Raw genomic sequence first — 72089 nt, 5'->3', positions numbered from 1 at the left:
GAAGAGCACCAGTCAGCAGACTGTGAAAAAAATCAGTTCTTCCACTCTTGAATTTAGCGTCTTGTGGAAAAACTATATGGATGGCCATCGCTCATCCATTATTTATGCTTCCAACTGCATCAGACACATTACTTGGATGCAAAGGATACCGCATTACCGTTTATTTCTCAAGTATAAATCAGAATGCCTACCTTCTTTGAGTTCCTCTTCCATGACAGCTTTGGTTGACAATGTCACATTGTAAGTGGAGTTCTGTTGTGGGTAAGCTGGTGTGATAATGGGCATCAAATGGAATCGGTCTGATACGTTTACCTGCAAAATTGAATATCACACGAGTGTTATACTATTACTATGAAAACTGCATACACTTACAACTGGAGTGGGCAGGTTTTTCAATCAATGCAATCTTCAAAGTTTTCAACCCCATCACACACCCTTCATGAAACTTTTAATGAATAAAGAGAAACCCCAACCTTAATCCTTTAGTTGGACCTAAACTGGCAATAAATGTCCAAGTTTGATAGCTGGCAATTTTTAAGGAAAAGGGGCAATAATCTGTATTTTCATGTCGTCATACAATCACAGTCACAAAATTGAGGGACTCGGCACAAGTCTAAACATTCAGAGTCTTGAGCACAGGCTAAGATATAACTCTTAATCTTGTTATTTTTAATATTCAATTTAATAATTGACTTTTTCTGTAAATCCCATAATTCTTTGCGGTTAGACCCGAGCTGTTGTCATTTCATGCCACGCCAACTTGCAATGCACAATAACAATTTTCACCAACGGAAACGATGTGCGCAATGCATCAAATGATGCTATGTCAGGTCTAACCGCAAAGAATTATAGGATTTACCAAAAAGGTCAATTGATTATAAAACAAAATAACAAATGTATAAGTTGCCTGTATAAGATTTTCTAAAACTTACCCTAGGATCCCACACAGGAAAATTCAAGTCATTTTTCCCCACTTCAGGCTGCTTCAATAATACTGGCTGAGGCCATAACCTACAAAACAAGACATTTGCAAATCAACATATTAAAATAATACTGATGATTTTTGATCTGGATTGTCAAATGAAAAACTCACTAGTGTACCTGCACTTTGGGACATAGCTAGCATAAGTAATTCAGGGTTTTTCTTTACTTTTTCCTACCAATTTTGACACAAAACCATAATTTGGCTGCCCCAAAGACCTCAATCTCCCACACAGAGGTATAGATTTCAAATGCAATCACTCAGCTAGGTAACCCCATTTATAATTCACACTCCCTGCATGGAAGATTAAGGCCATGCCTTCAACAATGAGTGTAGCCCAATGTTTATGGTCTTGCTAGGGCCCTGCCTGTGCACTGCACCAATACTCACCACTGTGTGAAGACCAAGAAGAACTTATTGACAAGAGTAGATGGAGCAGCATTGGGATATAATTGACATGTCCTTGCTACCAACATGGCCCATGACACGCCTCCTAGAAAACCTAACGCATTGGAATACACACCACGTTCTGCAAACACAAATGAGCACAAATAAGTCAATACGATAGAAATGAAACTGCTAATACTAAAGGATACAATGTAGCATCAGATCACAGAAGAAAGGGAACCCAACAGGCAACAGCACCAATAACTTTGTTGCTATACTGGTTTAGTCTCTACACAAAGTTTGAAATAGCCTCCAATGATGCTGTGAAATCAGTATTGAAGCACAGCTGCTACTGCTATGTTATAAACTCAATCTCATTCTCAAAAACGTGCAATTGATTACTATCTGTATGCAAAGATACTTACAGGCATGAGATTGCACTTTCCTAAAAAAACTGGGAAAAAACCCCCTGAAAATGCAGGTGAAATTGGGCATAAAGTACCAAAAACAGGCCGAAATTAAATCAAGTTGCGTAAATTTTGACTAAAAAAAACTGAATTCAGTTTTAAAACTGAAAATTCTCATGCCTGTACTTATCCTCCTCCCTCATGATGCTGATACTAGGATTAAGATCACACTGGGATTACATAATCATCAAGTATGTTATACACATCTATAAAAAAACATTTGGCCAGGCAGATACTTGCATTAATATTATCAACTTCAAAGAGTACTTTTCTATAAAATTTGATCAACTTTAAAGAGTACTTTACTATGGCAACTTCAATTCCACACAAGTCTGATTATTGCTTTCATGTGATTGATACGAGGTCAAATACACTCTGGGGTGACAAAAATTGTGTTCATTAAAGGATCTGGAATGAGCGTTTCGACAGTATTTTTGTGGGACATGAGAGCACATCAGACATATCGAATTGCATTCTGAATACGAAGAATATCTTTCTGATATCAAATAATTTTCATTTTTTGAAGTTCATGATAAAATACAAATTTTATGACAAATTATTAAAATTTGATATTTTTCACATTTTTTTTAATATATAACATTCCTCGAAGGAAATTTTATAAATCTAATAATATATTCTTAAAGTGTATGTAGCTGGGAGGAAAAGCCGACCATCAATTTTGACCTTTCATATTGAAGATATGGATTTTTTTCCAAAAAAGACCTATTTTTTTTGGTGTTTTGGGAAAAAAATCATATCTTCAAGACTTAAAGGTCAAAATTTTCAATTGATCGTCGGCTTTTCATCCCACCTACATACACTTTAAGTATAAATCATCAGATTTATAAAGTTTACTTGAGTACTGTTATAAATATCAAAAATATCAATTTTTAATCATTTGCCATAAAATGTGTATTACATTGCTAATTTCAAAAAATCAAAATTATTTGATATCAGAAGGACATTCTTCGTATTCAGAATGCTATTCGATATGTCTGGTGTGCTCTCATGTCCCACAATGAATACTGTCCAAACGTTCATACCCCATCCCTTAATGTAAGCATTTATTTATTTATCTTGACATATGGACAAATAAACAGACAAACATCGTAAAACAACAAACAAATCTGAAACAACCATGAGATATACTTACTTTTGGCCCACAGTTTGATTGCTCTCAGAGCAAGACGGAAATTTTCTTTGTTTGGAACCAAATTCAGAATTTCATCTGTCACTCGGCAACCTGAAACAAATCAAGTGAGATTTTAAAAATTGATGTTAATATAAAACAGCTGAAGACTAAAAAAGGCTTTATTTTATTGATTTTATTGGAATAACATCATTGAGGTATGCTGTCAAAGGCATCTCAGTCCAGAGATATGTTATCAATTGGCACCAATCCCACAAAAACAAAATATTACAAGGCCAACTTTGTTTCCCCTTTATGTTCTATCTTCAAATCAATGGTTAATGTGGAGACAAACTTGTCTTTGTGGATTTGTTTTTGAGGAGTGTCACAACTGGGTGAACAATAAGCTTGTCAACACTCACCTTTCACTAACATTAACAATGCTTCTTATGCCTCAAAATCCATCGTAGCTTCCAAAAATCCATTTCAGTGATGCATAAAAACTTTTACAATAAATACAAGTGTCATAATGGAAAAATATTTTTTCAGTCACAAGGCTACCATACGTACCATTAAGACTACGCACACACTTCTGGTCCAGATTTCTCAGCAGGGAATTATCTGTTAAATCAAGATTTTCTGGAATAATCTGCAGAGCTAACCTTGCAAACAGAATATCCATCTAGAACAGAATTGACAAGACTTTACATCAGGTACAATGCAAAATTACTGAAACAAATAGTTGTGTCATCTCCAAGTAACCACAAAACATGTAACATGATGTACAGATTCAATTCATACAGGTAAGCCCCCCGCCACCCGGGAGGGCGGGTTAGTGTAGTGGTCTTCTCACTCGCTTCTCACCGCTGTGGCCGGAGTTCAATTCCCCGCGGCGCAACATGTGAGTTTGGTTGCCGATCCATGCTCGCCCTCGCATGTTTTTCTTCGGTGCTCCGGTTTTCCTCCTGCATCTAAAATCGGACTTCTTTCCATATCCCTGTCCCCTCATATCCGGATGGCATCCCTTGAATTTAGTAGCCTCTGAGCACTATTGGGATTAGCCTGGCTTCGGCCGAATGTTATAAATAAATATTGTTTACTTGTCCGTAGACCACTTTTGAATGATGGGTCGGTCGATCTGAAAATGTTTGGGTTTTTTCCCGGTTTACTTCCAAACCACATCCATAGCCAAGAACGCTCTCAGATTTTAAGGAAAATTTAGTGGAGAAGCAGCATGTTTTATTGTTTATCAAAACTCTCAGTATACTTTATCATGTGTTCATTGGGCAATGGATGCATTGACTTCTTGATTTACAAAATTGTATTTTCAAACAAATTTTTTTCAGCTTCAAACAATTTTTTTCTTCAATGGAAAGAGTTGTGATTTTCAACAAGTTTTTCTGTCAGAACAATGTTTTTGTTTAGGCTAATCTACTACTCACTTTATGTATACATAACAGGAAATATTGTTGCTTGTTAAAAGTGTATTTTAACAACAGCAGTTGTTTTTAAAATACGTTTGAAAGGATTCAGTGGGTCAATCATATTGAGGTTTGAATCAATATACATCATTAAAATACATCATTGTAAATCATTAAAATGAATCATTGGTTTGTATTTTGATCAGGTAAAGTGCCCCTAAATGAAACCTGCATGCTTATTCTTGTTTGCATCACATTATAAATGCATGTGACACCAAGGCCATGATTTCCAGGTAAACAGGTTTCAGACAAGGTAAGCCTTCATATTAAGGTGTATTACATTTACATCAATATTGCTTACCTCAATCCCATCAAACTCTGTTTTGATTACTGGTACAAATGCTTCTTCCACAGCCTGTACAATACAAAATAATAACAACAGATATTTCATTGAGCAGGTGCAAAACTGACTTTTAAGGTGAAAAAACAAAAAACATGAAATTTTTCACAACCCAGGCCTCACAGGAGTACCAATTACAGCAAATTGCCTGTGGTCAAAATGTTTGATATGAGTAAACTTGTATTTCTGATTACTCATCCAACTGATTGTTTGCCATTTATCTATTCTTCGGCTCACCTCAAGTTCGGTAGTGATGTCAATACTATTCACAACTGCACTGTAAGCTTGCTGACAAACTGCCTTTGTATGCATGCATACACTCTATGCTCTGAGCTCTACACACATGAGCCCGAAGATATAGGCAAACCACTGAATACAGGCTTCCATATAATTACTCCTGTCACGATTGTCACCTGCTCAGTAGCAAACACTGATTGGTGAACTTGTTTGGACACATACCCAGTGTCCAACCAAAAAGAGATTCTCCGGAATGCTGTTTATGTTCATTTTCAGGAATGGCAAGCCGATTCTTACATTACGTTTGCTTTTTCAAAAGTCACTTACCCGGAAGTCTTTTGTTTCTGGTCTGGTTTTGATGATCTCAACAAATGAAGAGAAGAAATCTGTACGATCTATATGTCTTGGTGCCACACATAGCGTATCAATATCAGCACCTGTAACAGACATAAATTAAACATGCAATAGTTTGAATTAACCATGGTATAGTAATGTAAATTATTATTCAGATTTCCTTTTACAAATTAAGCGTACTGCTAGCCGTCCAGCGCGTATTATTTTGCACATGGTCCAATGCACACGCTTGACGTCGCGCATGTATACGCGATGGTTAATTTGTAAAAGGAAATCTGAATAATACTTTAATCCAGTTAACATGCTTACAAGTTGAAAGCCCCACATTGGGAATCATGGTTTTCCAAGAAAACAGCAGTCAGCAGGCCAGACATGGGTAGATTTAATACACTGCAAAGGCATGGATAGTCTTGCAAATATGGGCTACCTTTCCCCTCAGCCATTCAATATGCCATGCATTAGTGGCACTAGTAGTATAGTATCACTATCTGCTGCTCAATTTATTCTCTCATTTCCACATCTGTTTTTTCAAAGTGTGGTTTTAAAGTCATTTTTTTCTACACATATTTGTGTGGGTGGGTTGGATTGTTTGAATAGAGAGCTTGCGAAATGACGTTACTTTAACTTAACTTTAACGTCTAGAGGATTATAGAGGATTATGTATTTGGTTTTGAATACATAATCCTCTAGACGTTAAAGTTAAAGTTAAAGTAACATCATTTCGCAAGCTCTCTAATGTGTCTTTTTGTACTTTCTATAGCGCCCTCTGCATAAAGACACCAATCAGGTACACACTTTGTACAGCTACCACCCACCACTGTCCACCACACTAACCATGTGCATGAACAGCTGACACACCCCTCTCACTCAAATACACACCTCATAGATCTTTGCCTTGGTGACAAACATATAGGTTCTCCTTTTGTGTTCAAAAAGAATGGGTAGGAGTGTGTATTTGTAACTACAGTCAATCGAGGACAAACTCACACAATAAATCTGTATGGGGTGTGTTTGTTGTGAGTAATCACCGCATACAAGGATTTCCAATATCGGCGACGGTAATCACTTTTATAATCAAATGTTTGGAATATGTCATGTATAAACGCTACATGATTCCTTAGTATAATATAGATAAGAACCCAAGTTGTAGAATGTTTTCATTCCGAAGTTCCCCAAACCTTTCACATTGATGAGTTCCTTTCAAAGTGACCCTTTTGAGGTTTACAAACAATATAATTTCAATTACCTTTTGTGTGTACTCCCAGACGATATGAGCCAAATGTGTAGATCTTGCCTCCCACTGTCTCGGCTATATTGGGTGGAATGTTCTTTTTGTAAGAAACGTCTAGAATCCAGTCTTTAACTATCTTGTCCAGTTTAGCCAGGACTGCCATCCTGTAAAAGAACATTTATGATCACTGGGCAAGTTAATCAAAAACGAAAGTTAAACTGTTAGCCTGACACCCTTTTTGGGCGGTCAGTTTCAACATGACCTTAGCTACATTTCACTGATCATATAAATCCCCAACTAAATAATAATATACCCTGTCACAGATGGAACAGGAGGGCATTAAAGATGCAGATTCATTCGCTTAGAAAAAATATCGTCAAATCTGTATTTATGTTAAGGGGGTACACCCCTGGCCAATTTTGTGCCTATTTTTGCATTTTTCTCAAAAATTATAGCACATTGGGGAAAAGTAAGATATGTATTATAGGGGCAAGGACTACAACTACTGCGCTGGAAATTTTATTTCAGCACAGACAACAGTTGTGGAGTTACAGTCAAAAATGAGGGAAAACCAATATTTGATCAATAAATCAATAACTACTTGCTTTGAGTTGCTGAATTTTCAGTACAGTATTTGTAGTCCTTGCCCCTGTAATATACATATATCTTACTTGTCACCAATGTGCTAAATTTTTGAGAAAAATGCAAAAATAAGCACAAAATTGGCAAGGGGTGTAGTACCCCCTTAACAGAACGACATTACAACACAGTGGCCTATGGAGTACCGGTACAGCGGTACCGTACATATAATCATGCAGAAAGTTTTATGTAAAATCGTAATCAACTGAAATTTTGGGAATTTAGCTGTATTTCGTGGATATCTCCAAAATACTCCTTAAGAGAAACCAGTTTCTGTTCAACATTTTGATGCAGCACATATTGACTAATGATTCTTTACTTTCTCTAACATTGACATTAATGTCCTTTTTGTTCTTTGTTTGTGTTAAATCAGGAACTGATTAGAAATTATTCCCATTATTCCACATTTTGAAATTGTCCTTTTGATATCAACCACCAACATACCAATGTCATCAATGTTGTCAATGAACTGTTTGAAGGATGTTAGATTAGCAACATTGGCACATTGATATTTTGTGATCACTCACCGATGATTGAGTTCATCTTCATTTTCAAAGACACCGTGGGGTTTGAGAGCATCCACTAGCTCCTCTGTCTGCTGCCAATCCTCCGGTCTAGGTTCAGCCAAGCTTATGGGAGAAGTGATACCATATGTCTTTGGTGGCTCCATGCTGCAACAATGACAACAATAATCAAACAACTTATAGGCCTATTGCAATAACACCAATACTTGGCATAAATGGGATTACATGTATCAATCATGTTGACCACATAGTAAAGAAAGCTTACAAAGATCTTGGGGTGCTTCAATTTGAAACAATATTCCGCACAGACAATTTTATTTATACTTTCTTTAAGCAGGGTAATCCCATCAATGAAAACACTGATCTTCCTGGGGGCCCTGCAAGAGCTGTACATTTACAAATTAAAATACAACTTTTAAATAGTATTCATACTGAGTAGGCCTACATGAGGAAAAATATACATACTTGAACATGAAATAATTATGTTTACATGTACATTATAAACTAAATGTTGATGAATTAAATTGTCTTGGTTGAGGTGTACAATGTAGCATTCTTAAGCATGGAGAGACTCATTGTAATGAAGTTACTACGAATGTTACATGGAAGATCATTCCATATTTTAGCTCTCTAACATTTGAAGGTGAATTGTCAGTGAAAAAAACTTAAAAATCAGGTTAAATTTCCCGATGGTGCTCCGACCACAGAAGTAATAAATAAAAAAATACCGTAACCCTTTTCTTTAGTACGGGTATGTACATTTTTTTGTACATCATCATGTAATCATCATGATGGTAGCGAGTCTGACGATACGGATATCTCGGATATTTGCTTCGCGCTTGCATGCGCAGCCACAAAGTAAAATATCTGAGAAACGGGCATCAGAAAAATGCGTCGGATTTATCAGTAGGCCCTACACTGAGTCTGGGATCATGCAACGTGCGGGCAAGCGGCCTTGCGTTTTGTCTTTCTTCCGTTCTTTTTCCACTTAAATTTTCACTCTATTTCTTTCTTTTTCCCTCATGTATTTTCTCTGATCTTGTGTCTTTCTTTTTCCACTGATTTTTTTCCATTTTTGTTTATCCCTTTTCACTCACATATTTTTCTTTGAACTTCTATATTAATATTTTCCTTCCTCATATTTCTTTCGTTGTCCCAAGCTTTACACATTCAAAAAGTTGTTTTAACTGTTTTTTTACCCCATAATTTCCCACATACATTTATCGAAGAACTGCCCTCCTTCATGTTCTTCCAATTAACATGTTAAACCTTGACTTCAAGTGTTTGGCAACTGTTCAACTTTGTCATGCAAAAGTAAACCTTGATCAATCATGTCAATGCAAAAGAAATAATTTAGTCCCTAATATATACATAGCGAGGGTGGTCTAAAGGAAAAGATCGCCACTGATTTTTAGTTTTCATTTTAATTACTTTTTAGTTACAACGTCAATGACTACGTTAGTGATACCAAATTTTGTGACTGACTGACATGACTGAGCCTGAGGGTGTTCATAAAATGCAAAAAGTGATTATGAATTATGGTGATGGACTCGCTAAAATGATCATGATGATGGATGGCAATTCATGAATTGCAACAAACAACACAGCAAACATGACAAATGAACATGAACCATCCATGCCATCTGGCATCATACATGCATACAAATTTATCATCATCATTCATGTTCATGCAATCGATTCAATGCATGACATGTTCATGCAATTGATTCAATGCATGAATTGTGAATGTGTCACAATGTGAATTGTGATTCAATGTCAGTCAATGCACACGCATGAATGATTTATGAGCAATTTTCATCTTAAGACAATAATGTGCACTTTACCTGGCCCAACAGAAATACCACTTGTCAGCTTGTCTTCATATCATTTTCGAAAAATAACCCAGAAGTTGCTAAATTCGTGAATTTCGTAGCACACAAAGAGTTCAATCACTGCCAATTTTCCAAAATATGGCGGAAGGTCACGAACTTAGAATTGTGCCAAAGCTGATGTATGAGGGCGCTAAAACAACAATTTTTGTGTCAGACAGGTACAGTTCTCGTAGATACGAGATCAAATAAAAAAGTGTTGCCAAATTAGTTTCAATCTACGTGCTTGCTTCTTCTGAACAAAAAACAAACAAAATAGAATCTGGATGGAATTTTTAACCGGTATTTTTTATTTTTAATAATCATTTTATTTCATTTGCAATAGCTTTTGTGATTTAATTTTAGCATTATTTGTTTTACTTATCATGCCAAACATACAACGTTAAAAAAAATAATTGTCAGATCACTTTCGTGAGTCGTGAGTGCTCATAAACAGAATAACGTCTAGCTTTGAAGACAGATTGAAAGACGGGGGGGTGCTTTGACTTAAGGCCCGGCCTTTTAGTGATCTCAGCGAAAGTGCAAAAAAATTTAAATTATTTATAGATTGCCTAAAAGTGAAGGAAAATTGTCATTAATATGTATTTTTGAAAAGAAAAAAAAAAGAATTGTCAAAAAACAGGAAAACAACAAAGTTGAGGCACAGGCCTACTGTCAGTATAAATTACAGATTCATGTAAATGCCTTATTTTGTCTAGTAAATACACGGCTTTCGGCTGAACCACTAGCAGGATGATCACATCTACATAGGCCTAGGCCTATATGACAATGACAAAGGTACCCCGGGTACCAAACTTGGATTTTTACGATCGTCTGGATGAGCAAATCACTGAATGGGCCTTTAAGTATGTGTAGGCCTATATAGGCATATATTTAAGATAAAACATGAATACACACATTTTGTAATTTTCCAAGCTAAAAAATTACACATAGGGAGTATCTTTTTCCCGGGCTTTTCCCTTAAAACATTCAGTAAGTTCTTTCCAACCTCTGCAAAAGCGGGTGCAAAAGTCTGCATGTTGATGAACACGTTGAAATTCAGGTCTTAGTTGTAATTCTAACTAGAACATCATTTCTTCTGAAACGTTAACGGAATGTCGCCGAGGGATGTATGACTACAAACTGTCTCTATAGTTTACTTTAAATCCTGTTAGTCTATACCGCTTATCGGAGCTTGTTGCGGCTTTATTTTCCAAACTGCGTATATAGTCAAATTTTCGCCCGTTAAAGTTCAGCTCATGTACTTCTACAAGCGTCTACATTTGAGAAAACTTGGTTTATTTCAGAGTTAAAGTTTGGCGCGAATTTCAACAACGTCAGGTGTCCAAAATTGAGTGATTTTTTAGGGTTAAACACTCTGCACAACTTTTCTTTGCGGCAAAATAACAAGCAGTGAAATTGGCAATAGGCCTACTAGAATGTTGGGCAACACTGGGCAGGTCGTTTATGTATAAAACAAAAAGGGGCCCAAGGATAGAGCCCTGTGGAGCCCCGGAAACCACTGGAAGCCAATCAGATTGGACGCATCAACAACAACACGTTGGCGTCGATTTGTAAGATAAGCTTGAAACCAATTAAGTAGACCAGAATGAAAACCAAAAGACCGGAGTTTGTATAAGAGTAATTTATGACTAACACTGTCAGCTACTGTCGAACGCTTTGGAAAAATCAAGATAAACCATACTCCGTTATAATAATAATATTTTACACATGATCAGCTTCAATTTGATACCAAGCTTTATAGTTCACAAGTGCCGCCAAAATGGACCACAAATTGCACATGATCCTGAATTGTCTAGATCTTCTTCTTCTTGACGACGGACGTGCCGGACTTATTTTTTTTTCTGCGGGACGCAAACATTTTATAACCAAGGCAATAGGAACACATGATACTAAAGGTTTAATCTCCCTCATACATGTCATAGTTGATCAACTACATTAAAATGCTGATTAAGACAGTTTTCCCTAGGCTGTACAAAGTGTGCATATCCGCATGTAATGCTCCAACATTTCTAAATGGCCTATCAGACTCCGATCCCTTGCCGCTGTGTCGCCATGCTTAGGCCTATTCAAATTTTTAAGGACATGAGGAATTCAATTAGTGCCCGAAATGGAGGACAAAAGTTTGATATTGATAATGTCATAATTTTTTTAACTTATTTTATAATTTTTGACCATGCACCCTGTATGTTTAACGCAAGGGATACCAAACTCTTTCTTCCCAATTTGTTTGAAAGGTCCATACAATGTCTTTCTGAATCCATATTTATATTGAGCTACATAGCTTTCAGAAAAGGAAAATATGGGGTTTACCATAATTATATTATGACAAGAATGATGCTAATTTTGTTGTTGTTCAACCCTGTATATTTTTTATCCACGCTGTATTTAAGTGTTATACTTTATTGATTTGGCATGTCCTTGTATAAATATAAGCTTTCCAAAAATATATACTTATAATGGTCTAAAATGTATTCATTAAATCAAAATGGGTGATATTTTTCTTATTTTACATTTTTTTTAAATACACAAAAGATAACCAATTTATGACATGCGATAAGCCCGGGGCGATATTAAAGAGGCTTTCAATAGCTTTCAATGTGTGTTACTTTTAAATGTGCTTCTGTACAAAAAAACATAGAATCTGGATGGGAATTTTAATAAATCATTTTATTTCATTCGCAAATGCTTAAAATAACTTTTCACTTCTGTGATTAATTTTAGCAATATTTTTTTTAATCTCTGAGGAACTTTGAGCTCTGTCTGGATCAAGTTGCCAGTCTATGTATGTAGTGTCTGACACCATCTGATTCGAGCTGACTGGTTGCACGAATTGTCAATATCAGCATTGGACCAAAACAACAACGCAACGTTTCAGCAGTGCAAATGTGTGAGTATTTAATGAAAACATAGCAATTAGCCAATGTATAAATGTACAGAATCAGTACAAGGAAGAGCTTCATCATGATCCAGGTCATGCATGTAGGCCCGGGCCGTGTAAGCTAATTATTAATAGTTGAACTTGAAGTAAGCTTACAGTTTGTGAAGTTTACATGCAACCAATGCATCATGTGCATGCTAGTCCGAATAATCAGACCCAGAACAAAATATTAATTTCTGACATGATCTTGTACTGGGTCTGAACTGTTTCCATATGAAATCTTGATGGCAAATTGGACAATAGAAGCACATGGTTCTACGTGACAGCTTTTTAATCCCTATTCAGGTTACGTGAATCACGCTATTGTGGACCATCCTTCTGATACTTAAGTGTTTGGACACGCGGAACGTTTTTTTGTCTACCTCTCTGTTTGTAAACAAACCAGGAGGTCGTAAATCGCCCTCCTCGCCGAATCTGAAAGTCAGCGTAATAGTACGGCACTAATGTGCATGCATGCATGCATGCATGACGTGAGCCTTGCTCGAGAAGTCCAGCCAAGAATTTGGTCACCGATAGCTTCACATTCTAGGCCATAGCATTCAAAATCTAGTCGGATTCGCTGAAGCATGAGACCGTGTAAAGCGGACCCGGACGTAGTCGTAGTGAGGGTGCTTGGTATATCCGCCATGTTTCAAATACATGGATGGCCAGCATAATGGCCCGCAAATTTAAGCTTTATGACAAGCCTATTTTAGTTGCAAAATGAGAACACAGAGTGGCTTATCTTTAACTAGGTATCCCAGGTGAATTCAAATTTGCCATCAAACTGCATCATTTTATATATCAAATTAAAGCCCTTGAGTAAAGAAAGCCAACACTGAAAACCTTTTTGTCATAGCACTTTCCGTAGCAAAGTTACATCTTGTCAAAGATTGACTTTCATCAAAAAGATTCTGCTAGCAAAATTCCCCAAAACAGCATTACGGGGTGTTTCTAGATCTTAGTCTCATGACGATAGCACCTTTTTTAATGGAACTGCTATCAAAATCTCTCTGAAATTCCATGTGCGAGTCTCTCATCACCAAAAAAAATCATATATTTGGGTCAAGTGAAGTATAGACAACATATTTATGAAGGTTTCCTTCTTAAAAAGCTTCTTTTTAATTTCAATTAGGCAGTTCAGGCAATATTTAAAACAGTGATAAAATGTTGAATAATGGACATTATTGGATAGAACATAAATTCAGCATGAAAATGCTTTTTGAATTTTTCAAAAAGGCCAACCGGTTTTCGAGCTATGGCTTGTTTTGTCGGGATAACTTGGCAAAAAATTTGAACGCTTTTAGGAACCTATTTCTTATTATAGTCTTTGTTTTGGCATGGCACCATCATAATTTCATTAAGAAATTGTTTTTCTATAATAATTTTACAATTATCTTCTTTAAGCTATCCCACATTTGTTTTCATAAGAAAATAAGTTGTACCAAATTTTTGATCAATTATTTTGAGGAAATAGTCGCTAATTTGCATAATTAGTAATTTAATTAACAATTTTAATTAATTTTTGCAGTGGGAATTGTGATTTTTGATCAATTAATAAATGAAATGTTGCTTTAAAGTGACTGACACACAAAGAAATCATCAAAGTATCAAAAAACATTTAGAAAATGTGATTAAATTCATTAAAAAGGTCTAAAAATTGCATTAATTAGTGTTCAGTGAGCATGAAAACTGGCAACACTGTACGTTGGTTTTCCTCATATGAAGCCCAAATTTCCTTGAAGTAAAGGGTTTTCTTTGATTATTGGAGCCTTGCTGCAGGGGAATTTCTTTGAAACTGTGGATTTAGAACAACTTTATAGGCATGTATATTGATACTAACATGCATAAATATTGCTTGAAACCATCATTATAAAAATTCAGTCCTAAATTTTCAAGAAACTGTAACTTTCCAACCACTACGCCGATTTTGACGCAGGTTGATACAGTTATTCATCTTGACATACTCTACTTGGAAAATCAATTGCTTTCAGCACAAAACCAGACTATAGTACCAATAACAGAGCATTTATAGAACTATGCACTCACTATATGGCAACACTGGTTTCCATGTTTACTGTGCCATGCTCACTGTGCAATCAGTGGATGACCTTGTCAACGAATTCAGTGAGCACACTGAACTACCTATTTCAATGTAAATTTGTATTGCCGGTTTAGGCCATTTTGACTGACTAACAAATGTGTTAAGTGAGGTTTCCCTGTGATACCTACTTTAACCCACATTCTCAATCTCTCATGCCAGAGGTTAAAATAAAACGATCCCTGACTAATTATCAAAAGATCGTAAATTTAATTTCTTGAAACGTGCCGGCGAAACGATTTGTTTACAAGTAACAATCCTTGTTCCGACACCGATACCGTTCATTTCATACGGCTTCATTCGGCAAATCTGTATCTGTATCTGTGTGAATACTGGACAACGTTCCAAGTGGAACAATCCGAACAGGAACTGGTGTGCGCATGAAAAGATGCTTGCTGCTCTGTGTTAGTCTTGCTTTAGGTGTGCTTGCACAGCTGCTTTGAAGCTGGTTGAGTCTTGTATTTGAATAATTGAATGGGGTAGGTGGTTCCAGTCTATTACCGTTTTGGGAAAATATGAGTATTTGTAACCATGTGATCACTCAGGTGAACTAGGATTGGACGATCGATTGCGTTAAATTTTATCCAGCTTACCGGGCCATGCCTAATGGCGATACTCGCGTCTCGGAAATATTTTTCAACCACGGTCCACGTTGCAAAATGATCTGAAATACACCATCAAGGCGACTCGATCGGTAAGCATCATTGAAACTAAGCAATATTTAGTATATTTCTTCTTTTGATTTTTTCGATAAAATTGTAGTTTACAGTTTTGATTAGTTTGATGAGAGTGGATTTAAAAACCAGTCCACTAGTAGACGTTGTAATTGACAGTTTGACAGTTCCGCCGGAGGATAATGTGAATCCATAAGATGAGGCGATCAATTTCACGATTAAAATCTTTCCTTTGGGGCGATTTCCATTTCTTGCTATCATTTAAAGCCTGAAAGCATCAATACTAAAGATAGGCTATCAGTCGCTTGTGCAGATCTATATGTTCATTGGATTTCATTTCTTGTTTATTGTTCACTGTATGGAAAAGCCTGTTCTGTTGTATCTTGTATTGGTTGTATTTCCCACGCATAGCCGATCACGTTAGGCGATTGCATAAAAAATGTTGTTAAAATTACACTTCAGCAAAATTTTAGACTGTCCAAAATAGGCAAATCTTGCTCAAAAGATACAGTTGACTCATCGAAATAACTTTCATCCAAATTTCAACATTATCAGAATAAATAACCAAAAAATTGCAAAAAAATTTCATGCCGGTTGCCCACGAAATTGCACCGCTTCCCGACCAAAAAACCATAGCAAAGCACTCTAGCATCGAATGCGTACATACATGTATAACTATCGTGTGCAAATTTGAAGCTAGAGTTCTCGAGTAACGTGAGCCATGGCTATGCCCATGCATGCATGGATGGCATTGATATGAATGAGCATGCACAAAATTGTAAAGCTCTGTAGCTCTAGCTCCACCTCGTTGTCGTCACACTTTAGCAATTAGCACGCTTCGTAGCGATAACTAGATGTCATATTGATTTTACCCAATGAAATATGCGCAGCGACGACATGTTTCTGCGCTGTACAGTACTACAGCTAGCTAACGATGATCAGCCAATTTTAGGGTTAGGGTTCATATATTGGTAACATACTAGTAATATATATATTATATCGTGTGTATGCGTGTCATTCCGTAAACAATTTTAATAAGTACCGGTATGATAAATAGACGGATTTATGGCATGACAACTTGTAATAGACTTACAGGGAACCCATACCGTAGTAGCTCTGCACAACGGTATGGGATAAAGTGTACTGGGTATACATATGTACAAAAAGCTAGCTAGTGCAATATAGTTGCATGTTTGTCATAATCTTTACATAGCTTCTTGTACTCTAGGGTAGCGCTAGGTTGCTTTTTGGGGTCCCGGACCCACCAAAATAGAGTTTGGACCCCCTGTTTTTAAAATTTTCTGTAAGTTCAGGGGTTCCTGCAGACCCCCAGTTTTACAATCTAGCGCTACTGCAGACATACTATTTATGCTGCATTTGTGCAACTTGGACTCACCAAACTAACTCTACTCCGGACCCACTACTTTTTAATTTTCTGCAAGTTCAGAGGTCCCTGTGGACACTGGAGTGTTTAGTTCTAGCGCTACCCCTGCTTGTACTTCTTGCCTAAACTCCTATGCTTGAAATTGTAATTAATACTCCATTATTTATCCAGAATAAATAAAAATTCATTAACACATAATCCACATCGGCGCACCCAAATTGAGATGGCACTTCAATGCAAACTTAAATAGGGCAGCACCAATACGAAAATGTCAAACCGATAAATGGCGTGTCTGTTTTACCCGGTTTTGTAAGTTTGCGTTGCGAACTAACATAGACTATAGTGGTAAAGGATATTTTATGAATTAGACCTCACAGGTTTTTAAGTAGTCGGATGATCAAGCAAGGCGAATACATAATCGGGCCATGTTCTTTACATCATCGTCCCCTGGAGTCACTGAAGAATAAAAAGGTCACATTTATAAACCAGATAATTGAGATGATCGCCCGCCGTGAGAATCGAAGATTGTATATTGCCGGTACTCAATGCTATTGTTATAATTGGTGTTTACATGTACTTCTAGTCCAGAAAACTTTACGATCAATGTAATCGGTGACCACTCACCAAACTTATTGACCACTTGAGAAAAGCACTTGAAATTGGCCACTGATCGATCACAGGGTCATGCTTCGCCATCCAGGTCTTTGAATTTCATCGGGTATAGTAGCTACATGTAAGCTTGTTTCGTCCCGGGTTGTCCCGGGCAGCTCTATCAGGTCTGAAACGCAACTGTCCCTAAGCGTCTCGACTATGGATCCATCTAGGTTGCTGGTTCCACAGATCCTGGATCTGTGCTGGTTCTAACCCTGATCGATACTTGATAGAGTTTTAAATCTAACATGTTTCATTTTTCTTTTTTGTTTTAAGGGGTACTACACCCTCGATAAATTTGTGTCTATTTTTGCATTTTTCTCAAAACTAATAACACAGTGGTAACAAAAGTTATGTATATATTATAGGGGCAAGGAATCCAATTACTACACTGGAATTTCAGTGACCCAAGACAAGTGGTTTGTTATTTATGATAAGAAATAAGGTACCGGACCGCTAGCATGTACCTCGTTTCCTATCATATATACTGAACCGCTTGTCTTGAGTCACTGAAATTTCAGTGTAGTAATTGGATTCCTTGCCCCAATAATATACATAATTTTTATTACCAGTGTGTTATTATTTTTTGAGAAAAATGCAAAACTAGTCACAAATTTACCACAGGGGTATAGTACCCCCTTAAAGTAAGAGGAAATTATAGTACGGTAAGTATTTACAACACAGCGCAAGTAAGCATTTCATTAGGTGTGAAGAGGCACGCTTCATAGCGCTTGTTAGGTACCTAAACGCCTAGATCGTGAAAGTATGACAAAAGGCTGGTAGCGCACATCTGTTTGACCCCACAAGAAAACCTTGTTTAATTTGAACCATCTTGCTCAGCTAGTGTTGCAATTGCTTTTGCTCAACGAAAGAAGCACAAGCATGACAAGGCGTGGCGAATCAACAATGCAGACAACAATTGACCTCTGGGGCCTCCCGGTGTCCTTGAGTTTTAAAAAACAAGACTTTCATTGATAATACTTCCAATACCTACCAAGCTTTTCATTAGACAGGCGCCGGGTGATTTTTACCCAGTGGTTCCATCATTTTGGCTCCTGGTTCGAGTGAGAAATGCATAGAACAGGTGACACTAAAAACAAGTGTTTGGCTCCTGGTATAAAAGCTTGAATTGTCCAGTATAAACTATAATTAACTGGTTTTGTGCTCAGTTGGCAAGTCAACATACATGACAAACCACTATATTGCTTTAAAAAAAGAAAAAAAAGAATAGCAGTTTAATTCCCTTATAAAAAGCCCTCAGCACATAAAGTATTAATAGTCCAGATGCAATTTAAAATTACTTTTGAACACAATTTTTTTATCTTATTCGGTTCATGAAAAGAGTGGGTCGCCACAGTTTTATTCATAATTGTATTAAAATTTTAATGGATGTTTTTTCTTTGATTTTGTATTCATGATTTAAGCTTGGTCTACCATGTAAAAATTATAAAAAATTAATTAATATAGTCATGAAAATTGTCATTATGTATTTTTTGAAATGAAAAACTGATCTTGACACACACATTTTGGATGGGCAGTTTCTGGATCCTGGCTAACACCCTGACCGTAGGGCTGCTAAGAATACGCAATTGCGTTATTTGCGCCGCAATTTGCGTATTTTGACTCCAATTGCGTTTTTTGACATTGAAAAAATCTTTTTTTTTTTTTAATGATGGTAGCACTTGATGTTAGGCCCAGGGATTCTCCAAATCCGTGAAAAAAAAAATTAAAAATCGCAAAATTTTTGCGTTTTTTGGAAAATCGGGGTGCGTTTTTTGGCCTCCAAAATCGCGTATTCTTAGCAGGCCTACCCTGACCCAATAAAGATAAATGATGTGAGCTGAGGCTGAAGTCCATTACAGCATGTTCAGGCAGCAAATCCATATATGGTATCATCCCAACAATAAAAATAGAAAGTACTGCTGAAATCAAGAACCCCTCCCCCCCCCAAAAAAAAACCCAACAACTCACAAGAACAGGAGTTGTGCACAGATAAGGCCTACAATATTCACAGATTTCTTGGCAGACCAAGACCATGAGGATGAGGCACAGTAAGAGACAGATGAAAGGAACTCAGAGCTAGATAAGACACAAGCATCTAGAGGGGTTCGAAATAGAGGGTAGACAGACAAAAGATGAAGACGCAAAAGTAGAAGACGTCAAAGAACCAGGAGAACATGGAGGAGAAGAAGACAAAGGAGTAGAAGAAGAAGATAAATAAAATTTTTTAACTGATTCGAAAAACGAACTGTCTCTCTGTGTCGCACTGTGGATGGGTGATGGTGGACGTACGCGAGCATGTGTGGGGTGGGGTTGTGTGTTCGAGGAGGTGCAGTCGTCATGGTTTGAGCATTATAAGCCAACTGTATCATTGAATATGGACAGATTCTGATCCTATGGTGTCAATCACCTGTTACGTGATTCCTCCCATTTCGTGATCGCCACCCTTTACTCAGCGTGGGTAGCCACTAGTTAGAGTCACTAATAAGAGAGGAACAACATTTTATAACTTTTCCACCCTATGTGATATTTGTGGCACCCTGAATATCAACTTACAAGTTCCAAATTGTCTTCCTTACACTTTCAGCTTATAAAATAAGCAAATAAATACCAGTGTTTTCCACCCGGATTATTCCGCAGACATGAAAATTACCAGCATAATTTCCAACCTACTGATAAATGCTAAATTATAAAACATGATCTTCATCCTTGACATTGTTTTTTTAAAGACTCTTTACTCAAATATGTTTGTATAAAATATGTTCATCCCACCCAATGACTCGGCAATTTAGGTCAAAATATCTTTTAAAGTCTCACACAATACACAAGTTAATAATTTCATACTGAAGTGCCTGTCATTTGGATTTTTGCCTGATTTAAATGATTAGTTGCAAAAGGCCACATTCATAAAGTTTTCATTCCACAATAATTAAGGCCCCCATTTTGTTCCAAATCAATTCATTAATTTTAAATCCCCATTTAGCTTAGTTCTTTAGACCCCCATTTGGCTTGGAATTGGTTCGATAAGTCCCCCATTTTCCTGTCAGTTTATTCAGACCTTGCTGTCAATAAATAACACACACTGTAAATCAACCTCACTATTATTAGCATAGAATTGTTGTGTTTAGTGCTAAACCCATAGGGCACTTATTATTGAGATTTGCAATTTTGTGTAGTCTCAAAGACAACCTATTTTATTCATCCACCACCCATCAAAAACCCCTATTTTTTAATCCACCACTCATCAAAGACCCCATATTTGATTCAAAGCCCCCTTCAAAATCCTCACCAAATGACCCCTTTTACACCAAAAAAATGTTTGTTTTTTCCCCTAAGTTCTCTCTGAATGAGTTTGAGTACTTCTCCCTGAAAGACCCTTATGTTCACACAGTTTTGCTTCCGAAAGACCCCCATGTTTAAAGTTGCGGCAGCAAATGCATGTCACTTAAGTTCCCATGTTGATCAATCATACAGACTGTCACAGCAGTACAGATCATTTGTAGCAATAATTCATTATTTTGTCATTTTATTAAAAACTTGGAATATTTCAGTCTTGTTTAAAGCCATATTATAACATTTGCTGTGGAGGATGCCCTCAATATTTTTCAAAATTCTGTTTTTTATATTTTAACTAACATCCCCTGCAAAAACCAAGACTTTAGGTGCGGTAGTTTTATCAAAATTCACAATTTTGAATAAAACGCAGGAACCACCGTTTTATTATTACGACGGAAATATTAGTTGAACGCGTACACCATGTTCACATCACAGTACGTACACGGCATGCGGGATGGTACACAGTACTACACACACACATCAAAAGCCCATGCAGTAGCACAACCGAAGGATTAACATGCATTGGTGACATCTGTGCTGTTAGTAAATTTCAGTTTTCTTTGCTTTACCTTAGTTGTCCGGCACAAAATTAAAAGGGGTCATATCTGACAGTAAAAGCTAACATTTTAAGGAAAAGAAATACTTTTTTTTTTTTCTGGAAATTTTATAACATGGCTTTAACTTTTGATAGTTTTACAAACAAAATCCTGCAAACGGTGAATAGAGGTTGATATACTAAATAATTAATGCTAAAAAAAGACTAATGAAGAGTCACCTCCTCACTCGCTAAGAAATTTAATGGGAAACTCGGTAACTCACAAGCATTTTACTGTCAAGGACCTAGTGGATAGGTCATCACTGAAAATGAAAAGGAACAGGAGGGTAAACAGGAACATACACTCATCACATACAATCAACCTGTTGTATAATTTGTGTTATTAAAATACATAACTTGCCTTCAGACTTTATGTAACTATACATATATAATGGTTCAGTCATCATTAGTATTGCCACTTTATTTCCTGTAATTGATATATTTTTGTACCGTGCATACTACATGTAGTAGTAGGCCTGTAATTTCTTAACTACATGCAAATTCCATCTATTGATCTCCTACCTAGATCTTTTATGTTGATGTGCAAACTCTTCAGAACATTTTGACCTTTTGGTATATCAATTACCCAAGTCATCTGGCCCCTTTTGCTAAGTCAATCTTGGTATATGGATGGGTCCCCAAAATGGGGGGGGAGTTGTAAAAATTAAGACAGTTTATGTTAAATTTGGCTCATATATTGATGGGTCCAAATTGCTTAAAACATTGGTATATTGACCGGGTCCACTTTCAAATTCTCCACACTGACCCAGGTACCAAACCACAAACCAAACTTGCCAGACCAAATTATGACATACAGCTTGCAGAATGTGATCTCTTGTATAAGTAATGGGATGATGACCTGTCAGATGAAGATTATTTATGAATCATATACAAAATTGAATGGTTGCCACAAATTTTCTAGGGTAGGATTGGCGGGTGGGTGGGCATTTTTGTTTTCTATGGGTGTGTGTGTGTGTGATTTTTTTTAAATTTCATAGTTCAAACTGCATGGAACATATTAAGAACTAAGAAAATTCAATATTAACAGTGCTGTACATGTAGTGCTACATGTAGAACTTTTTTTATGTCCCTCCAGTGAACACAAGGCTAGCTAATCCTACCCAGGAAAATATGCATGAGGTGTCACTTGAGTTGGAACAGATTTAATAAGATATTTCATCACTTGATTTGTGTTTTAAACCAAGTTAGAAGTTGAGAATTAAAGTCATAATTTAAAATCCTAAAATTCTGAAAACCGGGAAAAGAAACCCCGGTGGGTTCAGTTTGTATTTAAAGGTAGGACGTATGACCGTTCCAGGATTTGAAAATGACCCCTATTTCACGGGGAATCGAGGACATTTGCAGCAATTTTACCCCCTATTTTGCGCGAAATCAAGAAAATTTCCTCCCAAATACCTCCCCTATTTTATCATTTTGAGGACGATTTTCATTTCACCCCTTATCACGAGGAAACAAGGACATTTTTCGAAATAAATACCCCTATTTTTACCATTTCAAGGATGCTTTTGAATTTCCCCCTATTTCACAGGGAATGAGGACAATAACGAAAACTGCAGTGGTAAAACGCGGACGAAAGTCCTAGAAATACACCCTATTTTTCATTTCAAGGACAATTTTGCTCCAAAACACCCCTAATTTGTACAATCGCATGAACAATTTTGTCCTCGAAAATTCATGGACATTTCTTGAAAAGTACCCCTAATTGGAACCATCATGCGTACACATTGTCAGTGAAGACTGAACCACCGGGAAAGAAACACCGTTTCTGGATTTCAAAAATTAGGGTAGGTATTCTTTTGTACCGTAAATTGGTGTGAGGTGGCCAGAGGACAACCAAACAACTTCTTTGTTTGGCCTCATGAGCCATTCCAGTTTAAGGCTCTACACCCCCATGGAAGACATGACCTTAATCTCCCACTCACACTGGGGTGTGAATTTCAAATGGGGTTACCTGAATGGGTTTGAATTCTACACCCCTTTGTGGGAGATTAAGGTCATGTCTTCCATAGGGGGTGTATAATGGATTTCAAATGGAATTGCCCAGTGGGCCTGTGTAAGAATGGTTTTAAGGCAATATTACAATATGAGTCAACAATCTACTAGGTTGACCATTGTGACACTTTGCTTGGATATTTTTTTAAAAGTCACATAGGCATAGTAGACCTCTATGTAGTTTTGGTGATTTTTAATTGTGAATGCTAAAAATACTGATACTCAAAAGCTGAACATGTTTGTAATCTGCTTATTAATTGCTATCTGCTTTTTGAATAAGAATGATATTCTATGAAATTATTTAAAAGGTAATTTATAACACATCCTGTTCGTTCATCATGACTATTAAATTATGTTGATGTTACTTTTTTTATTTCCTTCCAGATTTCATTCCAGACACAAGAAATCGATCCAAATATGATCTAAGCAACATCGGAGCAGGTGCATGTTAAACCTTGAGTATGTTATGTAATTAGTTTGACTGACAACCTAGCACTGCATACTCGAAGTGATTGAGGGTTAGAGAGAACTAGTATCATCATGGCTAGCGTGGCATGGGGATTAAACAGCATGTTACGTCGGGTGCAGGACAGTAAGGACCGCTGGGTTCTGTGGTTTAAGGATACCACTGTTAAAATAATTGTGATATTATTGTTAATCACACTACAACTATGGATATCTGTGTTTCTCTATGGAAGTTTTTACTATGCATATATGCCAACTGTGGCCCATCTTAAACCGGTCTTCTTGCAATTCACAAGGTGAGTCATCTTAGGGACGAAATCAAAACTCAACCGGTTCCGTCCGGTTGCTATTGTTCTAAACAATGGAAACCAGACCGGACGGAACCTCCCGGAACTGGCGGTTGACCGCCGGTCGAGTTTTGATTTCATCCCTTAAAAGTTGTAGTGAATTTATTTGTCAAAAGTTTGGAAAGGCGACAATAAAACAAGCTCTGATGTCTGTGTAATGTCTTGGTCCCAGCCGTCTTGTGCTCCTTTGTCACTAAACAAAGCATCTGGTATGTCTTTTCTAATTGGCCCGACTGCTGTCCCCTAATTTATTTGGGTTGAATCAGCTGTCAATCAACCACTGGGCTTCAACCACCCATAGGCTACCTAGTCCTAATATAATAACTATTGTGCTTTTGCAGTTTTCAAGTTTAGTTACATATTGTTATGGCACTTCTACACAAGTCAAGTCCTTATTCAACCGTTACATGGTTCCATAGCCAATTGAAAATATTTTTATATGGAAATGCATAAACCAAACAGCGATTGTTATTTCAAGCTTTTTGCCAGACGGTTTGATTAGTGACAAAGGAGCACAAATCGGCCAGGACCGAGAGGGGGTGTGTGTGTGTGTGTGTGATGTATGTGTACATGTGATGTTTGTGCAGAAAATGTTAACCCATAGCTTTTTATGTTGCATTTTCCCACATGCTTTGATGGATTCCAATGGGACTTGACACAATGACCATTAGGTACATTGACATATGTGATGTCAACAGGTGTGAGGTCAAAGGGCATCGAGGGGTCATTTGAGGTCATTTTGCAAATACAGTGGCAACTCGTTAACACAAACCCTCTTGACATGATGTTCCTGATAACAAGAAGTATGTTTTACATTCCCAAGCATACATTTCACATGTTATTAGAACTGGATAACTCGAACTCCTGATAACAAGAAGTAAAATTTGAATTCCGCACAATTTTGTGTTAATGAGTTTCCACTGTATATGGGTTTTTAAAAATGAACCACAAAAGCCTGAGAACTGCCTGACATTTTACGCACCGCATAATTTACTAATCTAAGAGTGTTTTCCATGACAGGGTTTTCCATGACGCTCTGCTTCTGAGAGCTCTCTCCTTTGATCCTCAAGATGCTTGATATCAATCAGCACAGTAAGAGGTGCTATCTGTTTGTCAGCATTTTTTGAGGCAGGTGGTCTTGAAAGTCAGTGCCTAGTCTTTGCTGATAAACCCCTCTCTGGTGAATCACTAATAGTGCCTGAATGACCCACTGTTCTCTCCAAATCCGTTTATCTTACTTCACCATTCCCACTCAGTTCCCTCTGTCCAAATCAGATCATTCTGTCAAAAAGTAGATACACTTGCACTCATGTGAATATTTATGGAGTACCCCTCCAAAATTCAGCTGCCATATTATACTCATATATATCCTTTATACAGGGCCGGATATTTACCATAGGGCCAAATGGGCCCGGGCCCAGGGCCCCAAAATTTTGGGGGCCCCCAAAATTGCCCTGTGCATCTTCCATTTTAGCCCCCAAAATAACCTACAAAAATTGCAAAATTTTGCGTGCACTGGTCTATTATATAGCATAATTCAGCTTCAATTCAGGCTAAAATTGAATTTTTTGCGCGCTTCCCGCACAAATGTCCTAGTATGATCTACAAACTTGGCCACTCGAGTGCACATGCCTCCCTCACGGTGCGTTTGGGCCCAGGGCCCCCCAAAAGGTAAATCCAGCCCTGCCTTTATAAAGAGAGGGAGTGGCTTATCTGCTGTGTCTTAGCAGGACATCAGTCAATATATTTTATATATATCCTCATACAATTACTTAGGAAATCCTCCACAGGATGTGGTCATGATTTATAGTCTGATTACAATATTGTATTTATATAAAAGCATGCTGTACAAAATGTTGTGTATAATGTAATTTACCAATAATATTGTTATTGTTATTTTGATTTCAGTACCTGTGACAGATTCAGTGGTACAGAGCCATGTCCTTTCCCACATTCCAATGCAACCCTGGTTAAATCTCCATACACCAATGTAAGTTACAAAAAAATGTACTATGTAAGTCTCAGAATCAAATATGGGGATGTAAGTTTTCAGGATTAATCAGGAATTCTAGATTTGTTTTAATCAAAACTTCTGCACTTTTGTTTATTTTGATCCTGTTTTTGGGCCTTTTACCCCAAATTCACAAGCTTTTTCCTGATTTTGTCCAGCATTGGCATTGAGCAATTTTGTAGAATGCAATAACTCATTTTTCACAATATCAGACTTGGGTCAGAGTGGATCAAATTGTGTCACTATAATATTCTCTCAGCGCAATTGAGCAGGAACTTAAACTAGATTCTAATACAGGGGTCCTCAACTAGTTCTGTGTGTGTCCCTTGAAGCAATTCAAATGGCGCAAGGCAGCTAGTAAGGAGATTTTTTTTATTTCGTAACAATTGGTGAAGTTTTTATACATTAAGAAATTGTGTCCAAATAGAACCATCCTATTGTTAAAATGCAGGTGCTTCCAGGGGTGCTCCTCTGGACACCTGCCAGGGCATTGCCTCTGGACATCACCAGTTAGGACTGAACACTCTTGAGGTCTCACACATAATGGCACTTAATTCTCTACATTTGAAAGCATTTCAAGGAATTCAGTTGAGAACCCCCTGGACTATTAATAAAATTTATGCCGCATATCTTTTGTTTTCATGTTCCGTTATTAGAATGGTAACATAATGTTTCTCACAGTTGCAGTTAGAATTGAGCATCCAGTAGTCCTACTATATCAAACCTAGATGTCATAACACAATATCAACGCAACTGTATACTTGATATTGATTGCTTGTGCTGATATATTTCCATTTCATTTTCTTTTATCTATGTTGCTACCAACAGCTGTTAATGAAAGGTCAAAAGTACAAAGTTTCACTAGAGTTAGAGATGCCACAATCACCTGTTAATGAAGAACTTGGTAAGATTTTGTAAAATTACTAAATTGTTTTCTTATGATTTTCACTAAAGCTCTTCATTTTTGCATTTTAGTAAGTCTGACATCACATTTGGATTCATAAAATGTTTGCCATTCTGAACATATGTATACTTTTCAGTTTGGCAGGGTCTCCATAATTCCTTCAACTGTATGCAGTAATTTAAACACAATGGTTCATTTATTTGTATAGATTTGTTGAATAATATATCAAATAAAGAGGCAGTACATTTTCCTCAAAAACACAATATTTGGTGTAAAAAATGAGCTGCTAAACTTTGTGCTTCTCAAACTAACAGCATGAAAGTTTATATAGGGGTGTGAGTGTGTATAGGAGCTAGTATAAGTGACATAAGGACTGAAAGTTTAAATGTCTTTGTAACTATTATAGAGGAATCTGGAGAAGGCTTTATCGAAAAAACCGAATCAACTGAAATTTTTGGAATAAGCTTTTTTGTGGATACCTAAATGTCACAAAAAGTGGATGCTATGGTCACGAAACACTCTGTTAATCATCCAGGATGCCTTTGAAGTGAAACAAACCACTTGCATGATCGAGCTATTATATATTTATCTATATAAACTTTCAGAATTGTAAGTGTTTCGGTTTCTTTATTTGATTTGTTGTGTGTTTATGTTTACATGTAGGTGTTTTCATGGTAAAAATGGATTTCTTATCATTCAAAGGGGAGTCAACCGCTAAGTCTACACGTCCGGTAAGTGTTGAAAAATGAAGCAATCAAAAGAGACAAAAATATGTGAATAATTAGAGGTTAATAACTGCGCATCGGTTATTTGGAGGGCATTGTGAAAAATCTAAACCTTTGGAACCAAGGAATATCCCGACATATTACCGATGCAAAGTTATTAACCTCATTCTTAACCGTCACTTTCATCTCTTCACTTTAACAAAATAACACACCATTTTCCTCAAAAAGAAACATATTTTACGTTTTGCCTTTCCAAAAATCGATCAGGCTAAAACAGGACGACCAATAACAGAAGTGCGAATAACAATCTGTGCAAATATAGTAGCGTGCAATCCAAAAATCCAAACGGCGGCCAGCGTGCGCGCAGTTTGTTTGACGCACAACACGGCGCGCGTGCAGGGGGTCCAATGTTGAATATTAGTGACCGCGTTCAGCGTTTGCGTTTTGGCAAATAAATAAAAACGATTGGATTGCATGTATTGCGTACTGTATATTAATGAGGTTATGAATGATTCTGATAATTTCCAGATGATAGAACCGTTTTATTAATCAGTTTCCAAACAATGCCAAATATAGAAAGTGAACAGGTAAACAAGCTCAGGTAAACTGACATTTAGTTATTTATATACTAAGTGAGGGAAAAAAAAGTTCACAACCAGCAGGAATCGATGCAGCCTTTTCAGATGTCTGGTAGGGAGATTAAACCACTTGCCATTTCACAGACTCATAATTTACCTCTGTGAATTAATCAGGTAATGACTGCCTCTCCCTTGAGTGCCTCAGCACTCATATCTATATAATTGAAAGGGGATGGAAAGGATGCAAAAATCAGTCAATTTTCCTAAAAGAACAAATATTGGGATTATCTGTGACTTTTTTGTTGTGACTGGCAGGGAGGGGGCTAAACCCATGTTTGGGGGAATGCCTCTTATGATGCTGCCACTGTGTTCAAATATGCATTTTATTTTGTTGTGTGAGTATAAGGAAGTTATTTGCACAATGGATGTCTCATGTTAGATTTTGAAATTACATTTGCATAGGAATCCAAAATTGGACAAAATTGTTAATCTCATTTCGACATTGAGTTTGAAATTGTTCATCAAAGTTAATCTCAAGAGCATCTCAAGTACCACTACCTCCAGAGTTGACACTTTAAGGGTTTTCCGTCGTCACCTGATTCGATTGACTATTGCGCCTCTTTTCAACGTGCGCGTACTCCGCGTCGTGCTCGGAGTTGCGTTGCAGACATCGCAGAGAATGATGCGTGTTGTGCGTGTCAATGCTATTTTTGCACATCGGCGATAACTAGAGCCATAAAATAAAGAAAACAATGTTTGCTAAGCGCAAAAAAGGTGGCTGCTTAAATACAACATGTACAAACCAAATCTTGCCAGCGTGCTTCCACTGATAACAGACCTGGACCCCTCCCCTAGAGTAGGCTTTTGACAGTAGGGTCCAATAGATGGTATGAAGTTATACATGTCGGCACCCCCTGTTTTTTTTCCTGATTTATTATCTACACATAATAATGTACAAAATATGTAAATTTAAAAAAATTTGATTGATAGGTTTAGTGACGACGGAAAATCCTTAATAGTGCTGTAGATTTTTTAAATGGCAAAAGGCATTGCACATAAAAAAAATTTTGCACTCATGCGGCTATATTTGTCTCCTCATATTATGGATAACATATTGTCACAGTAGGTGTACACTGAATTGTTTTTGCGCAACAGTATTTTTTATTTTGCATTAATTTCCTTTGATTCTATTAACAGGTTATGATAAGGTATCGCTCACCAATTCTCAAGATGTTAGAGGTATTTATCTATTCACCATTACTGCTGACAGGGTACAGTGAGGAGAAGCAAGTTTTGACCGTCACCCTTTTAGAAGATTTCATTGATAATTCGGTAGGTGTTTGGAGTCAGTAGATTCAAGTTCAATAGCAAGTCACAGAGGTGTATTATTACATGTTCAATTAAGTCAGACACAAGGTTTTAATTGGTTTGTTCAAAATTGTATTCGTTCTTTGAAAATGCTATGAAAGCAAAATGTTTTACATCCATGAACCTAAGGCAAAAGAAAAGTTTGTCTTTCAAACATTTTGCAAAGAAGCAATGTGCTGTGCTTTTTTTTTAAATTTTTTTTTAGGAAATCAAATTTCCCCCTAAGTTTGCTTTATACAAAAGGTTCAGTAATCTAAGTAAAACCACAGCATCTGGTACTTGACATTGTATTGTAGAGCGATTTTGAAAATTGATCAGAAATAGATTTTATATGTGTATTCAAATTGAGAATTCTTTGCTTAGAAACATGCAGCGAGCTTGAAGACATTTCTTGATCACTTTTTTCAAATAAACAATTGGAAGATGTGTGCTGCCCACATAGTTCATTGAACACATAACAGTTTGCTTTATTTCATTGGATTTTTATCTAAACTCCTCACAGAACCACTAAACAATGATAACTTCACCGCCAATAGGGTGCTTTAAGTATTTCAGGGTTTGCTGAAAAATCAGAATTAATATATCACACAAGATTACATATGTGACCGTCCACGACGAAACCAGTGTAAAGTTGCACATTTGAGTATCTTAGATTTTGAATTGGCTAAAATCCCCATAAAACAAGCTTTAAAATGGTATGTCACTTGTCACAATTGCCTGTAAACTTGATACTCAAAATTCAATAATTTGCCTTAAAATCCTTTGTTTTTGAATGTGTATTGGCAACTTTACACTGGGTTTGTCGTGGATTGTCACATATAGCTATATGGCTTCAAGGCTGATTATAGAGACTGCACATATAATATCAAGGAACAACATCATGTAAATATTTTCAAATGGGATCCCAAGTCATTACCATTGTCGAATTTTCTTTCAGTATAAACCTGTTATTGGTGCATTTGTTGAACTACAAGCTAGAAAGATTGAAGTCTATTCATCAGTACTCAAGATTCAAGCTCATTTTGTTGGTCTCAGGTAAGTAAATAGGATGGAGGTATCTTCTGGACTCATGCTACTAGAGTGGCATCACAAAACATTTAATCATATGTGACCATCCACCACAACTGAGCTCGGATGTCGCCAGTGCCACAATTGAGATATGCTCCATTGAACTTAACAATAAACAATAGGAAACAAAGAATTTATTGACTGTTTTATTGATTTTTCACTACTTAAATGTCAAGTACTATAGACATGATATACATCATTTTAAAGCTAATTTCAAGCAGAATATTTTGGTTGAATATCTCAAAAATGATGATTGGCGACTTCAGGGCTCAGTTGTGCTGGATGGTCACATATTTCTTCGCAGGAACAAAAACTAGATTCTAATACAAGGATCTGAAATGTATGTTTTCCCTCTAAAATGTGCACAGCATTCAGTGTGGACCAGCGTAATGAAAACACCTTTAGTTTCAGATGGACATTTTTTTTGAAAATACTATATATGCCAGTGACATACAATACATAAAAAAATAATTTGTATAGCCCCCACTCAAAAACTAGCGCATTGAATATGTACTTGCTCAATTAGCATTTTGTGCCAATTTTATTGCAAACTTGAATGGGGTTCTTTTTTTTTTACAGACCTTTTCATTTTACATGGAGACAAAGATTAGAGAAGGCTGGAAATGTCATTATATCCTCATTTTAGGCCATTTTAGGCACTTAAATGCTCACAAAAAAGAACCCCATAGAATTGTGTAAAAAATTTGCATCAAATGTTATTTAACCAAGTACAGATATAATTTAATACTTGTGGAGAGGGAGCTATAGCTAAAATAAAAAATGTAATATACCTTAGTGGTACTGAAACAAAGGTGAATATTAGCCTAGTCTACACAAACTTCCTCAAATTGAAATGTCCTATTCTTCCATACTAATAAAACTGGAGATATTAGTAAATTCAATTAGTGAATGTTTTATGAATCACCCAAGCATCACTTCCCCACGCAGTCCCCAGTCGTATGACTTAAATAATTTCCTTAAGGCTGTTGCTTCAGGTATAAGGTGCTTACCTAGGTTTTGTCTGTGTTATGTAAAAAGCTGCTTTACCATCTTGTATTAATTATTAGAAAAAGTGGGTGCCTGGACATTTTGTCAGGGGGGAGGGGCAAAGAAAAAAAAATTGCCCAGTGAGCATTGGTTCGGCCCAATTTGACCATGATATCTGTATGTGCAGCATGAACACATTTTCAGTTTCATGAAGTAAAAATTGATATGCATTGGGTTCATCTCATGCAGAGCACACAGAATTTGCAATTTTACACTACATTTTATACAAAGTGTACCCACAATGTTTACCAAATGTGTGCATATTTAAACTGTACTAAGAACAAGGAATATTTATTTTTTCTTTGAGTTGTCCGGGAGGGGGATTACCCTTAATTTTCAGGCACACAACTGATTTGAAATGAGAGGGCCTAATTATTCTCATTCTTAATTGGGATCTCCTCATGTTCTATTGTACCTTATATTGTCTTATGTGATGTCCTGCCAGGGTGAAGTGTATAGGCCCTCTTACTGTCACATTTTATATAAATATGACCGCTTGGCACTCAAGGGAGAGACATACTCATTATCTGCTTAATTCACAGAGGTAAATTGTGACATGATCAAGGGGAATGAGTCACATGTCGGCAATTTTCAATTAGAAGTTTTTTACATAATTTTCTGGCAGTTTACAAATGCTAAATTTTGATGCAAACCCCATCAAAATTGGGCATCTGGTTACTGAGTTATGAGCAATTTATCAATAGCTGAAAACAATATGAAACAAAAGAATTTGAACACTATTTTTGCCAATAACTCAAAAACAATACCGTAGAAACAAGCGTGAATATGCCAATACAATAGATTGGCCTAAAAATAATACTTGTTTGTATATGCTTGGATCTGTAATTTATTTACTCAAACTCCTTAATGGCGCTTGGATTAATGTAGCTTTCATCAGACGTACTATATATGCTTGTAGACGGGGTTTTACGGTATTAGCGACATCCGACTCATTCCCCTTGATCATGTCACAATTATGAGTCGGTGAAATTGCAAGTGGTTTAAACTCTTGACACGACATCTAGAGAACCTGGATCAATTCGTGATGGTTCTGAATTTTTTCCCTCACTTGTTATATTATGTCAGTTCGCTCAAGTTTGTTTTGTTTACCTGTTTATCTTTTGTTAATAATCTAATATTTTGACTTCATCAGGATAAAACAAGTGGATTTTGCCTTCCCTCCCTCCCCAACTCCCCCCCCCCCCCACTACTGGTTAGGAATTGTTTGTGACTTGTTTTCACAGAATGCCTTTGACATATACATGTACATTGTATATGGTCAGCACACTTTCCCTTTGTAAAGCCCTATGGGCGTTCCTTGATGTTGTGATGTCATCTTTGTGTACAATGACAATACTCCATTGTACATGTACATCTCAAGGAGGAAATCTTTGACATTATTTTGATTCCCTTTGGATTTGACTTAGTAATGGTAACTCTTGCTCAAAAGAAACGCCTATATTGTTCTTGTAAGAAATGACCAATTTAATTTTCCTTATTCGACATTATCATGAATTCGCCAGATGGCTGAATCCGTATGTGGCTTTTGGTAAATTCATGTTGCACATGAATTATTTTTGAATTAGCGAACAAAGGATTAAAGCTTTGGCTCACAAGGGCAGCATGTCAATTTTTTAACAGTGATAATCGTTTACCGTACTGCGCTGCACTGGTCCATTAGCTAACCCAGTATGCCGCCCTCTTTAGCTTACTTATCATGCTGAACACCAGCAAAAATTGATATGCTGCCATCTAGAGCTAAAGCGCTTGATCTCTTGTTCTCTAATTCAAAATGCGTAACATGAATTTATCAAAAAGATGAATCCAGATTCAGCTGTCTGCCTAATACATAACGTTCAGTACACTTCTCCTAATTAAGACCATGGACTTTCCTAAATTTCCTTCTGTTTTGTGTCTTTTATATCAATTTTAGCCCACTTTATTTCGGTCGATTTGCAGCCGAATTTGTACATTTTTTTTCCTGGAAAATGTTTTTCAAAACATGGAAAAAACTGTAATTTGCTCAAATTCAAATTTTAAAAGCTAGGTGTGCTCTTCAGAGACATACTTTTTTGCCTAATCACATGTTGCCCATGATATTGGCATGTGAAATTATTATAACTTTGTGCATTGTTTCTTTTACAGATATTTCATGTTTTACTGGCCAATAATGTCATCCGTCATTGGTATTGGCAGCTTCTTCCTTCTACTATCAATCTTCACCATGTTGTCATGGCAACAGTGTGCTCCAAGTTTCTGGAAAATGTCAGACCCAGAGGTAGAAGATATTCCTGTTAGATATACAAGACCAGTTACCTATGAGGAAAGAAGATCTATTATGAAGAGAAACATGGAACAAGAACGTTTATGTATGTTTTCTTTTGTTTGTTAACTTAAGGGAAGGGGTATGAACGGTTGGACAGTATATGTTGTGGGACATTAGAGCACATCAGACATAACGAATTGCATTCTGAATACGAAGAATGTCCTTCTGATATCAAATAATTTTGATTTTTTGAAACTCGCAATGTAATACACATTTTATGGCAAATCATTAAAATTGATATTTTGATATTTAACAGTACTTGAAGTAAACTTTATAAATCTGATGATTTATACTTAAAGTGTATGTAGGTGGGATGAAAAGCCGACGATCAATTCAAACTTTTGACCTTTCGTATTGAAGATATGGAATTTTTTTTTTTTACTTCAACAAAAAAAATAGGTCTTTTTTGGAAAAAAATCCATATCTTCCATATAAAAGGTCAAAATTTTCAATTGATCGTCGGCTTTTCCTCCTAGCTACATACACTTTAAGAATATATCATTAGATTTATAAAATTTATTTCGAGGACTGTTACATATCAAAAATTTGAAAAATATCAAATTTTAATAATTTATTATACCGTGAATTTCAAAAAATGAAAATTATTTGATATCAGAAAGACATGCTTCGTATTCAGAATGCACATCTGAGGTGCTCTCATGTCCCACAAAAAATACTGTCGAAAAGCCATAAACGCTCATTCTAGATCCCTTAAGGAATCAGATAGCAATGTTTGCACATATTTTTTTTGTGGGACCTGAGTGCACATCAGACATATCAAATTACATTCTGAATACGAGGAATGTCCTTCTGATATCTAATAATTTTGATTTTATTTGAAATTTGCAATATTATGCAAAATTAAATTTTATGGTAAATTATTAAAATTTGATATTTTTGATATTTAACAATCCTCAAAGTAAACTTTATAAATCTAATGATATGTACGTACATAAAGTGTATGTAGCTGGGATGAAAAGTCAGCCATCAATTTTTCCCCAAAAAGACATACATATTTTTTTTTTGTTTTGGGGGAAAAATATATATCTTCAATATGAAAGGTCAAAATTTTCATATGATGGATGGCTTTTCATCCCAGCTACATACACTTTAAGTACATATCATTAGATTTATAAAATTTACTTTGAGGAATGTTGAATTTCAAAAATATCAATTTTTAATCATTTGCCATAAAATGTGTATTATATCGCAAATATCAAAATATCAAAATTATTTGTATCAGAAGGACATTCCTCGTATTTAAAATGTAATTTAATTTGTCTGATATGCTCTCAGGTCCCACAAAAAATATGTGAAAACATCGCTATCCGAGCCCTTAAGCACATTTTTGAACAAAATTAATCTGTATACACTATCACAGACTACTATGTTTTCACCAGATGCTTCTGTCTGTACTGGTAGTATACCGGCGCATAATGTTTAATTTGATAAAGAAATACTTGGGTCTGTTGAAGTGTAGAAATATAGGCTTGGAGAAATAGAAATAATTGTGTGGTTAGGGTGTCTTGATTTACTGTAGCTTAGGACCCCTAACTCAAAAAATATTGAGGCCTTTGGCTTCTGGGAGCAAAAAAAAGTTACCACATCTATCACATTAATTTGTGATGTTCAAGTTTCAGATAGATTGCATTGTTTATCACACAAAATGAATCGCTAAAACCGACCAACCAACCCTACTTAATTCTTGTGTGGCATGCAACCCTAAGCAAACTGTTATTTTCCATGACCTTATAGCAATAGTGTAAGATTTTTGAAAAAAAAAATGGATTTAAATTTTTTTAATGGATTTAGATTTTTTCCAAAAATGTTAGTTTTCACTATCTGTGAATATTTTGAGCTGAACTAATGACAAAATGATAAAAACCCACTATTTCATTCCAGTGCTTAAATCATGTACCAGTCAGTTGATTTTAATGAGGTAGATCAGTTCAATGTGTTATGAACATTCCATAGATTTGTGCATGCAACAAAGCATTGTAGCCTTGGGCAAGTTTGACTAATATTTCAAATTTGGGGATTCTCAGATTTTATTACAAATCTCTGATTTTGTTACAAAATAAAGCACCTTAAAGCCATGCTTTTTTTACATTACAATTGTGTAAATATCACAATTTTGGGAAAAAGTTTCCTCAGCAATGTTAAAATATTGCTTTAATTTCAGTTTTGAGGATGAAAATAGAAGCAATATTCAACACTCAAATGAGAAAGCAAGTGCAAATTAAATGTCTTTGTACGAGGAGCATAACATCTGTTAGTAAAGGAATATAATTTATCTACAAAGCTCCCCCAAATAGTACCTGTAAGTAAACTTGAGACCTGATTTGTAGGTTTGTACATAATGCAAGTATTATGTTTAGGTCCAGAGGATATCCTATGAATTAAAGGATGTGACACGATAGACAGCCTCAGCCCCCACTTTATTTTTCTCATAATCCTAGTGAAATTTTAGGCCTTTATGTTGTTCCGTTTAGATGTTATGAATGAAAAGTGATTACCACCCATACTGTACTGGGCCAATGTGAAATAAGTTTTGCTTCAATATCAAAACAGTCATTGCAATTTAACTCAAATCGTTTTTGGTGCAGGCCTCAAGAATGTGAGGTATATAACACAATATGAACAAATCACCCACATTTAAAGAAAGGTGTTATCAGAAAGATGTCAAGGGCTCAGAACCAGAAAGCGGTAACTTGCTATGACCAGCGCTCACAAAATGAGCATAAAGTTGGCTCCTTGCTTTGGTCTGCAAAAATCAATATTTCCTCCACAATGTCTTTTGTTTTCTATTGAATTTTGCCATGATCAATGGACTGTGTCTTCTATAGTGCCCTGGCGACTTTATGCTCATTTTGTGGGAGCAGGTGATTGTGAGTTGAGGCTTTCTGGCTCTCAACCCTCGATTGTTAATAATTACTTATTCTTACCATTTTGTTTACAGCTCTCTTTCAAGGACGTCCCCAGTATGTGACCGTCAGTGGCGCCTCCCCATCAGACGCTTCCAGCACTCCTCTCAGGTCAAGTCAATCAGAGCCTTCTCTGTTGTCTCAAATTGATCAGTCAAACATAGCTACAACAGAGTCTGTTTCAACAGGTCGGGTTGAGACACTAAGTCAAAGCAATGAAGACACAGCTAGTGAATTCACTGCTAGCGAATTCACAGATACCACTTCTGCGAAATCACCGGATGAAGAGACAAAAACAAGTCAAGGTGACGTAGGTTCAGAAAGTAGTGATGAAGCTCATGGATTTGAAAAGCTTGAAAAGGAAGAGGAAGAGGAGAACAAGAATGAGATGGAAGTGGAAGGATCTAAAGAAGATGGAAGTACAAGCGGAGAGAAAAACAAAACAGGTTTGGAATCCCTGAGCCCTGACACTGAGTTGAGGCAAAGACAAGTACATGGACAAGAGGATTTAACACAGTAAAAGCCTGATAACCCATCTTAAGTGCCCAAGCATGTTATAGGTGCACAAACCTGATACAGCATTATGTGGAATTTGGTTTTCTCAAGACAATGTCGTCAGTACTTTGTTACAGTTACTTTGCCCATGTACAGGTGCTCTGCCTTTGAAAGCGCATGTAAACATGCCAATTCTTTGAGTCAACACACATGATTTAATACTACGCACACTGGATCACACACTGACGTCACTGTATTGAGAAGCCAAATGGATTGTGGTATCTGATGAGAAGATGATAGTGGGCGCGGGTATTGAACAGAAGGCTTATAGATAATAACATCACTGCTCCATCCGACTCATTACCTCAGTAGAGCATCGGTCGGGTGATCCGAAGGTCACAGGTTCAAATCCAGGATGGTCAATGAAATTTTTTCACTGGCTGTCATTTATGTACTTTAATTTGCATGGCCTTAGATATTTGCTTAGTGACAAAGAAGATACATGTAATGACCAAATACATGAGACTAGGACCAAGGGAAAAAAAGAGGGTTGTCTTCGAAACCTGCATTCATGGCTATTTGCAGATGTAAGCTACACAATCAATCCATTTTCAGCTTTTCTTTTTTACCTGTCAAACAGTATTGTTTTATCATTTAGCTGTAAAGTGTGGTTGGGGTGGAAGAAAATTGGCTATGCAAAAAAAGCTTTCATCGGGGCACATATAGTGTTTTCAAACAATTGCATATCAAATAGCTTTTATGCCAAATGTTTCTGAGACAAACATTTTATTGTTTAACTTAATGTTTATGTGTTGGAAAAATGTGCCTTAGTATATTATATAAATTAATGTTTTTAATTTACTCTAGTAAACGTATTAAAGCTAAGATTATGTTGTCATAGCATATTATATCCCGTCTTCTACAGTGGTGTAGAAATATATTTTTGTTGAATTTAAGAATGTTATCTTTCTCCACAATGTTTTCTCTCTCTCTCTCCCTCTCTCCAAATTCTCTTTTAAAATTCAAAAATTTTTGGAATCAGCATGATAAATACATTAAAATGAGTACAAACAAGCCTAGTATTGGTTCAGTGGTTCTTGAGGCAGCTCTTGATATTTTGGGGAAAATGTTATGTTGAAGCCTATGACCAGCATGTAAGGCATTAAACAGTACCTGTTTATGTACATCATGCTCACCAGCAGGTTCCTCAGAGAGACGAGGGGACCATTTAGTTGCATGCGTACACAAGTATTTTTCTCATTATTAGGTTACACCACAAACAACTCGGTTTTGTGGATGTTTTTTAAATACTGTAAATAAGTAACTCCTTTCTTCTTCCTTGTAAGTGCCTCCCTCATATGTATGAGTATTATCGCACTGCGTACAGAAAAGCTGTACTTATTTTTACTTTGGAACCTAGAGTAGACGAGTGTATTTTTGAAGTACAGTCAACAGTACCGGGATGATCCCCTGCTCTTTTCGAATAGCCTGTGACGTTCTTTAACATGCACACTACATTAATGTGAGAAAATATGCATGTACATCGGACCGACAGCTTAAAGTGCCCTCCGAAGCACTAAGCAAGTAGAGTGAAGTGCCTTGCTCAAGGACACAAAGAGCCAGCCGAGCTCAGGCGGACCCGGGATTATACCTCTTGCTTTTGATCTGATATCCTAAGGAAGTATTTATATATGATTTGTGTGTTGGCCATATAGGCTTCAACATATAAGGTTTTGAGGTATTTCCTCAAAATTTTAAGATTAATCTCAAAAACCATTCTCATGTTGATCCCAAATGAAAATGTACAATTCCAACAATTTTGAATATTTTAAGAAAATTTGAAACTTGTCGTCTGCAGTTGACACCTGTGGGGAGTAGGTTATATAAATGCATAAATGAGGCACCATGTGTTTGCTGTTTTAAATAGCCTAAACAAAATCATCAGGTATCTTGTCTGGTCATGAAAATTTACAATTTGCCCTTGTTTTTTGTATGCACATGATATGTTGAAATATAAAATAGGGTTAAACAGAATATAGACATTATAACAAAAACAAGTCCTTTGTTTAAGGAATTAACACAGAAGTATTTTAAATTAAAAAAAAATTAGGGCCATATTGTTGTTCTCTCCGATCCCTTAGAGTAGGCTTGTGCCTATACTAGGGGAATTTCCCCTGTTACACCTTGCCCCCAATATTGGTGGGCATGATTTAAGGTCTTTGTGAAATCAGGCCCTGACTATCCTGTAAATTGTACAAATAACAATGCTTTCATTTTCATATAGAATAGTATGCCTTTTCTCAGTTGTAGCAATTTCAGTTTCTGATCAAATTTTGTTCAGTTGTGTTTGTATTTTATTATGTAACCTGTGCCTTTTACTTTTAAGTCTGTTTGACAAATTTTGTGTGTGATTGTAAATATGTATATAAAAATGTATGTAAGATTTAAAAAACAAAATATATGTTACAAGATTTAAAAGACAAAAGTCATAGTGCTGGATAGCTCAGGTAGTAGAGTACCAGACTCCCCAATCCAGAGGTTGGTGGTTCAAATTGGCATCACACTTGCACTGCATGAGTTAGGTCAAAAATCAAATTTAATTTTACCACATCAGTCTGATAATAAATAAATTGAATGTCTTTTCTCGTGTGATACAAGAATATATTGCACTAGATGCAATATTGTTCTATCCCATGTGATGTATTCTTATATCACACCCAAAGCCATTCAATATCATATCTCAGGACAAAAAGGACCCACCAGATTGTTTAAAGAAATGTGCAAAAAGTTGGGATTTTTTGTTCAAATCACAGGGCAAACAAAAATGAAAACACTCACTCGCTGATGAAAGATGGAGTAACATCTGAAAATTCTGAGGTAGGAATTTATTCCTTGTGTTTGAATCAAAATCAAAAATGAAAGTTGTGGGCGAACAAAAAATCTGGCAGACCACCAAACACATATGTGACACGATCAAGGGAAAAGAGTCGGATGTCGCTAATATTGATTTTGAGATATTGGCAAAGAAAGTGTTAAAATTCTTTTTGTTTTATATTGTTTTCAGTGATTGATAAATTGATATAACTTTGCAAAGAAAAGTCGTATCAACATGGGGTTTTCAGTTTCAGAAAGTTCTAAATGTCCTCTTTAGAAACACATGTAAAACTCATTTTCGACCAGGGTCGACATGTGACTCATTCCCCTTGATCATGTCACATATAGTCATGCTTGTCTGTCATATCATGTCAGACAACCTCCATTTTTTTCCTTAATTTGAACAATGACCAAGATGCCAAATGTGTATCTGCTATTTTTTTTTGGCACACAGCCATTTGCATATCCATCTTTGTTTTATGACTTTTTTTATGTTCCTCTAAATGTTAATCTTTGTAAATAGTAATAAATATGAATCAATATTATATTATATTAGAATTATGTTCTTCTATATCTTAAAAATATTTTTTAGTTAAATGTTAGGCTTGTAGTTAAGTATCTATTATTATTTAACATCAAAGTTTGAGTTTTTGCTTGCTGTTTTTAACTGAAAGTGCAATTTTCTAGTAAAGCAATAAATATTTCACCAATATTAGGCTCAAAAACAAGTATTTCCCATAGGCTGTGCCCACAGCAGCTGAAGGGAGTATCCCATGCGGTACCATAATAAAATTGAATGTGCCATAGAAAATGTACACAAAATCCCTCACTTCAACTTTAAATAACTCGTTTAAATCAGGGAAGCTTAGACTTTTGACCCATAAAGTATTGTGAAACTATCCATAGCTCTCAATATCTAAGCGGCTCTTGTTTATTTTTTGCATACATTTGCTATGGGGCATACATATATACTGCAATGCATGATGGGATACTCCCTTCAGCTGCTGTGGGCTGTGCCCATTTGGTCTTTGGGAGCAATTTCACCGCAATTTAACCTTTTTATTTGAAAAATCCATATTTTCAAGCAAAATATTAATGACAATTTTTCCAAAGATTTTGTTCTCGTATACATGTACATTTTGTTATAATACACGCCATAAAATTTGTATTATATTGCGAATTTCAAAAAATCAAAATTACTTGATATCAAGGACATTCATTCCTTCTATTCAGAGTGCAATTTGATGTGCTCTCATATCACAAAAATACTGTGCAAACATTGCAATGCTATCTGATCCCTTAAAACAGAAATTGTCATTGAAATTATTGAATTATTTGAAACTGACAAATTTCTCAATTGAAAATGATTTAATTCGGACATCAAGTAGACAAGGGGGGGGGGTTATCATATGTCAATAAAAGCATTTTGGTGGTCCAAAATTCAATACCAACAACATGTAGTATGGAGGACTTCATGAGGTACATGTAGCTATAATACCCATCCCATTGGATTGTCAGAGATGACCAAATGGTATAGTGTGCTTACCAGCAAACACAAAATGTTCCAAACAGGTTATCTTTTGATTTTTAGTAAAAATGTTTTAACATATATGTAACATTATATGTCATGTTATACAAAGGTCATGAAAATGTTATAGAACGTTTTGTATGAAAACATGCTACAAAAACATTTTCAAATGTTTTTACAAGGTTATTGCAAAATGTTTTTTGCAAATGTTTTGGCCAAATATTTTGTCAACACTGTAAGTGTAATAACATTATGTTGGAATATTTGCAGCAAGTTATCAAAAAATGTTTTTGAATGTTAAGAAAACCGTTTTATACCCTTGTTATATCCTTTATATAACCCGACATTTAAACATTTTCTGGCAACCTTTTCTAACCTGTGAATAATGTTCAAAACGTTTTTTGTTTGCTGTGTTCCTGAAAGTTGAAGTGGCTAGGATTAAGTAACTGCTTGAATTTACATTAGTTACAATCAATAAATAAAACATAACATCAAATACTTATCAAAAACATGAAAAAATAAATGCCAAATTTGGTTTGAACCTTTCTTGGTAAGAAGACTATATCCTTGCAGCATAGAACCCAACTCTCTCACAGGGTAAATGAGGAACTGATAACAATTAATACAACTTATTTATGGAAGCTATATTTACTCATGTTTTAAAACATAAATTGTATGTTTCATTTATTCCTCTTCAGGACTGTATAATGTAAGAAAAGACTCATTATGTATAGACTCATTGCCCAATTGTATCCGATTAGAAATAAAGCTGAACTTTATCAAACTAAACCATTTGTTGTGTGTGACTAAACATTTGTAGGATTTAAATCATCAGTGGCTAATGTGCAATGCCAGATTTCAGTGTCATAACTTGGGAATCACATCGTTATGAATTCAGCAGACAGTCAAATCCGTATTCCTCTTTTGGTAAATTCATGTTATGCATGAATTATTTTTGAATTAGCAATGGATCAAGGCTCTAGATCAAGGCACTAGATAATAGAGGGCAGTATATCAATTTTTTTAATGATGATCAGTGTGATAAGTAAACAAGAGGGTAGCAAACAGGATTAGCTAACAGTGCAGCACAGTTGACGATTGATAATGCTGCCCTCGTTAACTAAAGCGTTGATCTCTTGTTCACTAATTCAAAAATAACAAATACGTAACATGAATTTACCAGAAGTTGAATACGGATTCAGCTGTCTGCCGAATTCATACTGACATAGGAAACCCAAATGCAGGAAATTTTTTAACATTGTGAAAACCCTGGGCCCTGAAAGCCTGCAGTGACTGGAAACTTGCATCCCTGATAGGTGCAGGATATATTTTAATGGCTCATCCCCCACTATACTGTGCCCCATCTAAATTATGATATTGATGTCAAAGCTAATATTTTATAACCCAGTGAAATGAAGGTTCATAGTGTGATCCAAAAAGTAGTAGGTGTGTTGAAATACTCTGGCTCCTAGAGCATGTACTGTGTTTTATTGGCTAAGTACTACAATACACATTTGTATACAACAAAATCACACAAGCAATACGTAATTTCAATAAATTTATTTCTTCCTGTTCCTGATCCTAAGGTGACAAAAAATAATTTGTAAGAATATTTTTTGTGGGGATTGATTTTCAGCTGATTTATTAATTTTGGCTGAACATTTTTTTATTTTCAACATTCAACACTATAATTACAGACAACAAAAAAGTATTAATTTTTTGTTGTCTGTAAGTGCTGAATGCTGTATCAGGTACCAGTTTAAAACTGCTTACAAATCTCGGAACAATTACCGAACAGGGTGCAACTCTACTACTTATTACAAGACTGCCCATCCCAACCCTAACCCTAAACTCCGTAAACAAGGACTGGACTCAAGTCTAGCAAGTTGCACCCTATTCGGTAATTGTACCCAAATCTTGACAAAAACACAAGAAACTGAAATATATAAACCATGCATGTTTCTCTATTAACATGTTTAGTGTATCAATGTACATCCTTCAACTTATTAATGGCAAATATTACTTTGTTTTTGTTGCTGCACCTGTCAATATAGTCTCATTTACACTGGCATAAATTCACATATTAGAGTACCCCAGCCACCCAATCCGCAACTATATGTAGCATCTAAGCGCTGCCCCAACTGCATGCACGTCATATCATTCTATATCAATTCATGATGTTATGAGTCTTGCTATTTATAAGTCAAACAAAGTATATAGTCTGTACATTTCTCGAGTAATTCTAAATTGAGTCTTTAAATGTATAATGAGAAGCTAAAAGTATACATTTTTAGAAAGGTAATGATGCAAGGAATCCAACTGGCTTAATAGATTACTGAAAAAATTTCTAGTTTTTGAGAAAATCCCAAAATTTGATTTTACTTTACTGACTCGAGTAAGGTATACAGACTATAGTATGAGACATTGCAATATTTAATATGGATATAACTAATGTTTACAAAATATGGGGAATCATGCAACCTATAGCAAATTATTATTCTTGACATTATAGCACTGGTAGAGACCAAAAAATAGAAATATTTCCAAGTTCATTTACTTCTGAGATGATTTTGTATTCAAACACAGTTTTGGCATTTTGGCATGATGTACTTACATTATTAATATCACATGAATGAACTTCATATTTCAGCTATAATTTCAACTTATAATTATACAAAACCACTTTTTTGTAGCAGACTATATTTAGGATTTTGAGCCAAGGCAAATGATCTTTATGTAGCCCAGATGGTTGGCTACAATAGCACATTGCCTGACATTGGCATTTCAAAATAAGCATTTATTCTCTTGTCCTCTTGTCCAAAAATCACTGGGGACAACCACAATGAGCTGTTTACTTCTCCACTATATTTTACCTCCAAAATCATGATTTATAAATAACTAAAACTTGGCATTAAGTTTTGACTTGTCATATCATTAAGAAAGATCTATGGACCACTGCTTCCACACAGTATTATATATGCTGTGATGTCCACTTGCTCAGCATTGTCCACCACTGAATATTTTGAATTAACCATTTCACTGAGTTGACCAGTGGTTCCAGTGCTCGAGATCCGCATGATCAAGATGGTGAATTGCAAAGCTTGCACAGGTTTACCAATTTGTATGGATTTTCCAGAGCAAAAACTGACATGTCATATCATTTCAAAGAAAGATCTATGGACCACTGCTACCACACAGTAAATATATTTTCCAGAGCAAAAAACATCAAACAAGATTTTTTGCACTCAAAAATATAACACATTTTGGGGACAACTGAAATGTTTTGAGACAAGCAGAATTTATGCTTTAAATGTCCTTGGGACAACATCCATTTTTTGCTTATTTCAGACACTGCAAACACATCCTAACATGATGTACACAGTTAGTTTATAGTTCTTTGAAAGGATCTCTTGAATGCAGCTCCTTGATTTGAATCAGGACATGAAATCCAGTGGTGTGTAGATGTTTTCTGCTACATATTCAGCATTAGCTTGACTTCCTGTAGAAATTAAAAGAGAAAGATCAATTTTAGATATTGAACAAGTTCTTATATGTGACTGAGATTAACACTTATATTATCACATTTTCTCGGATTGATAGCTTCACAGTTTATTGTTTAGCAGTAGTTACTACAGAGAATCAAAATTAAACCCTTGAAATTGGGGATGGGGTGGGAACAGGGTGGGGCACTCTTCTGTACATACAAGTATGCGATGGTTAAACAGCGTGTTTCCACTGAGCAAAGTGGTTGCGGGTGATTCGAGTGAATTCAAGTGAATGCAGGGTGATGCGAGGTATACGGCTCCAGTAGAAACAGATTGGGTGAAGGTGAATGCAGGGTGATGCGAGTGAATCCATCAACCACCTTTTGAGGTGGTTAGGTAACATTCTCAGTAGCAACAGATCGAATGAAGATTTGGTGGGTGACACAGGAAGTTAGCATACTACAATACAGCATAAGCATTCAAATCTGACCTTGACGGTCATGAAAAATATTCTCTGGCCTTCCACACTATAATACATGAGTAGTGAAATGTTACCCTGCATTTGCAGCCCAGTAGAAACGACCTGGTGAATGCGAGCGGATTGAAATGGGGGTGAAGGTGAATTCGCGGTAATGCGAGGTGTTTATACTGAGCACCTCGCGGTATTGTGAGGTGCTCAGTATAAACACATGGTATGTAACAACTCTCAGGCTCAGTTGCCACCCTCATCATCAGAGTCCCATGACCACCATATTCAGTTTGCTTCAGTTCCTATATGCCACACATTTTGCACTTCCCTCAAGAGTTTTTTATGCTCAATTCTCACTCATTATTTTCCCAACACCCTATTTAAGCAGTTTTAGTTACCAAACTGCTTTTCTTGGGAGAGGAGACAAATACTGGGAGGAGAATCAGTTCATGTGACCCTATATTTTGAATTAATATCATTGTTTATACATGTTAAGCTTTATTCATGAAACACAGATTTACAAATATTACAACACAGATTACAACACGGAAAATGGATTTTAGAAAACGGTAAACTTCAGACTCTATGCTTACTTTCTCTTTGTTGTTCTTTAATCAACACATATTGTTGTTCCCGTTCTTCTTCTGTATCAAAGGTCCTGAGTGGTTGGGTTGCCTCATGTAAATATATTTCTTGGGTTTCCAGTATACACAAATACCACTCCTAATACTGTCCATATGCCCAGAGCATACATTATACCAGCCCGTTTTTTCCACAAGAAACCATCTTTTCTCAAGCTTGTGGCTATTTTTTGCAAGAGATTCTTCATTGCTATCTTTGTGTTTCAACTGTCTACACAATATATTTACTATTCATGTACATGCAGTTTTCAGATTGTACTCGTTCTTTGTTGCAGTACAGTTGGTAGAAGTCCATTCATTAGTCCTTCCAATAAATGGCCATATGAAGTACCTTCATCATCACTCCTGTGGTTCAAAATATTAATATCAATGAAATAATTATGGTATATTGTATAAATTCTACTTTAAATTTCAACGATAAAAATCCACTTAAATTACTGTTCAGAGAACTGGCAACAATATTTTTTAAAACGCAACACTGCGCAAAAATTTGTATGCCTATAATTATGTATAATTCAAAGTGGTATTAGGCCGTATAAAATTAATGTTTTGGTTCTCATCCAGAGGATTTTCATGAATTGATGAGGGAGGGAGGTGTTTTTTTTTTTTTTTTTTTTTTTCAATGTAAAATTAGCATTGTCAGTAGTTTTCGGTCCTCTCCAACAGTGCTCGAGGAAACGATGAGGCCCTTTTTTTTTTTTTTTTAAATGTGAGATTCTGAGGATCAACCCCTAGAGTACCACAAAAAGACTTGGAAGTGATGCTTGTTCTCTAATAAACTTATTTATATGTATGAAGATTTCATAAATCATTCCAAAGTCTTAAAAAATGAAAAATCTAAAAAAAAAAAAAAAAATCTGACAAATCCCAGAAATTGAGGAGGGAGGGACGAGAACCAAAATATTAATTTTACACGGCCTTACATGGGAGGGCGAGTTAGCACAGCGGTAGTCCCCTCGCTTTGCACCACTGAGGTCCCGGTTTCAAGCCCCGGCGCGGCCCAAGGACTCATGTGCACTTGGTTTATCCCGATTCCATGCTCGCTCTCGCAGGTTTTCTCCGGGATCTCCGTTTTCCTCCTGCTTTAAAAAAAATTCGGTGATTAGTAATAATAGTTGTTTGTTGTAACTAATAGTTGTTTGGCTATCAAAAACTTCCTTCACCCAATGGAATTCGGGAGCTGCATAGATAATTGGTGGATGTTACAATCTAAGTGCGGATAGGTTTGCGCCAAGTTCGCTGCAACCAGCCTAGTTGATGCGATCTGATTGTGATGATTCACCATGGCAGCGAAATTACAGCGCTTTGATCCCTCTAAGATCCGGAAAAGGCGCTATATAAAACACCAAAATTTATTTATTACATAGTAACAGGTGCAAAAAGGGTATCACATTTAATTATGCTGGATCATGTCAATCAGGAAAATGTTGAGTACCGTATGTATGTATTATAAAATAGGTGAATCGTATTTGGGCATATATTATAAAACTTGCCATTATAATGTTTTGGCAATTCATGTGTCTATTAACACTAAAAGCACAAAGCAGACATTTGAAACACAATACATATTTTACATAGAAAATTAAAAGAAAAGATAGGTCACGGTCAAGGAAACCTATTGTCTATAGGCCTACTTCACTTCAAATGACATTGACCCAAATATATGATTTATTTTTGTGATGAGATATATTGCACATGGAATTTGAGAGGGATTGTGATAGCAGCTCCACATAGAAAAGCTGCTTTATCATGAGACTATGGCTGGAGGGACCGTCTTTTGGAATTTGCAAGAGAGCATTAAATAGCTCTTCTGGAGCCTTCAAGAAGAGCTGTTTAGAGCATTTACAATAGAATGTAACTTAGAAAGAATGGTCAATTAAGGAGAGCTAAAAATCACTCTCATATCAGATTTTAAGGAGAGCAGTAGAGAGTGATTGCTCTCACTCTCCTCAAAAGGCAGTCCCTGACTATGCTGTTTTGTTTTTTAACTGATGCATTTAATGTTGGCTGTATGTTTTTGATGAAAGTAATGTAAAGTGCTATGATAAAATGGTTTTCAGTTTTGGCTTTCTTTACTCAAGGGCTTTAATGTGATATAAAATGATGCGATGTGATGGCAAATTTGAATTCACATATTTTCATGACAGTTAAATCTAGACGTTAAATCTAGTGTCCCACAGGGCAGTTACTGGTCCACTGGACTTCCTCATTTTTATTAATGATTTGCCCCAGAACTTAACATCTTCCCGTGAAATTATTCGCAGATGACTGCGTTGTTTATAGAAAAATTAGCGGATCTGAGGATGCCGATATGTTACAAAAAGATCTGAACACGGTCTCTGCCTGGCAGTCTAAATGGCAAATGAAATTTAATACTCAAAAAATGTTTTGTCCTCAAAATTACACATGCAAGAAAGCAATTAGAGTACAAATACACCTTAAACAATACTTCACTAGCAGAAGTTAGCGAGTACCCATACCTGGGGGTAACATTAAACTCAAAGCTAACTTGGAACTCACACATTAATAATACAGCAGCAAAGGCAAATAGAACTCTGGGATTTATTAAGAGGAACCTGTATTCATGTTCTAGACAAATAAAAAACCTAGCTTACAAATCTCTCATCCGTCCAGGATGGAGTATTGTGGATCCGTGTGGGACCCACATACACAGGAACTCATACAAAAGCTCGAAGCTGTGCAGAATCGGGCAGCAAGATTTGTAATGGCAGATTACGAACGGTACAGCAGTGTGACATCAATGAAAGAAGAGCTTGAGTGGGAGCCTCTTGAAGATCGGAGGAAGACAACAAGAATTTCAGTCTTCCAGCAAGCTCTGATGGGTCACCTCGCCATTCCAATGCATAATATCCTGCGCCCTGTCCAACGCGCCTCACGACACAGTAGAATTACACAATTACCAGCATCAAAAAACTGTTTAAAATTCTCATTCATGAACCGCACAATCAAGGACTGGAACAACCTACCATACCAAATCACAGATATAGAGGACAAGGACAAGTTTAAATCATCAGTCAAACAGCACATCAAAGACAAAGAAAGCAAGAAATAAGCAACCAAAGCATCTGCAGATTAGCACCACCCTGCTCGCGTGACCCCTTCCCAGGGGGGTTGGGCAGTAACTAATCCAGATCCAGACAGGTTCTGTACCTGCTAGTCATGGCATGCTACTATTAATTATATAGTCTAGATGTACTGGGCATTATAATTATGCAAAAAGTAGAAATCCGAGTAAAATTGAGGGCATCGCTGTGAAGCAAATCACACATTATGGCTTTAAGTTCTGTAAATTAAAATTCATGAGGTAAGCTTAAAGTGATGCATGCAATGCACACATGCACATGATCATGATGCATGTTACCTACATGCAGGCCTGGAAATAAGTCGGTCTGAACCAGGAGCCAAACATTTGGAAAAGCGGCTCCTGGTCCTGTAATTTTCTAGTGAACCAGGAGCCATTTTAAAGAGCCAGGAGTCATTTTTCTTAAAGTATCAAAATGCTTATTTTTGTTATTTCTACAGCTTTGGATGCTCACCTGAGACTTTTAGATCCATGTTATTTGTTAGGTATTTAACTTATTATATTATTAATTATTGTCACAAGTTAACAAATAACAAGTTATACAATGAATGTTATTATATCTGAACAGACCAGTTGAGTCTTATTTTATTATTTTATTTATTTATTTATTTATTTTTTTTTTTTATTTTTTATTTTATTTTTTTTATTTTTTTTATTTTTTTTTTATTTTTTTATTTTTATTTTATTTTATTAATTAATTAATTTTTTTTAATTTTTTTTATTTTATTCATTTTTTTTAAATTCATTTTTTATTTTATTCAATTTGGCCTTTTATTTCGTGATTTTAGGAAAATTTTAAATATCTAGAAACACTGTCGCCAAAATTCAAGATGGCCGCCTTCATGTTTAGCGATCGTGGTGATCACCTAACCTGAAAACAAGGCAAAATACTGCCAAAATTATGAGCCCTGAAGGCAAATATCAAGGAAAATTGGTGAAATATTAGGTAAAAGATAAGATTTGGCACTGCATTTTGTTGAAAATACATTGAAATGGCCAATATTTTGAGCGGAAATGAACTTGCCTGACGAAGTTTTACTGGGCCATTTCCTGAGCACTGATACCGGGCGCAAAATACAGATTTTCTCTGGCGCCTGGGCGTGTAATTTTGGTTGGATCCAGGCGTTAAAACTCAGTAACCGTAGGGTAAAAATCGCTCGGCGCCTGCTTGTTTCCAGGCTTGCCTACATGTACCTTATGAAAATCATATCCATGCATTCAAAGCATTTTTTGACCAGGACGTACAAGGAAGCAATGGGTAATTGGTATTATAATCAATCTCACTATCATTAATTTGCAAAACAAGTCTATCTCATCGTGATCTAAATCGATGATCTTCTTCGCTGCAGACAGGTATGAAAAATCGCAACATTTGTAGCTATTCGGAGCCCGTGTGCCCAATAGTGCCACCAACCACCCTTGCATTATAATTATTTGCTATCAGCAGTAGATAGCAGATAAGAATGAAACCAGTACTAAAATAGTAAAATACCGTAGGCCTATAGAAGGTATCCATCAGCGGGTCTATCAGCAATTGTTACATCTACAGCGCTTTGCGTTCGTGCAGCTTATTCGTGTCTGTAAAAGAGCAAGAAAATAAATGTTTTAATAATTGTGCACATTTAACACATAAATTATCAATCATTTAAAAAAGCCTTAAAAATCTTAATAGATACACTTTCCATTGCGCATAAGTAATTTTTCAAAAACATTCCCATGTACAAATTACATGTTCAAAACTTCACAAATAAATCACCAAGATAGGGGCCTATGACATATTCAACAATAAATTAAATGTATAGAGGGCCTATGATTTTGTTCATTTGTTTTGTTTATTGTTTCATGTGTTCTCCACACCAAATAATGAAGAGGCTCCATTTAGTTTAAGAAATGGCTTGTTATGTGTCATATTAGGGTAAAACATGAAAAAAAATTAAATAGCCTGTCCATTGCCATGGAAACGGAATAGAACTCGTAGGCTACAGATTTAACAACATGGCAGAAAAGATTATCGGGAATTTCTGAACATTTTGATATAATGATTTGTCCATTTGAAACATCTATCCTACGAAACCGTTAAATAGAGCACTTTTGGCTGCATGGTCTCACGTGTAACGTTATGTGGATGGCCAGTGTCTTTTGGGCCGAAGAAGTAGGGGTTAATATTGGCAAACAACATTGATTTTAGTTCTTTGAAATATTCTAAGCGATTATTGAGCTTAAACTTGACTTTATATTAATTACGTTTGTGTTTTCCTTTCATAATTATATATTTCACGTAGGCCTATTCATAGACCAATAACTTTTTGTCTTGAAATAAATTTCAGACAAATTGGACAAAGTATTATTACCTTTTACCAGCGTTTTTTAGGAAATATTGAGCCACAAGTGCAAATATAACGGGGGTACGTAAAACCCGCTTTAATTTTCCATACTAAAATATTGACAGAAGTATAAAGTGCGGCCGTCAAGACCCCTCATGGCAAATCGTTTCAAATCAGTTCCTATAAAACCATTCAATCCACATCGGTTTATAATGGGAAACCTCCTGATCTCAGAACCTTGTTTACAACATGTTTAATTCCATTTGAAGAAGTTTCTTTGCTCCCCACCCAAAAATAAAATAAAAATAAAATAAAATAAAATAAAATAAAATAAAATAAAATAAAATAAAATAAAATAAAATAAAATAAAATAAAATAAAATTGAGTGCCACCCCTGGGAGATGTCCTTTGTGTTTCGACTCCAGTTTCGTCGGAACTCAATCTGAGTTCTTAACATTTCATAGTGTTTATTGACTAATCAACAGGAGTGCATGTATGTAAATACTTCATAATTGTAGAGGCAAATATTAATGCATATGTGATTGCTTTTGCTCTCGTTGTTAAACACATTACTGCAACAATATTTACATTGCAACAAAAGCTCACAAAACCAATAATGGACATGTTTGGGTTGACAAAACACCTCATGAATAAAAGAGGCAATATAGTTGGTTTTCTGCGAAGCATTAAACGGACACATTCTTGAAAACTGGCGAACTTCAGTGTTAAGAGTGTTACGTGGCCTACAAAAAAGCGTTCAATGAAAAGGCTTATCCCAGCAAACACAAAAATGATTTTAAAACGTTCTAAACATGTTATACTTTGGGTTTTGGTTTAATAGAAGAAAACGTTTTGATAACATTAAATGTCGGGTTATATCAAGGTCATGGAAACGTTTTAAAACGTTTTGTATGAAAACATACTACCACAATATTTAAAAATGTTTTCAAAATGTTATTATAAAATATTTTTTTGCAAACATTTTTGCCAAATATTTTGTCAACACTTAAATAACATTATGTTAGAATATTTTGCAGCAGGTTATCAACAAATGTTTTTGAATGTTATGAAAATGTTATTTGCTCTTTATATGTCCTTTATTTAACCCCCTATAACCCGATATTCAAACATCATTTTCTGGCAATCTTTTCTAACCTTTTGCGAATGATGTCGAAAACATTTTGTGTTTGCTGGGATAGTTCTGATAATTTGTTATGAAATACTATTATGTTTCCACACTTTGCCATTCTGTAAATTAACTTAAATTTTAACAACTATTTGTAATGTTGATTATTTAACAAAATTACTAACCAAAATCAGACTGTGAGAATTTCCTGTCAAAATCTTCTTTTTTAAAGTAAATAATGACTTTGTTATTCATAATTCTGAATAATGAAATCGTATCAGGAACAGCAACCACAAATGTCGCTGAAAGATGGAAATCCAACATGATGTTATATGTGTCAATGATATTAAGGTTAGTTACGAACATCGAGCCAGTCCAACTGCTATACCTTGTTGTTTTTCGTGTAAACAATAATTTGTCAATGTTGTCAAAATATCAAAAGAAACTAAGCAACATTGTGCAGCTGCAGCTGCAAGTTCAAAAGGATCATGTTACATTACAAAGCCTTTTTTTCCAGTTTCTGTTTTTCCTCCAAAACAACATTTGAATATACATCAGGCGTCTCATCGACCATTACATTGATTAATTATGCTTTTGTGAACATCCAAGGAAGCTTGATTAATTTCTGCCCTAAAGCTGAATTAAATCAAGCATATACTATATACGTGCGGGCGTTTCAATGTGCATATCATTATTGCACTACCAACTGTTTGTATGATATTGCTTGGTTTTGGTTACCCTGGCAGCGTTCATTAGGGTGATAAGCATACATTGCTCTGCTTGCGTACGGCATAATTCGCAAATGTATGAAGAACTGAACAAACCGTATTAAACAAACGCACACGCAGTATACTATATATATACTTGTGTGTGTTCACACAATGTGGAATGTTTATGCTGTTATATTGCCTTTCTATAATAAGCCAAAACTTTCTGATGACTGTTAAACATTTTTCGTGCTATAAAAAGCCAGAGCAACAGGTGTATTTTACAAGTGTGATTACGTTTTTGCCTGTAATTGAATAATGGGTGAAGTAGAGACAACGGCTAATTATAGTCCATCTACAGCCAAGCGTCCATCGCCTTCATCAGTTGCTGAGGTGCTAGGAATAGTGCATTTGCAAAACCAACCAACTACTCCACCACAGAACCGTAAAGGATTTAACAATCCATTACCAGCAATCGGAAGAAGTGCCAACGAACCAACTCATAGTGGAAGTGACACTCTAGCTCCAATAAAAGGCCTCTCTCGTTCATTTCCCTCACCGCGATCGTTAGCGAACGACGATTATGGTTACGAAAATGGGAAAAGCCCTCGAACTGATGGTGTTCTTTCTACGCCAAGAGGAGGCAAGTTATGCGGTACACCAGGATCAATACAGCATCAACAAGGAAGAAAGGACGTTAATCAATTACCACCACTTTCAAGTGCACCAACTGATTCACCGGCGAATCTGACTCGATCCAAAACGACTTTAACGAGAACATATTCTGGTGGAGAAACGAGACCACGAAGCAATAGCAATCCACGTCCAAAAAGTGCGCGAGGAAATCGAACCAGATCATTTCATGGAGAAAAATCGCATGACAGAATTATGGCAAAGAACTCTTCTGACAATTTAACATCTCCAAGAAATAGACAGATTGGTAATAAAGAGAGTACACTTGGACAACAAGTGTTGCTGACACAAAGAAGGTCAATAGGACCATCAAGAGGTGGTAATCCCGCACCGATGCCACAAGACACGAGAACACAAATGAGACCAAGTAATCCAAGTCCGAATGTAAGCGATGACGAAGAAGGATTGAAAGACCTAGTGCACCTTCGCCTCCAAGTCCTGGTCTTGACAGTGATTCGGAAAGTGATACGGAGTTTGATAATTATGTTGCTGATCTTCATATTGCCGGCAGATGAGATTTACTTTTGTTCTGTGTTTCATATTTGTTAACAAGATACTATTGAAAGCCATGAAGATTCCATGATCCATGAAGCGGTCCAGTCATGGTTTCAATCCCAGAGTTAGACTCTAGAATTCACAAACACTAGAACAACTCAACGAGTCTTGTGTTTCGCGTATCATCAAACTTGTTGGAAGTATCATGTTCAAGAAAGTGAAGAACTCAAGGATGAGCTTAATTATACTGATTAAACAAGTTTGCAAGTCAAGAAAAAGGGATGTGTTACAGTCGATTTAGCATCTCCTTCACGTCCGTATACCACTTTCCAAAACTATGCTTCGTCTTCGATCCAGTCCGTATATTAAAGCCATAATGTACGATCTTACAATTTGAAATTGGTTAATTTTTATCAAACCTGATTTTTTGGCATATTTGTTATGTTTACACATGTCCCAACTTGCAATCAGCCAAATTTGTTGTGTTTCATGTGTTTGTACGTCAACAGAGAAAGTTCGACATAATGTCATAATTCAAAGAATTATGACATTATGTCCGCGTGTTAAACGGCCAAAATAACCAGCAGGGTTTCTTTCACTTTTCCTTGTTATTTCAGGTCAAATGGAAACCCTTCCCGATAATTATTATACTAGCATTATTTCAGCATTTTGAGCATATAATCGTACATTAAGGCTTTATCACACAATTTTAATCCTGAAATATCGAATGGTGATATGAAAATACCATGTTTCAATAATTGGGGTCGAAGTATCCATTTTGTTGGAAGAGATGTTTATGGGTATGCTTCAGATCAGATGCCATATGCTATATCATCTGAAACACATTCCTTGTAAAATCATGTCTAAACGCCATGCATTTGTTTTGACTCTAAAGCGTTTGTGCTGGTAATTTGTGTTGTGTATAACATGATATAGTTAAGTATGTCTCAAAGCTCAGACTCAGAAATTTAAAGGAGTATGGCCCAATTTCACCACATGTTACAACTTATTTCCTCCTTGGTTATGACCTTGACTGTCACTCCCAGGGGTCACTCCCCATGGAGTTTTATCCTGTCTTTCATTCCCGTTTGATATGAGAGCCAGTGGCTAGCCACAAATTTGGATTCAAAAGCTTCAGAAGCATGATAAGTGGTTTAAACCACTTTCAAGTTTCAACCATCGTTTTGAATAATCCTAACATAATTCAATCAGCAAATCTTCCAGCCCTATAATATTGCCAAAATATGGCCTTACCATTGAGATACCAAAACCTCCATTTTAATGGCGAAAACGAAAGATGGGGTTCTTAACCGGACCAGGTCAACACAACAAAGCAATTTTGACACAATGTCGTATTCAGATGACTCCAGATGATTTCGGCTTAAAATGGAAACCTTTCCTGACCGTGCTGACAGTTATTATTAATTTATTTCAGCATTTTGAATGAAGAATAGCAAAAATGAAAATTTGATGGAAATCCTATACATAATAGCTTTAAAATTAAAACATATGCCGCAGGATGTCATAGTTTATTTTTCAAAGATTTGATTTTAACTCCATAGCCTACTCTGCAAACGGAACATGTTGTTCAATCTGGTATGCGAAATTTTGATTATTGAGGAAGATCAGAATAGGCCTATTGATTGTTTCATGCAATCTTTATCACGGTGGTGCAGCGGTACGGGCTCGGCTTCGAGATCGAATGATTGAGTTCGAGCCCGTTGGTGCCATCGTGTTGTGCACTTGGATAAAGCGCCTTACCTTTATGCCTCACTATACCCAGTGGTGAAATGGGGAGCTGCGGGCGGACCAAGGTGGTATACCTTAGTATATTGTCCATTGACCACCACCCAAAGGTATGACTTGGTCATTGTATGGCAGCTGTCAGTAAACGACAGTGGAGTAAATGTAGGGCTATAGCGATTTGATACACCGTGTAAAAGGTGCCGTATAAATGCCAACATTTTTTTATTTATCGTTTTCACATTTTTCTTCTTCGTATTACCAATCTGATTTTTTTTTCTATTTTGCTATATACTTTGTCGGTGAATCTTCAACTTTTTTACGTGCAATGATCGAGTGTCTATCATGTTCATTTATCATAAAGACAACCCAACAACATTAAGGGGTACTACACCCCTGGCCAATTTTGTGCCTATTTTTGCATTTTTCTCAAAAATTATAGCGCATTGGTGACGGGTAAGATATGTATATTATATTATAGGGGCAAAGACAACAACTATACTGCACTGAAAATTCAGCAACTCAAGGCAAGTAGTTATTGATTTATTGATTAAATATTGGTTTTCCCTCATTTTTGACTGTAACTCCACAACTGTTGTATGTGCTGAAATAAAATTTCCAGTGCAGTAGTTGCAGTACTTGCCCCTAAAATATACATATTTTACTTGTCACCAATGCACTATAATTTTTGAGAAAAATGCAAAAATAGGCACAAAATTGGGCAGGGGTGTAGTACCCCCTTAATACAATTACAAAAGACTGACGTATGTGACGACTGTTGTATACATTGATTCACCTTGAACTGCATTCACTATATGATATTGTTTGTGATGTGACGCTTCTATGAAGCCTTATTAGTATCATTTCGCCTTCGCATTTCGCTTTCGCGTATTTCGCATTTCGCCTTCGCGTATTTCGCATTTCGCCCTCGCGTATTTCGCGTGTTTCGCGTATTTCGCCTTCGCGAATTTCGCCTGTTTCGCGTATTTCGCCTTCGCGTATTTCGCCTATTTCGCGTATTTCGCCTTCGCCTATTTCGCGTGTTTCGCCTTCGCCTATTTCGCCTTCGCGTGTTTCGCCTTCGCGTATTTCGCCTTCGCTTATTTCGCGTATTTCGCCCTATGGGCGCACACCAATAGTTATTCCCATTGAAATTTTACGCAAAAAGACGCCTTTTCTTTGCTCGATATGAGGTCTTTTCGGTAACAAATTGAAGATAAAATTAACATTCATCGATTCGAAATCATGAATTAACAATGGGACCCACGATTTGATTTTGCTGCGAATTTGATTTGCAATTATAGACGCTGTTGCAATTGAGCAATTAAGATTATGGCTCCTTATAGGACCTAATTAGCATGACATGACTCTACCATCGGGATGAGGTTACCAAAACATTTAAAATGATTTAAAGGCACAATGTACGTAAACATGAATTTTGGCATAATGTTTGATACACACTATCCCTTCCACCTAATTGGATCTAAATTAGGTGGGCATTGGGTGAGAATATAATTGATCTTTTAAATGGGGTCTTTAGGTGAGAGCCAAAAGAAGCCCCCGAAGAAGCCGAGTGAATATCTATTTCTAAATGACTTCAAAATGCATGGCTTTGTTATTTTAAAAAAGTAACAAATTCAGCCTAGTGATAGATATTAAACTCGTTGCTGATCAAATGGAAAACTGAATAAGGGTTGAGGTCTTTGGGTGAAAGATCGCTAAGGAAACATAGGGGGTCTTTGGGTGACAGAGCACGTGCCCATAACAAAATATGGGGTCATTGGGTGACAGCGATGCTGCGAAAAAGGGGGTCTTAACCGGGGTCTTAACGGCCCCTACATAAGCTTACATAGGCCTACACGACTTCTCCAAACTTTTGGTAGGGGGTCGAGGCTACTACTATTTCCACCGCCCCCTTTCAACAAACTGACTTTGGAGTGGTTTTAATGAGACATGATAAAGCTAAGCATTAGATTAAATAAATCTTAACTCACAATGTCGAAATTGATTCGGGAATTGATTTATACAATCTAAATTCCAAAATGTAACAGCCATAAAATTCCATGTCTTGTCTTAGGTTGCCTTCCATACATGCGTCTTTGTTTCCCCGGGCCCCATTTATGACCAAAACTGCTACCCATACCTGATATTACATCACTGACCTTGCGTATTTCCTGTCCAGCTCATTAGCATATTATGCTCCCTTGAATTCCTTGAATTTGACCTGGTAACCATGGTAACTCATTCCATACTACATCAAGTCAATTGGTTGTCCATCTGATCAAATATTATATCATAGTAGGCCTATAATAGGCCTATCATCATTTTATATGTTTCAACGTGTAGGCCTACGTGCATTGCGAGTTTGCGACTTCACTCAACTAGGATTTTTTCAACTTCATCTACGTTTTTATGTAGTCTATATTGGATTTAATATTAAAAGACCCCCACGGCCAGTGGTCACAGCCCATGTTTATGTTCCAATGTTGTAAATAAAAGTGAAATTTTCCGGGGGAATTTTACACATTGGTCTATCAAAAAATCAAAATGGTTTTATCTTTTAATAAATCATTTTCAGTAATTTAGTTCACCCTCCCGAAGGTAGCCAATGGGGGTGCTAGGGACCCGTGATATTTAAGATTATGCAATTTAACCATTTTAGCAATAAAATCGCAAGATTTGGTTTGTTTTGTTTTTGTCTTAAACTGCAAAATATATCGCAGAAAAACGAAATTTTGGGTCCCATGAAACCCCCCTTGGCTACTTATATTATAGCCTAGTGTTCTTCGATTTTTTTTAAATATAATAGTATTCTTATGGAAGTTATGGTTAATTTGTTGCCGAAAAGCGGGCCAAAAATACCACAGATCAAGCAAAGAAACGTCATATTTTGCGACGACTATTTCAATTGGGAATTTTATTTCTGGTGTGCGCCCATAGGGCGAAATACGCGAAGGCGAAATACGCGAAGGCGAAACACGCGAAGGCGAAATAGGCGAAATACGCGAAGGCGAAATACGCGAAATAGGCGAAATAGGCGAAAGCGAAATACGCGAAATAGGCGAAATACGCGAAGGCGAAATACGCGAAATACGCGAAATACGCGAAGGCGAAATACGCGAAATACGCGAAATACGCGAAGGCGAAATGCGAAACACGAAGGCGAAATGATACTAATAAGGCTTCATACTACGCTTCTGTAGCAATAACGCTCATTGTTTTCGAATATTGTATTGATAATTATGTTATTTGAAATGTTATGTATAAATATTAAAAGCAATGCATATCATTTATAATTATGTTATTTAAAATGCTACGTATCTGAAGGCCATGCGTTTTGAGCTGGGCCGGTAATGTGTTAGGGGCCTACATGTTTTCGCGAGATGAAATGTCCATATCTTTCATTATACCCAACAATATATAAAAGTGTACATTTTCTTGCAGCAAATGAACCGAGAAATCCAAAAATGTACTTAAGAATGACACAGGATCATGATGTAACACTAAGGAGTTATGATACTGAAAATGCCAAATATTTTTGGAAAAAATAGAAAATTTGAAAAATCTAAAAACAAAATTAGGTGCACCACACATATTTAAAAGTTCCATATTTGAATTGCTCTCAGTCAGTGCTTTTTAAACATAACATCATATGGTTCAATCAAATTAAAATAATTTTGCGCCAGCCTCTTTCAAAGCCTATTTCCCCATTGACTTCAATGTGTAACCCGAACGGAAAATAGATGCAAAATTGCTTCACAAAGCAAATTAAGGGGTCTGGAATGAGCGTTTCGACAGTATCTTTTGTGGGACATAAGAGCACATCAGATGATATCGAATTGCATTCTGAATACGAAGAATGTCTTTCTGATATCAAATACTTTTCATTTTTTGAAATTCACGATATAATACAAATTTTATGACAAACTATTAAAATTTGATATTTTTCACATTTTTGATATAACAGTCCTCGAAGTAAATTTTATAAATCTGATGATATATTCGTAAAGTGTATGTAGCTGGGAGGAAAAGCCGACGATCAATTGAAAATTTTGACCTTTCATATTGAAGATATGGATTTTTTCCAAAAAGACCTAATTGTTTTTGGTGTTTTGATAAAAAAATCCTTATCTTCCATACGTAAGGTCAAAATTTTATCCCACCTACATACACTTTAAGTACATATTATCAGATTTATAAAGTTTACTTCGAGTACTGATAAATATCAAAAATATCAATTTTTAATCATTTGCCATAAAATGTGTATTACATTGCGAATTTCAAAAAATCAAAATTATTTAATATCAGAAGGACATTCTTCGTATTCAGAATGCAATTCGATATGTCTGATGTGCTTTAATGTCCCACAATAAATACTGTCCAAAGGTTCATACCCCACCCCTTAAATTACCTGGAATATGAATATGATTGTATGATGTTATAGTATGCAGTTTAAAGTAAGTTGTAAAAACGTGAAAAAAGAAATGGACCTCTTGCATCATATGACCCCTGGGGTCAATTTGCTCCTCTTGATGCTCCTCCTCCCTATCCCCTCCTCCACTCCACACATTATGCTAATTAAATGCTGATTATTTAAATGTTAATAACTTTTTACAACATTTATTATGTTGACTGTTTTGGTTTCATCGCAAGCTTTAATTACTACACCCCTGGCCAATTCTGTGCCTATTTTTGCATTTTTCTCAAAAATTATAGCACATTGGTGACAAGTAAGAATGTATATTATAGGGGCAAGGACTACAACTACTGTACTGAAAATTCAGCAACTCAATGCAAGTAGTTGTTGATTTATTGCTCAAATAATGTTTTTCCCTAATTTTTGACTGTAACTCCACAACTGTTGTCTGTGCTGAAATAAAATTTCCAGTGCAGTAGTTGTAGTCCTTGCCCCCATAATATACATATCTTACTTGTCACCAATTTGTTATAATTTTTGAGAAAATGCAAAAATAGGCACAAAATTGAGCAGGGGTGTAGTACCCCCTTAAATGAACCAATGCATATCAAGAAAACGACTGATAATTTTATCTTGCAAGCCAATGGAATAATACGGTCTTATTATGCACATAAATTAACCCACATACCATATGACGAGGACAACTGAAACCAATTAAGAGCATATGATTTTGCTGTACAAACACTCTCATGCATAATTGTTCAAGTATTTTAAAATGCTTTTTAACCTGTCGCTGTTTACTATGTTGTCATATTTTAACATCGATCGCTTTTGGAACCTTGGCCTGGATCACTAATTATGTAATATTATAACATAACTTCAAATTTGCTTGTGGAGTAATACCATTTGACAATACATTAGTTGTTAAAAATAGTACCAAGCATCGTATACAGCAATAATTGCACAATTTTCTATAGTCTTTATACCTTCCTCGAGTATTTAGATATTGCTTTTTATTGTATCTTTAAATGTAATGATAAGAAGTATATAAAAGTATACATTTTCAGAAAAGAAATGATTATGGCACCCAACTATTATAACAGATACCTGCAAAACAAACAGTTTTTTAGAAAATCTCAAAATTTGATCTTACTTTACTGACACGAGAAAGGTATATCGGACTATATCTGCCTTTGATAGAGTCCTTATATAGGATCGAAAGCTCAGACCAAACAAATTTACACCAGTTTGAACTTACTCTTTAAACATAGGTAACCAATCATGCTGGTTTATACGTGTATTGTGTAAATTTTTAAATAATGAAGATTTTTCGGTAATACCAAATTAATTACAGTATCAGTTTTATTACCTATTATTCTGTTAGTTTGATTAATTGAATATATCTGCCAATTCTTGGTGTAAACATGTATCAGTTTCGATACATTTTGTCATTTTCACATCGAGAATGGACGTAGATTTCATTAAAAATACAGCAAATTGCACGGATCTCCATTTTGTACGCTGCTATTCACTTTTGTTACTGAAATGTAAGAAGCGTTCAATCTGTAATACCAGCATATTTTCCCATCAAAACAAATAACCAAACAAGATTTGTTTACATCGTATCACTATGGCAACTGCTCAAAAGAGCGAGTCATTTGTGCATCTCAATGGATGCTCGTGATCAATATTATTCGTGTTATTTTCTCCAGGTTACTGCTGCTACCAAAATATTAGAGTACTCAACGTATATGTTAATTATGACATACGTTCGCAATGCATCATATTTCGTTTTTATTAATTAATTTTCAAATACTATACTTCAGATGGCATCAAGCTAAACAATGCGGATTTTTTATTTTATTATTTTTTTTGGTATTCATATGTTTGTTTGTTTTTTATTGCAAAACAACAAGTCGGATATCAACATACTCTCCCCGGGAGTACTCTTTTCTTATGCTACTGGTGATGATGGTGGTTATGTCGACCAGGGGCGGCGCCAGGGTATTTTGATAGGGGGCAAAACAATTTTTGAATTTGTTATGCGGCGCGACAGCGCCGGCCGTCGCGCTTGCGCGACGCAGGGGGGTGTCTGAGGGGGGATGTGCCCCCCTCAGAATTTGGAAAATTTTAAAAATGAAAGCACAAATGAAGCCATTTGATGCACCTTTTCGGGTTATTTATTTATTTTCCAACGCATATTTTTATGGATTTCATTCACGGGCCCGACTTTCAGCCCGCTGGTTTTAGGCATGGACCTACTCAATTAGTAAATCCAACACCTTTTGGCAACAAAATAAGTTCATTGTACAAATGTGCACGAAGTGAAATATGGTGGAAATGTTAAACAAAGTCGCGCGAAGCGCGAAAAATTGGCACTTTTTAGGCTAAAATGGCCAAATATGAGGTTACTTTGGTCAGAAACCCACATACAGGCATCAACATTAGGGAATGATTGTATGGACCATCTACCCTATCAAAAATTATGCCCCACACCCGGGTCGGATCTCTACGCCTCTGGTCGCAACGCGGTGTATGTTAAGTCAGTTGCATTGTATATGATATGCCGGTTTTTTTTATTATAAATTGGCACGATAAAATTATATGAAGGGGGGTCTTAAGGTTGGAAATATTTCAAACTGAAAGCCGTAATCAGGAGCGTAGACGGGAGGTATAGTCGCCGGCCCCTATGATCACTAAAAGCCCAAAACTCCACTTTGCGAGCGTAGCGAGCGAAAAAACCCTGTTTTTTATGCTTTATCAGTTAGAAAAGGACAAAATTTGCCCATTCGCGAGTGTAGCGAGCGAAAAAACTAGGTTCTTTATGAGTTGGGAGAAAAGGCAAGAGAAGCCATGTGACTTTTATGGGGGAAAATTTGCCGAAAATGGGCCCAAAATATAAAAACCAACAACTTTAAAACCGCGTAGGTCAGCATTTCACAAGGGGCAAGATGTCCGAAGTGGGAGTTTCCTCCTTCTAACCATGGCCAGGGAGGGGAATGGCTTCTTCTTCTCCCTCCTCTCTTTCTCTCCCTCTCTTTTCTCTCCTTCTTCTCTTTCTCTTTTCCTTCCTTTTACCTCTTTTTTGAAAATCATAGGGGGGGGCAATTGCCCCCCTTGCCCCCCCTGTGGCGCCGCCCCTGATGTCGACCCAGTGCCTTGTCTATTGGGTGTGTGGAGGGGAGGTGCTTGGGATTGGTGTCCTTTTTTGTCTACTTGTATTATTATAACTTGATATAATTTAGGCGGGAAAGTCATCTGATTCTTAACAAGTGGTTGGTGTATCGCATTTTGGCAGGCATTTTGGTTCAGCTCAGGGAGTAAAGGATAGGAGCTTAAGAGAACTCGAGAGAGCTCGAGGAAGTAGAGAGAGAGAGAGGGAGGGAGAAAGAGTTAGAGAGAGTAAGAGAGGGAGACACACATCATACCCCACACCAACACCCCACCATATCATTTTTATTACATAATATTGATTGAAATATTGTCATTGTTATTACACAACATTAATAATTATCTATGATATATTGTTCCATACTATCACTCAGTATTGAATTTTGCGATACTAGCTGTTGACGCATTACCATGGTATCCCGCTTCAGTAATTCGATCTATTTGATTTGCACAAATTATATGCGGGTAATTTGGTCTCGCATTTATATTGAAATGTATAGCGTAAGCGTACAATATATTACTGTAAAAGAACACGTAGGTGTTTTGTTTACATAATTTCACAATTCTGACATTTTATATATTTCATATTAAAATGATAAAAGCTGACAAGAATTAGAAATAGGCATGTCGACTTTGATATGAGTAAACAGCCATTCATAAGCAAGAATGAGAGAAAAAAATTAAAATAGCGCGCACATGTTGAACAGGATGCCGACGTACAAGCCATTTGAAGTGATTGCTATGCTCATATCGACGTCAACATGGTTACGTACTGTCACCGGAATTGGATGTCAGAAGCAGGTGATGAAAGTTAACACATTAAGGCGAAGGTATAGATGCATGGTAGGAGCTAATAGTCATTTCACTAAAATACCGTAAACGTTCGCCTAATGGCGCTTTTGGATTCTTAGAAATGTGAGAGCGCCACCCTTGTAAAATCTCAACAGCATTAAGGATACGTATATGTTAAATTGAGCAACCTGGACATAATGCCTCAGACAAAAATATCGTGACATGACCCAAAACTTTAGGTCACTAGGTTAGTTGCTAGAGCAGCAAATGTTTTGGGGTTTCTTCAGGGATTCTTTCTCAAAGTGCCATTGGACTTAATTTGTAAATCGATTCATACGATACCTAACTCATTTTGGTAAATCTTTTTATAACATTGTAATTTCTTCATATTTTTTTAAAAGCTTTTAAATATTCTTCAGTTCAAAATTACACCTTTCTATTGTCTGACCCGTTAGCTCAGTCGGTAGAGGGTGCGCCTTGAATGGCGAATGGTACTTGTTCGAATCTTGATTTCTGCCCCCACTTTTATGTGAAGAAGGGTCAAGAAATGTTTTTGGATTGTGTCCCCATTTTACGAACGAATATTGTGAATTTTTTTTTTAATTTAATTTTAATTTCCTTATTATTTTTATATTCCACTACATTTAACAGTTAAATCAAAGAGTGAAATAACCTTTGAAAAATAGAACGGCCTCAATGTTTCAAATTGCACATTTATTGTACATTACTTTATTCATTTATGCATTATAAATGATCAGCTATTTTTTCTTTTCTTAAAAGGATCGAACCCAAGTAGATCAGACCATGGAGGTATATAAATAAATGGAGAATGATCGCCAGAATTCTAATCTCCTAAGTGGAGATTATCCCGTTACCTCTATTCAATGAGTCACCAAACTTGAATTGACCAGCCACTTCAGCCAAGCTATTGAAATCCACGATGGTTATGAGCCTCTACCATGGTTCATTGATTGTCACTCCCAAAATTTACTCATAGGAATTGACCCTACATTGACCCGTACCGGAAGCCTTGTAAAAGAGACTGTATAATGACGTCAGCTAGTCAATCAGCTAGTTCAAAGTCACCAGTTTTGATAGCTTATAGTTTCAATGTATGATCGTGCGAAAACCCGAAGAAATTCGGATGTTCTGTTCTCAAGTTATGAAACTGTTTTCTACACTAGTTGTGCCGTAACTTGACAAATGTACTTAGTTTTCATGTTCATATATTAAGCTTTTAAGGGGGTCTGAGGGAGTTCAAATATAGTGCAAATGAAAGCAAAACGTTTTTACCTTCCGATTGTGAAAAAATTATGTTGGGCCAATTTGGGCCATTTGAGTTACGAGCGAGCAAAATTTACCGGAAGTACTTCGGAATTCAAGCAAAAGTGATGATCAGACAATCTTTTCTAGAGAGAAATTGATATAGGCCTACGGAATGTATAGGCCCTACATACTTTGTTTAAACAGTTTCTCATAGTTTAGTGTATGATAATCGTGATTTTGGTTGAAGCTTCGGGTCAAATTGATTGAGTGCCATGCCCATGACGGATATGTCATGTTATTGTTTTTAAACTTTTAATTCTGTATTGTCATGAAATCGTATAGGCCGCCTAAATCATCATCATTAAACTTCTCATTGTATAATAAATAATTATCAGTATTTAGGCCTAAATGATTATTAATATTATTAGGAGGCTATCATTTTCTTTGGAGGAGGGTTCCAAATATACGGGGGGGGGTCATAACTTTTGGAAAAAAAAAAGTCATAATTCAATTTTTCATGACCAAAATGTAGGGAGTCACAAGATGACAACAGATAAGGTGTTTCTTTTTTTTTTTTTTTTGATTTCTTAATGCAATTTAAGCACTCAATTTTTGGCGAAAATGAGATTTTGATATCAAAATTTTATGAAACATGAGCACTTTCCAATAAGTATAGGCCTAAACTTCATTTTACCCCATTGAAATCAATGGCCAGTGAAACAGACTTCACAATGTAATCAGCTTAGCATAATCAATATAAACCTGAAATTGCCTATTCAACAATAATTGGTCATAACCAACGTACAGTTGGAGGGCCATTCAACTTTGACGCGCTATTATTAAACTGTACGCTATGAATACGCACACAACGAAAATTTAAATTTGCTTGATTTGGGTTGCAGTTTTAAAAGCTTCCAAATTTCTCTCTACAACTCCTAATAGCTATATATTTTATATATAACTGCAAGAAAGGCTTTCAACATTCCATATATGTTCACAAAAAATACCGTAACTTTGCAAGGAATATGATATGGGCACATAAACACGAATTTTTGTCATGAATTGAGATAAAAGAGTAAGAAAAACTGCGTTATTTTAAAAATGGTGCGAGTTCATAAATCAGGAATTTGCATATGATTAGAAACATGGCTTATTATCCTCATATTAAAAAAATCAAGATTTTTGGTTGGTTAAGACAAAAACCTGCCGGGATGAAAAGGGTATTTTACAAGACGGAAAAATACCAGTAAACAGTAGGCCATGCGACAACAGCATTGAGAAGGTTCATGCGAGCAGTGTTAAACTGCGCGCGCGTATTTCACTGAACGCAGATGAATGGCGCGCTTGGGCACAACAAAGTCACGCGCGTGTACTCGTTCATGGTGTCAAGTCACGCGGTATTGTTATGAACTTGTTTACTTAATTTTCGTCGATGGGCCTAATCTGGGTAACCAATTTAAACTATTATAACAATTTAGAATTTTAAGTTCAAAATTTGGGACAAAGACTAATCGATAGATAAAGGTTGAAATTACTTGTCTGGCTAAAAATTAGAATGATTAAAGCGTTAAGACAGAAAATATCCGGGTTAGAAGTCCTTAGCAACGAAAATAAATTTGAAGGTAAAGCAAACGCAAAAATCACGAATTCTAACGACAAAAGTAGACAAAATGGAAATCAAGTAGAGAATTGTGAAGATATTTTCTAATAAAACTTATTTGTTAATTGCCCAAGATGATTGGCTACACATAATACGATACATTTCAAATCGAAATTTTCCGCGGGAAAAGTAAAAAAGCATACCCAAGAGTGCGACGGTCATTTTTGCCAAGGTCGCGTCCGTTAATAATTTGACCTTTAACGGAAAACGCGCATGATGGCCCTCCGACTGCGTAGTACAAAAGAGGCTTGGCTGGATCATTCTCCATTTATTTATATACCTCCATGATCAGACCATTGATGATATAACTATCAGACCACGAAGTAGTTACGTAACTCCGTGATGGTATCGGAACCAAGCACTGTTTGTATGGCGATCATTACGATCACGCTATTTTGGTATGCATTTTTTGTGTACTGATTGTTTCGATCGTGGTTCATTACTTAAACGCGTGATCCCGTTGACATAGTAACATTACGTAACTTCGATACCGGGCTTCGATACTGAATAGTTGTTGAGTGCACATAATATGGAAAGCCATTGGGGTATATAATTGTGTGCCTTCCAAAGCGCCTTATAACATGTTCTCATTGTGTTGTGGAATCCTAGCCAGTATTCAATGATATTTATAGAGGCCTTGTGTTTATCGATTGGCTCCAAACAAAGGATTTGAACCGGTTTCTTCCCCGTAATCATGTCGCAGTGCAGTCCATTCAATCAAATGTTGTCATCAACCTATTTGATCGTAGTGCATTTTGTTATGTGTGTGAGACGAACTGTCGCGGTAGATGCAATCATGCTTTTATTGAATGCATTTGAGTAGTCCGCCATATTTACGGGATGATACGTCATATGCACAGCCTCTATCCAGTTGGTCGTTGTATGATTTTGTTCGTTCACTCATTCAAATTTTATTTATATCATTTGAAGACTGAGCCTATTATGATACATCATCCGTGGAACAGTTTCAAACAAATATAGCTAGGGATTATTGGGGCAGAGGTTATCTTTTGAATCCTCTTAGAGGGCTATCATTTTTTTCGGAAGGGGGGTCCCAAATTTACAAAAAGTCTGCGTCAATAAAATTGCGCACCCCCTATTTCGGCAACAAAAATTTTATGATCCCAAACCCCAAAATTGTATTGAAATCAGTCTTTTTGAATAAAATAACACACTTTCTGTGGTCATCGTGTGACTCTCTACATTTTGGTCATAAAACATTTTATGACCCCCTCCTATTATTCTTCCAAGACTTTATGACCCCGTATATTTGGGACCCCCCTTTCGAATAAAATGATATAGGGCCTACCTCTTATGACCACTGATGCATAGGCAAGGACACTCGCGCGAATTGAAAGACTTGTCGCACGCGACAGTTAGTCTCACACACATAACAAATGCCTATACAATCAAATAGGTTCATTACAACATTTGATTGAATGGATTGAGTTACTCTAAAATGAAACGATAAAAACAAAGAATCATGAAAAAAGTCACATACAAGATAAAATAATAAAATTATATAAACAATGTTAAAGATAAAATCAAGAAAATAGAGAATAAAATTTCCTCAAATCAGAAAAAAACCCATTGACAGACATCATAATCTGTCAGAAATTACTGCATGAGATTCGAACCATCAATCTTCACCACAAGTTCTCTTTAACCTCGCACTATAGTCTAATGCTCTGCTCACTGGGCCGCAGGGTATCAGGTGAATGATTACCGCATTATCATGAACAAGTTTGTTCGATCTTGTTCATAATTGTATGTGTCGATAGGTTTCATCCTTTAACTACACGTACCCTTAATGATCAGTGATAATAGTCGGCTTTTACAGGGATGGCGCTCTCTCATTTCCATGATCTCCATAGCGCCATTAGGCGAACGTTTACGGTACTGCAATGTAGGTCTACTTTTTAATATTCATATAATTGATCTTCTAGGATGACTCTTTTTTTTCTTATTTTTTTTAACATTAATTAGGCCCTTCACAATTAATTCTTAGTTTACTGTGTATGATTTTTCAAAAATACACGAGGTAACTTTTAATTTTTTAATTACTTATTAGTTTCTTTATTTTGACATGAGCGGTAACAGCCCAATATCAACAGTACATTTTGGCACAGCGGATTTATTATTGAAATTATGATCAAGGTAAGAAAGTAGCAAATTAATGTAATTAAAATGTTAACAGAGAAAATGTCAAATAAAAATCGAATAATTAAATATTTTGCAATTCTCAATTTTGGATACGGGATGGAAACAATAAACTAAAAATCAACTGCATACGAATGTCCTTAAGGGCTGATTAAAGGATGGGGTATGAACGTTTGGACAGTATTTATTAAGGGACATTAGAGCACATCAGACATATCGAATTACATTCGAATACGAAGAATGTCCTTCTGATATCAAATAATTTTGATTTTTTTTGAAATTCGCTATGTAAAACACATTTTATGGCAACTGATTAAAATTGATATTTTTGATATTTAACAGTACTTGAAGTAAACTGTATAAATCTGATGATTTATACTTAAAGTGTATGTAGGTGGGATAAAAAGCCGACGATCAATTAAAAATTTTGACCTTTCGTATTGAAGATGTGGATTTTTTTCCAAAACACCAAACAAAATTTGGTCTTTTTGGAAAAAAATCCATATCTTCAATATGAAAGGTCAAAATTTTCAATAGATCGTCGGCTTTTCCTCCCAGATACACTTTAAGAATATATCATTAGATTTATAAAATTTACTTCGAGGACTGTTATATATCAAAAATGTGAAAAATATCAAATTTTAATAATTTGTCATAAAATTTGTATTATATCGTGAATTTCAAAAATGAAAATTATTTGATATCAGAAAGACATTCTTCGTATTCAGAATGCAATTCGATATGTTTGATGTGCTCTCATGTCCCACAAAAAAATACTGTCGAAACGCTCAAAACGCTCATTCCAGATCCCTTCAAGTTAAAAACACATTTCACTCTTTTTTGAGTGACCTTATAAGTGAATCACTCTTTTGGGGAGTTAATTTTTCACTCTTTTACATTTAGAGAGCAAGAGATGCATTGTGTTGAAAATGGCAGTCCTGTGAGTAAATCCGAAGACAGGAAAATCTACTTTGCTATCGCTGTTGCTTCTTTGTGTACATAATTGAGTATGTGGCGGGTATTTGTGTGTGTTCTTCTGTGGGGTGCGTTTTGTTAAGGAGAGTTCTGTGAGTACACCCAAAGACAGGAAAGTCTACTTTGCTATCGCTGTTGCTTCTCTGTGTACAGAATTGAGTATGTGGCGGGTATTTGCGTATGCTCTCAGGTGGAGATGCGTTTTGTAAAGGACAGTTATGTGAGTACATCCAAAGACAGGAAAGTCTACTTTGCTATCGCTGTTGCTTCTTTGTATACAGAATTGAGTATGTGGCGGGTATTTGCGCATGCTCTCAGGTGGAGATGCGTTTTGTAAATGACAGTTCTGTGAGAACAACCAAATACAGGAAAGTCTACTTTGCTATCGCTGTTGCTTCTTTGCATACAGAATTTAGTATATGTGTCAGGTATTTGCGCATGCTCTCAGGTGGAGATGCGTTTTGTAAATGGCAGTTCTGTGAGAACATCCAAAGACAGGAAAGTCTACTTTGCTATCGCTGTTGCTTCTTTATGTGGCGGGTATTTACGTATGCTCTCAAGTGGAGATGTGTTTTGTAAAGGACAGTCCTGTGAGTAAATCCAAAGACAGGAAAGTCTACTTTGCTATCGCTGTTGCTTCTTTGTATACAGAATTGAGTATGTGGCGGGTATTTGCGTATGCTCTCAGGTGGAGATGCGTTTTGTAAATGACAGTTCTGTGAGTACATCCAAAGACAGGAAAGTCTACTTTCGCTGTTGCTTCTTTGTGTACAGAATTGAGTATGTGGTGGGTATTTGTGTGTGTTCTTCTGTGGGGTGCGTTTTGTAAAGGAGAGTTCTGTGAGAACATCCAAAGACAGGAAAGTCT

General features: G+C 36.1%; 2 protein-coding genes and 1 long non-coding RNA gene across 3 annotated transcripts in view; 1 reads left to right on the top strand and 2 right to left on the bottom strand.

Moving 5' to 3' along the window:
• LOC140153342 (poly(A) polymerase type 3-like) overlaps positions 1-9706 on the bottom strand; it is a 13504-nt gene extending 3798 nt beyond the window's left edge. Inside the window, exons 1-10 of the mRNA XM_072176067.1 lie at positions 9616-9706; positions 7775-7918; positions 6624-6772; positions 5351-5460; positions 4748-4801; positions 3536-3647; positions 2990-3079; positions 1373-1511; positions 933-1011; positions 192-312 (exon numbers count right to left, since the gene is read on the bottom strand). Coding sequence (XP_072032168.1) covers positions 192-312; positions 933-1011; positions 1373-1511; positions 2990-3079; positions 3536-3647; positions 4748-4801; positions 5351-5460; positions 6624-6772; positions 7775-7917 — 997 coding nt within the window. The 5' untranslated portion in view covers position 7918; positions 9616-9706. The remainder of the gene's footprint in view (positions 1-191; positions 313-932; positions 1012-1372; positions 1512-2989; positions 3080-3535; positions 3648-4747; positions 4802-5350; positions 5461-6623; positions 6773-7774; positions 7919-9615) is intronic.
• A 2759-nt stretch (positions 9707-12465) lies between these two features.
• Positions 12466-38487, top strand: LOC140153339 (seipin-like). The gene is made up of 9 exons (XM_072176066.1): positions 12466-12550; positions 23719-24095; positions 26055-26136; positions 26986-27061; positions 27725-27792; positions 29562-29696; positions 30670-30767; positions 33993-34216; positions 37133-38487. The coding sequence occupies exons 2-9, from the start codon at positions 23875-23877 to the stop codon at positions 37615-37617; spliced, it is 1389 nt and encodes a 462-aa protein (XP_072032167.1). The 5' UTR covers positions 12466-12550; positions 23719-23874; the 3' UTR covers positions 37618-38487.
• A 4853-nt stretch (positions 38488-43340) lies between these two features.
• LOC140153338 (uncharacterized) lies at positions 43341-51023 on the bottom strand. The gene is made up of 3 exons (XR_011859094.1): positions 50887-51023; positions 46542-46934; positions 43341-45493 (listed from the first exon to the last, which is right to left on the bottom strand). It is a non-coding gene; the product is annotated as an uncharacterized lncRNA (long non-coding RNA).
• Positions 51024-72089: the final 21066 nt, after the last annotated feature.

This window comes from Amphiura filiformis, chromosome 5, assembly GCF_039555335.1.
Source record: "Amphiura filiformis chromosome 5, Afil_fr2py, whole genome shotgun sequence".
Taxonomy (NCBI): Eukaryota; Metazoa; Echinodermata; class Ophiuroidea; order Amphilepidida; family Amphiuridae; genus Amphiura; species Amphiura filiformis.
This window is presented reverse-complemented; position numbering and strand designations above follow the sequence as displayed.

Excerpts from the sequence above, each read along its gene's own strand:
- LOC140153339 (XM_072176066.1), top strand. The coding sequence starts at position 23,875 with ATGGCTAGCGTGGCATGGGGATTAAACAGCATGTTACGTCGGGTGCAG. Across the intron at positions 24,096-26,054 it reads GTCTTCTTGCAATTCACAAG|TACCTGTGACAGATTCAGTG; the intron begins GTGAGTCATCTT and ends TTTTGATTTCAG. Across the intron at positions 29,697-30,669 it reads AAGATTTCATTGATAATTCG|TATAAACCTGTTATTGGTGC; the intron begins GTAGGTGTTTGG and ends ATTTTCTTTCAG.